At 39.2% G+C, this 62,520-nt stretch overlaps 13 protein-coding genes across 13 annotated transcripts in view; 5 read left to right on the top strand and 8 right to left on the bottom strand.

Annotated features, from left to right (window-relative positions):
* MELLADRAFT_112479 (uncharacterized protein) overlaps window positions 1-6,290 on the top strand; it is a gene marked incomplete at both ends in the record, with an annotated part of 7,461 nt that extends 1,171 nt beyond the window's left edge. Inside the window, 5 exons of the mRNA XM_007416971.1 lie at window positions 4-237; window positions 769-1,303; window positions 1,490-1,614; window positions 1,699-1,773; window positions 6,276-6,290. Of these exons, the coding sequence (XP_007417033.1) occupies window positions 4-237; window positions 769-1,303; window positions 1,490-1,614; window positions 1,699-1,773; window positions 6,276-6,290 (984 nt within the window). The remainder of the gene's footprint in view (window positions 1-3; window positions 238-768; window positions 1,304-1,489; window positions 1,615-1,698; window positions 1,774-6,275) is intronic.
* Window positions 6,291-24,845: 18,555 nt separating this feature from the next.
* Window positions 24,846-25,165, bottom strand: MELLADRAFT_94138 (uncharacterized protein; the record flags this gene model as incomplete). The annotated part of the gene is made up of 2 exons (XM_007416944.1): window positions 24,846-25,043; window positions 25,163-25,165. 2 exons carry the CDS (start codon window positions 25,163-25,165, stop codon window positions 24,846-24,848), a joined length of 201 nt encoding a protein of 66 aa, XP_007417006.1.
* Window positions 25,166-26,663: 1,498 nt separating this feature from the next.
* On the bottom strand, window positions 26,664-26,888 carry MELLADRAFT_31970 (uncharacterized protein; the record flags this gene model as incomplete). Its single annotated transcript, XM_007416902.1, has 1 exon — window positions 26,664-26,888. A coding segment is annotated over one exon (225 nt), but the record flags the coding sequence as incomplete, so codon positions are not given.
* Window positions 26,889-27,769: 881 nt separating this feature from the next.
* On the bottom strand, window positions 27,770-28,490 carry MELLADRAFT_73332 (uncharacterized protein; the record flags this gene model as incomplete). The annotated part of the gene is made up of 1 exon (XM_007416930.1): window positions 27,770-28,490. One exon carries the CDS (start codon window positions 28,453-28,455, stop codon window positions 28,090-28,092), a length of 366 nt encoding a protein of 121 aa, XP_007416992.1.
* Window positions 28,491-30,553: 2,063 nt separating this feature from the next.
* On the bottom strand, window positions 30,554-32,760 carry MELLADRAFT_73331 (uncharacterized protein; the record flags this gene model as incomplete). Its single annotated transcript, XM_007416929.1, has 5 exons — window positions 30,554-31,235; window positions 31,305-31,553; window positions 31,644-31,780; window positions 31,859-32,473; window positions 32,571-32,760. 5 exons carry the CDS (start codon window positions 32,676-32,678, stop codon window positions 30,806-30,808), a joined length of 1,539 nt encoding a protein of 512 aa, XP_007416991.1.
* A 782-nt stretch (window positions 32,761-33,542) lies between these two features.
* Window positions 33,543-36,100, bottom strand: MELLADRAFT_40106 (family 16 glycoside hydrolase; the record flags this gene model as incomplete). The annotated part of the gene is made up of 15 exons (XM_007416903.1): window positions 33,543-33,615; window positions 33,689-33,730; window positions 33,803-33,864; window positions 33,930-34,010; window positions 34,109-34,232; window positions 34,479-34,543; window positions 34,579-34,722; window positions 34,788-34,935; window positions 34,998-35,055; window positions 35,139-35,202; window positions 35,276-35,370; window positions 35,469-35,513; window positions 35,599-35,760; window positions 35,832-35,864; window positions 35,947-36,100. Coding segments are annotated over 15 exons (1,350 nt in total), but the record flags the coding sequence as incomplete, so codon positions are not given.
* Window positions 36,101-37,551: 1,451 nt separating this feature from the next.
* Window positions 37,552-40,018, top strand: MELLADRAFT_112475 (uncharacterized protein; the record flags this gene model as incomplete). Its single annotated transcript, XM_007416972.1, has 9 exons — window positions 37,552-37,600; window positions 37,654-37,794; window positions 37,861-37,928; window positions 38,528-38,680; window positions 39,150-39,364; window positions 39,453-39,510; window positions 39,585-39,643; window positions 39,710-39,782; window positions 39,866-40,018. 9 exons carry the CDS (start codon window positions 37,552-37,554, stop codon window positions 40,016-40,018), a joined length of 969 nt encoding a protein of 322 aa, XP_007417034.1.
* Window positions 40,019-40,774: 756 nt separating this feature from the next.
* On the bottom strand, window positions 40,775-41,918 carry MELLADRAFT_94133 (uncharacterized protein; the record flags this gene model as incomplete). The annotated part of the gene is made up of 9 exons (XM_007416943.1): window positions 40,775-40,788; window positions 40,842-40,873; window positions 40,942-41,010; window positions 41,083-41,198; window positions 41,240-41,389; window positions 41,469-41,490; window positions 41,580-41,658; window positions 41,736-41,796; window positions 41,877-41,918. The coding sequence occupies 9 exons, from the start codon at window positions 41,916-41,918 to the stop codon at window positions 40,775-40,777; spliced, it is 585 nt and encodes a 194-aa protein (XP_007417005.1).
* Window positions 41,919-42,443: 525 nt separating this feature from the next.
* On the bottom strand, window positions 42,444-45,505 carry MELLADRAFT_50613 (uncharacterized protein; the record flags this gene model as incomplete). The annotated part of the gene is made up of 10 exons (XM_007416907.1): window positions 42,444-43,175; window positions 43,272-43,386; window positions 43,472-43,812; window positions 43,922-43,990; window positions 44,131-44,561; window positions 44,649-44,751; window positions 44,834-44,949; window positions 45,044-45,118; window positions 45,208-45,277; window positions 45,374-45,505. The coding sequence occupies 10 exons, from the start codon at window positions 45,411-45,413 to the stop codon at window positions 42,640-42,642; spliced, it is 1,896 nt and encodes a 631-aa protein (XP_007416969.1).
* A 3,767-nt stretch (window positions 45,506-49,272) lies between these two features.
* Window positions 49,273-49,932, top strand: MELLADRAFT_68376 (uncharacterized protein; the record flags this gene model as incomplete). Its single annotated transcript, XM_007416923.1, has 1 exon — window positions 49,273-49,932. The coding sequence occupies one exon, from the start codon at window positions 49,273-49,275 to the stop codon at window positions 49,930-49,932; it is 660 nt and encodes a 219-aa protein (XP_007416985.1).
* A 2,072-nt stretch (window positions 49,933-52,004) lies between these two features.
* MELLADRAFT_75882 (uncharacterized protein) lies at window positions 52,005-53,608 on the bottom strand (the record flags this gene model as incomplete). Its single annotated transcript, XM_007416933.1, has 7 exons — window positions 52,005-52,273; window positions 52,343-52,454; window positions 52,547-52,691; window positions 52,777-52,919; window positions 53,017-53,119; window positions 53,227-53,308; window positions 53,387-53,608. The coding sequence occupies 7 exons, from the start codon at window positions 53,573-53,575 to the stop codon at window positions 52,139-52,141; spliced, it is 909 nt and encodes a 302-aa protein (XP_007416995.1).
* A 236-nt stretch (window positions 53,609-53,844) lies between these two features.
* On the top strand, window positions 53,845-54,980 carry MELLADRAFT_94130 (20S proteasome subunit; the record flags this gene model as incomplete). Its single annotated transcript, XM_007416942.1, has 6 exons — window positions 53,845-53,976; window positions 54,084-54,205; window positions 54,284-54,348; window positions 54,452-54,529; window positions 54,615-54,749; window positions 54,850-54,980. 6 exons carry the CDS (start codon window positions 53,845-53,847, stop codon window positions 54,978-54,980), a joined length of 663 nt encoding a protein of 220 aa, XP_007417004.1.
* A 4,319-nt stretch (window positions 54,981-59,299) lies between these two features.
* On the top strand, window positions 59,300-61,290 carry MELLADRAFT_73328 (uncharacterized protein; the record flags this gene model as incomplete). The annotated part of the gene is made up of 7 exons (XM_007416928.1): window positions 59,300-59,466; window positions 59,652-59,756; window positions 59,858-59,974; window positions 60,051-60,208; window positions 60,276-60,599; window positions 60,665-60,725; window positions 60,848-61,290. The coding sequence occupies 6 exons, from the start codon at window positions 59,661-59,663 to the stop codon at window positions 60,881-60,883; spliced, it is 792 nt and encodes a 263-aa protein (XP_007416990.1).
* Between the last annotated feature and the right edge of the window lie 1,230 nt (window positions 61,291-62,520).

The following is a 62,520-nucleotide window of genomic DNA, read 5'->3' as shown; positions in this document are numbered from 1 at the left end:
AAGGATGCTACTCCTAGAGCTATTAGCGTAACCCCAGCAACGATCACTCATGATCCACCTCCTCATATGAGAGAAACGAAGGAACACTCGATGCACGAACAGCACGAGAGAGAGCCCTCACCTAGAAGGGCAGACACCATGCTCCACCAAAGAACATCTGCAGATAATGAAGAAATATGGTCACCGCAAATAGAGACTCGCGGACAAGAGACGAAAGGAAAAGCTAGGGAAGTGACAGTTAAGTCGGAAGACAGACAAGACAATTCGATGGAAATGTTCAATCTGCTCAAAAAAGAGATCCCACAAGCAAAAGACTGGCCGAAGTTCAGTGGCTCAGGCGAATATGACCATGTAACCTTCATCGAATGGGTGGACAATATTAAGAAGACTATGCATGTCCCAGATCCGCTAATTACATCGAGACTAGGTTTAGCGTTCACAGGAATTGCAGAGCTCTGGTTCTTGCAGAAACGAAAAGAGAAAGACTTCACTTGGGATGAATGGAAAGTGCATATCTGCGAGCAATTCGGCACTAGGGAGTGGAGACGTCACATGCAGACTTCGTTTGACAATGACCGCTTTAACCCTAGGATAAATACTGATACTATGACATGGCTTGTCAAACAACGGCGTAGATTGCAAGCAGCACAACCTACAGCCACAGAGGAACAGGTCATAGACAAAATGTTAGATCAATGCTCGGGAAACCTGGATCACGCTGTTCGCAGCAGGTTAGGTTCCAATATTGATTTTGTTTACTTCTCTAAGGTTTTCGGAGAAGTAGTTAGGAGAACTACAATTGGTAGAGAAAAACTTATGAATAAGCCTAACCAAGAATGGAAAACGCAGGCGACCAGTGGAAGTAACACGGCAACCAAACCAACAGCCGTGAAAGCGACAGTGACACGTGTACCGGGCAAGTGCGATACTTGCGGGAGCACTGAAGGAGGACATGATTTCCGTGCTTGCAGAAGGAAGAGCAAAGGGATCAATATGCTCGAGGAAGAAGTAGATCCAGACCCATGTTCCCCTACAGAGGAAGAGCTAGAGCTCATATTCCATGATGACAATGATTCATTGTGCGATAACGGCGATTATAGAGCCGTGCAAGAAGAATCATCTTACACAGCGGACATCTCAAATCTTGAGGAAACATTCCAGGTTTTAGACATCTCTTGTTTGGAGGAAACTACGATAAACCGACCAGTTTTCATTGACAGACGAAACGTAGTAAAGAAACTGGGGAGCCCATTTCTCATTACTATGTGTAATAGTTGGAAGCTGAACATGCTTATTGATACAGGTGCGTGCAATTCTTTGGTGACGCCGAGAATTTTAGATAAAATCTGGCCTTACTGGAAGAAAGATATGCAACTACCGAATTATAATAGGAAATATTTCAGTGCCTCAGGAAAAATGAGAGCGCTGGGAGAGATAACTCTACCTATACATTTCCTACATGAGACGAATCCATGTATACTTATGATAGATTTCGTCGTGATATTGGATGCCAATCATGTTGAAGTCATACTAGGAGCCAATATGATGCACCTATACGGCATGAGCATCGCGTATAATGATAATATTGAATTAAGGATCCATGGAACGGATTCAGTTTTCATACCTATACACGAGACAAACGTGACAGGGAGAGCTATTGATGAGATAAAAGTACGGGCAATTGAATCCTGCCACGAGGATTTAGACATAGCGCACCTACAAGCATTAGCAGAAATTCCACAACACTGGCACAATGGATTGAAAGGAACACAGGTCAGCGACGCCAGGCAGATGAAGACCAGACCCGCCACAGGGAAGGCTCATCTGACAGGACAGCATAGCATGACAACGGTGATAGTCAACAACCGAGAGTTCAGGTGCCTCCTGGATAGTGGAGCATCGTGCTCGGCAGTAGGGGAGAGATTCCTCGACCGTATATTGCCATCATGGAGGCATGACATGTTGCCTAAAAGTAACACCACATTTCGAGGATGCGGAGAAACACTGGAATCGATAGGGGTCCTAGAAGTCCCTATGATATTCCCACACACCGAGGGATCAGTGCGCATTAGACCAGAATTTGTTGTTATGAGGAACGCTACCCCAGAATACTTCATTTTGGGAGACGATTTCCTATCGTTATACGGCATCGATATTATGCATACTCGTGAGAAGTATTTCACAATAGGTAACGAGAATAAAAAGAAAAAATTCGCGCTTTTGAACCACAAACGAGTTTTATCCATTTTAGCAGAGACATGTCCTACGAATGCTCAACTGCCAGACGACACATTGAGACGAATCTGCACCGGCCCCAACCTAGATAAGAAACAAACAGACGAAATCCATACATTGGTACAAGTATATCAAGATGGTTTTGGCTTGGGAAAGACAAAAATTGGGAAAATCAATAAGTATGAAGTTGAAATACAACTTACAGTAGATAAACCCTATCCGCCCATTCTCAGGAAGGCGGCCTATCCAGCTAGTCCAAGGAATCGTGCTGAACTAGAGATTCACATCGCAGAGTTACTTCGGTTGGGAATTTTAAGAAAAGTTCAACAAAACGAGGATGTAGAGATAACCACACCTTGCGTGGTCTCCTGGCACGGTGGGAAGTCACGGGTGTGTGGGGACTTCCGTGCCCTCAATGCTTACACAGTGCCAGATTGGTATCCAATGCCCAGAATAGAGCAAGTTATAACGAATCTGGGGAAATCACTCTACATCACTACTATGGACATGATGAAGGGGTTTCACCAGAACATTGTAGCTTTAGAAAGTAGGAAGTTCCTACGAATTATTTGCCACTTGGGAATATTCGAATATCAAAGAATGCCTTTTGGCATTAAAAACGCACCGGCTTTCTTCCAAAAAATGATGGACACTGAGTTTTACAAAGAATTACGAGGCGGACACGTCATAGTATATATTGACAATATCATCGTCTTCCATGAGTCATGGGAAGAGCATCTAGCCACATTACATTCCCTGTTAAAGAAACTCACAGTATTAGGCGCAACAGTGTCTTTAGATAAATGCAAGTTTGGATTCCATGAAGTTAAAGCACTCGGTCATATAGTATCAGGCCTTACTTTAGCAATAGACCAAAACAAGGTTGCAGCGGTCATTCACCGACCACTACCAAAAACAGTGAAGGAAATACAAAGCTTCCTCGGGTTTTCTAGCTATTATAGAATGTATCTCGAAAATTACGCTAAAGTTACATTTCCATTATACTACTTACTGAAGAAAGGAGTAGAATTTCAGATCACTACGGAACGGGCCACAGCATGGAATAAAGTCAAAACACTGCTGACAACGGCACCATGCCTGCTACAACCTGATTTTAGTAAGCCATTCATATTGTATGTAGATGCTAGCTTCTTGGGGCTTGGTGCCGCATTACATCAGAAACAAGTAATAAACAACAAACTAGTAAATGGACCAGTATGTTTCATTTCCCGTCAGCTTGAAGAAAGCGAGAAAAAGTATGGCGCACCTCAGTTAGAGTGCTTAGCACTAGTGTGGGCCTTGAATAAGTTACATTATTACTTAGACGGCATATATTTCGAGGTGATTACGGACTGCCAAGCTATCAAATCGTTACTAAATACCAAGACACCGACTAGGCACATGCTCCAATGGCAGATGGCCATACAAGAGTACAAATCGTACATGACGATAACTCACATGCCGGGAGTGCTTCACAGCAACGCTGACGCACTAAGTCGGATGGCAATGCCAAATAATAGCAATAACCCAGCCTGGGAAGCTGAAGACGAAGAACGCGACATGCCGATCATGGGCATCAGTCTATGCGAATTATCAGAAGAGTTCTTCGCCATTATCGAAGAAAGCTACTCTTGAAATTCTAACACAATGACCCTAATTAAAATTTTAGGATCGGAACAGAAAGATGCCGCGCTAGTAAGCATACTAGAGAAAGAATGGAAAGAACCATTCCAGGAGGGTAAGTTCTCTCTGATTTTGGGTTTACTATACCACAAAGAGAAGCATACGAATGTCCTAGTAGTATGCGATAAACTTGACATCGAGAAAATCCTTGCCGTCTGCCATGACGATTTTATGTCGGGGCATTTGAGCGAGGATAGAGTGTTGGAACGACTCAGTACAACGGCATGGTGGCCAGGATGGCAACAAGATGCCCAACAGTATGTTGCGTCTTGCGAGAGATGTCAAAAGGCAAATAAACAAACTGGGAAACGGTTTGGTCTACTACAACGAATAGAAGAACCGAAATTTCCCTGGGAAGTCATCAATATGGACTTCGTGACTGGCTTGCCACCAGCTGGAGATGACAGCGTTAACAGCGTCCTAGTGGTAGTGGACCGATTTTCCAGACGAACTAGATTCATTCCATGTCACAAAGAGATAGACGCCATGGGAACAGCACTTCTGTTTTGGCAATATATTATCACCGATGGTGGATTGCCGAGAGTTATTATCAGTGACCGCGACCCGAAATTCACATCAGAGTTTTGGAAAGGACTGACAAGACTGATGGGTACCACACTTGCGATGTCGACCGCATACCATCCACAAACGGACGGGTTAGCAGAACGAATGATACAAACATTCAAGGACATGCTCAGGCGATATTGCGCCTTTGGGCTATCTTTTAAAGATAAGGAAGGGTTTGCACACGATTGGAAAACCCTCCTGCCAGCCCTAGAACTAGCGTATAATACTAGTTTGCATAGCGTCACGGGAAAGACTCCGTTCGAATTAGAAAGGGGATATAACCCGCGGACCCCAAAAGATATGATTAAGGACAAAACAATCCATATCCATCCAACTTCTTTAAATTTCCACGACATGTTGACCAAAGCGAGAACGTTTGCCAAGAACTGCATTGAAGAAGCAACTAAGTATAACAAGGAACAATGGGACAAATCGCACAAAGAGCCAGAATTTGTTGTAGGAGACAAAGTACTAGTGTCTACAGTAAATTTCAATAGCATACAAGGACCTAGGAAATTAAAAGACTCGTTTGTAGGACCATTCACAGTCGTGAAACTCCATGGCCCCAATGCAGTAGAAGTATTACTAACAGGAGACTTTGCAAGGAAACATCCCACGTTTCCAGTCTCGTTATTAAAACATTTTAAAGAAGCTGAAAAAGATAAATTCCCTAATAGGAAATCAGCAGAAGAAGCTGTCCCCTTCGATGACAACGCTCCAAAAATAGTTCATAAAGTGCTTGAACAGAAGAGAGTTAAAATATTGGGAAAAGAAATCAGGCTATACCTAGTAAGGTACAAAGATAAAACTTCCGATCTAGACGAATGGCTGCCAGAAAATAAAATAACAAACGCAGCACAAGTACTACGCAGGTTTAGAATAGAAAAGAAAACCTCTTAGAAAGACCTTTTCTTTTTTTCCGACCCCGGAGAGTGTCAACCGCGAGAGGTTCTGCAGAGCAGAACCTCCATGGTAGAGACAACAGAACAACCCCATAGCTCACTTTTGCAAATACAATCAGTACTTACAAACATAAAACCATAAAAGACACATACTAAAACCCACACCTCTATCACTCGAGTTTCAAGAGTGTATTACTTAACAAGTTAATTTCAAAATATAAAATAAGTATTAAGAAACCAACTACGGTTCCTTAATAAAAATGATACAACAACTAACATGTCGTCCCTGACCAAACTAGGGTCTAAGAATACAATCCAGGCTAGGCCAGTTGAAACTCAAGATGAGACCCGGACCCGGGTTCTGGCCGGATATCCGTCGGATGCTCCGGCGGATCCGGATGCCGGAAAGGCCTTCAAGATTGTCCGGTGGCCGGGTAATCCGGCCGGTTCGGTATTCGGAATGAGGGGAGGGAAAAATAACGCCGGATATACACCGGATACTCCGGCTATCCGGCGGAAATCCGGCGTATCCGGTGTATCGGCTCGAGTGTCGGACGAGGGGTTTTTAGAAAAAAAACCGATTGGATTTTATCCGATCGGTGCGGATAAAACAAAATATCCGTCGGTTCGGTCGTCGGAATGGCCTGAAGCCGCCGGATACCCGCCGGAGCACATCTTGAGTTGAAAGCACGATAACAGGAAACCAGCCAACCAAGAAACTACCTGGACCCTTAATGAAAGAAGAAAAGAGAGTAACTAAGTACGAATGATTCCAAAGGAATTTTCCGTTAAATATCAACCACTCTCTCCAACAAGGAACAAACGACATCTTTTATCCATAACACCACACAAATCTTTTAAACACAAAACTTTATTTCTTTACGAAAGCTTCTACTTTCCTAGAATAAAACCAATTCCACCTTTCTCCCTTTTTTCTTATTCACTCTTAGATCAGTTAGCTAAACAGTTAGATACTCCTTCTTTAAAGAGGAAGGACCTTTTTATCTTTTAACTTCTCATCGACCGAATAAGATCTATATTTCTCCTCTTTTCACTTTATCGTTAAGGTTGCTAGAAAACGTTACAGATCATTTAGGTAGTTCTAATTGACTGACGTGTACTTCCAACCTACACTTCGTTTTTGATAAACTATTATCAAACCACCGCTGAAGCAAGCCTGTTACATAACCACGAATCCCGTGTTCATTTCAGAAGATTTATATAGTGAGTGCACTATATATCTAAACTGGCAGCGGTATCCAAATTCTGTACCTTAGACAAGTTATAGCTAACGACTATACTTTACTTTTTCAACTTTGCTCACCAAGAATCTAAAGCCTTTATTATTTGAATTTGTTAGTCTGAACTACCAAATTTCTTAGAGTAAATACTTTTGTGAGTAATCATATCAACCTTATTCTCCCACGTAACAACTATTGGAAGACTCAGGCTGACATTTGTTGTAAAATTAGGTGTCTAGACTCCTGAATTAAAGATATGTTGGTTTTACACAGATTTTTTTTACAAAAAACTTAGGGCCCATTTGGCTGGAAACCAAATACGGTTTTTGGCCAAATACTCCACCAAAGCCAGAAACCGTATTTGGCCAAGTACGGTTTTTGGTTTTTGACAAAAAGACCAGCATTTGGCAACAGTCTTTGATCAAAATCAAATACGGTTTTTGATCAAAAAATCTTCAATTTTGAAAAACAGCCCTGAGGCTGTTTTTGAGACCAAAAAGAGTTTTTGGCCTCATTTGCCCCTCCATTTTGATCTTTTGTTGACCTACTTGGTCAACTGTTTGGTAACCAAAAAACCCAAATTTCATGTTTTACAATCCGCCCCTTGAAAAAGGGGCAGATTGAAAAATCGTTTTTGTGTAACGATTTTTTTGAAATCCAGCTGAACGGGCCCTTAATGTTACAAAAATATGCAAACAACAAAAAAGCTTGAAATGGCCTATTGGACAACTTGTTGGACTGCAAGATACTGTAAAAGTTTTGACTTGAAACCCCCTAATGGTGGAGGCAGGTGAGCTTGATAGTGGATTCAAGGAAAACCTTGTATCCTCTTACCAGTACTATCCACTTGCTCTCGAAGCTTCTTCTGGGAGGAAGAAAAGGGAAGCCAGTGAATTGGGCGTGTCCAATTCACTGGACGTGTTTTACACTCAGGTGTAAAACATCTCTCCATCACACTAGGATGGTAGTGCCTTCGCAAGACTTGCCTCAAAGGTATCCTTTGAGGTGAGGCTTGCTGGCTGCGGGTGAAAACCCTAGCGCCTTCAGCAACCTCCACAGGTGAACTTTTTTGCTTTGATCACATCAAACGCAACATGTGTTCCCTGGTAGGAAGGAGGAAGCTCAGTCAGACGTCTGACTGTAAGAGGCGGGACAGAGAGAGGGGAGAGAGCTCATCAGACCCATGGGTGGGTGGGAGAGCTATCAGCGACAAGCAGGGTCTGAAAAAGCTAACGGAGCGCTGAGAGAGAAGAGAAGAGGCGAGAAAGCAAAGATTGAGAATCTTCACTAGAAGGGACAAGAGGCGCTTACGGTTCTCTTTCCAGGATGGGAAGAGAAACGGAAGACGAGAGATCTTACCTAGATATCTCTTCCGGACGCGTAGTCTCTAGTGAGATTACCTCATCTTAGGTGGTGCCTGGAATGACGTCAGTGCCTGAAGCGAGTCTTTGTAGGTCAGAGCACAGGAAGTCATCTCATGGCTGTTTGTCATCAGGGCTGCTAGAGACTCTTCTAAACCTAGCTAGGTTTTCTCTCTCAAGCTCCTGGCTCGTGGACGGATGTTATTCCTCGTTCCTCCTCAAAACAGAACATCACCATACCATCATAGAACTTAAATCTGGACTACAATAGGTGCCAATGCTCTTGGTCTTTGGTTGGATTCTTTTATTACCTCATGATAAAGAAGGGTAGTGAGAGACTTCCACATATTTGGCAAACTAGCAATTATGTGGGCATGCCTGCAACAGGTAAAATCTCCTGCAACCTACCTACTTGAACCGATATTTTATACACAGTCATTTAAGAAAAGCTTGCAACAAATTTCCTGTCAATTTGCTTGAGTTCCACAGGCAGAATTAAGCAAGCTTTTGTCAATTGAGTGTATAAACAGTCTCAATGTTTCACTCTATCAAACCCTTTGGTGGTGTAAATCTGCATTTGATACGCAGGTTGTCTTTGCCCTTGACTTCAGACATCTATCAACATGCAAGGACAGTACAGTCAACTCTTGATATAAGCAAGCCCCATGTATGCATATCGCGATGTAAGCAAGGGTTGCCGCGCAATTTTTTTTGGTATACGTGAGTGCTCCGCCAAAATCAAATTGCTTGATGCATAATGATTAAAGCATAAGATTGGCAAAAATATGCTCTTATCGCGAGTTTTTCTCTGTGTATACAAGCATAAATCTCACAGGAGAGGAAAAATATGCTTTTATGGTGATTATTTGTGTGGTAAGTCCGACTGCTGGGCAGTACCATATTGACTCGGCGGGGCCGGGCTGGCTCCGCCCCGCTCAAAGCGGGGCTTATATTTGCGTGCCGGGGGCCCATTCTCACCATAAACGCATAATTCAAGCCAAAAAAGGGCAAAACTTGAATTATGCTTACTTTGTGATTATGCATCGCTCGATGTAAGCACAGCAAATCTGTTGACGGTCGATATGCTTACATCAAGAGTTGACTGTACCGGGCAACAACACGGAATATCTGTATGCTTTTTTCCAAATTTCAATCACCTTTCCAGGCAATTTACACACAATATATTACAACAGTTGACTTAACGTAAAGCAGATAGACTGAAGCATCTGGACAGAACACAAACCCAATAATCAGAGAACTGCTCCAGATTCTTCATATTCCATTTCATTGAAGACTCAGCACTTCAAACATTGGGTCAAGTGTGATTCCCTGGATGCCCAATCTACAAGAGCAACAAAACTTTCAAACCCCCTTACTGTGAGGGTTGGGTATTCAAAAGAGTACTCAATGCTCACTAAAGATGGCTAGGTGGGTTTATAATTTTTAAATAATCATATATATATTTCAAATATAATGCAATTACAATATAATTACAAAGAAGGAAAAGATAGAGGAAAAGAGGACTGGTATGCTTGGATAAATCTGGACAGGCTACAGTTAAATGACTCCTAAAAAGGAGATTATAATTATGAAAGCTGGATTTAAGAATCTCCTTCAATCTTCAAATTAACTGATTGAAGAGTGATGTGGAGGTCACTAATCTGGTTGTTATGAAGTCACCAACTTGTAGTTGTTCAAGAGGTCACTAACCTGGAGATGATGTAGTTCACTAACCTGTAGTTGTTCTGAAGGTGACTAACCTGAAAATAGTTCTACTTAGGGCAAGCAGAGGATCCAAGGGATGAAGAATGAAATTACTTGATTTTTTAGTCAGGAATCTACTTTAAAGACATGAGGTTAATCACTAGTCTCAGCCCTGAGTACATATATATGTACCCAAAACTAACTTGTAATATAAAAGGCCATTGCGATTTGCAGCCCGCAAGAAAACCACGTACGCGCTGCCCAAACAGCGCCTACATGGGTTTTTCCCACAAAAAAGCGCCTGCATTTATGATTTAGGCACTCAAAACCATCCAAAATGACATGTACATGTTAAAAAACCCATGTAGGCGTCATTTGGTTACACCTAAATTCAAAATTTCAGAATGTAGGTGTAATTTTTGAGCGCCTCCATGGGACATCCAATGTAGGCGCTGCAAAATGAGTGCCTACATTCAATTTCCAGCCCAAATAAGCGCCTACATGCAGTCTTGCATATGTAGGCGCTACAAATCCAGCACCTACAACTCCAGACTGGTCTGACAGGTAATGGAGAACAATTTTTGAGCACCTCAAAATCAGAGTATTGGAAGACAGAAATAGTAGTTTAGAGTTGAAATGAGTGTATCGGTGTGGTGATCTATTTATGGGATCAATCAAAAAAATTAATCATTATCAGTTTACCAAGTTATTAGAAAACTTCAGTGCAGCAGGAAATACAAAATGGGGGTTTTCAGATCAATTGAAGCTCTTTTAGGCTTATTTGTGGTTATTGGGTCAAGTTTATGTCATCACGTTTCAAATATATTCTTAATCTCCTTATAGTTTACTGACAAAGTTATCACAAAAAGACAGAAAAGAAAAAGATAAGAAAAATGCAAAAATATAGGTATATAGGTTGGAAATGGTTTTTAGGGTAGTAATATTAGGTTTATGGGTTTTATGAGGTTATAATATGAAAAAAGACATTATATTATACTGTAACAATTTTAATCATGAAAGTTGATAAGGAGAAACAGAAGTTATTAGGAGGAAGGTACTTTTTCAAGGATGGTAAACAAGGGTTAGACGTGTAAATTACATATGTAAAGCAACACGCAAACGCGCCGTCGCGGCCCGCAGCACCTGCCTGACTGCGACGACGCTGTGATTTACCGCAGCGTCGTCTTGACGCCATCGCAGCGCAGTCGCAGCCACCCAAAATCTTGCTGAGAAAGCAATGTGCAAAAAAAAATCGCAGCACATCGCAGGCCGCCGCGTTGTGAAAAAAATCGCAGCGCACCGCAGGCCACTGTGTGCAGCGCTGAAATGCCGTGTAAGGCGAGAGAAATCATATCTTGAGAAAACAAAAGAAGTATGATACGCATTGCATCAAAGAAAGTATAACTAAAACATAAAATATAACTATAGAAAATTCGAGTGGTGAACTATACTATTACTAGAGAGAAAAACTACACAATTGTGATTTTTTTTTGTTTCTTTACTTCATTTTCCTCATACCATTTAAGATAAACCACTGCTTCCCCAAATTCACCTTCAGGCTGTACCTCGTCCTTCAGCCACTCGCGAGAACAAACAAGTCGTGATATCGTTGGTGGAAGCAGGCCACCTCGATCAGTTGTGGCAACATCAGCTGCAGAAGAGAAAACGCGCTCAGCACAACAGGTGCTGCCTGTGACAGCAAGATAATCCCTTGAAAACGAGGCAAGTACTGGAAAGAGTACCTGGTTTGCCTATTGGGAGAAACCAGCAAGCCATTAAGATCAATTACGACGATATTGATATAAGAAAACTTAATATAGCTTATGACTTACTTGCCACAAGTCTAGCGGACTCTTACTTTTATCGAATTCGCGCTGGCCCATCAAGTAAGCTTTGAGTTTGGCTTCTTGCGCTTTCACACTGTCCTTCTGATTAGCGCCACTGGTAAAATCATCAAATCCATCATCATCGTCTGCCACTCCAGTTTGTTGGTCGACTTGTGGTAACAAGACTTCTTCAGGCGATTCCTTCAACTTTCGCGCAAAAGCATCTGTAATCAAAGAATTGGCACAATCTTTGTGCTCCGGATATATTTTATTAAAAAAAGCCAAACGATATCGAGGGTGCAAGATTGTTGCAAGTATCAACGCATCACACTCTAAAGATTCTTCAAGGTAAGTCTCAAGTTGGTCTTGCATGACAATGATCATATCTTTGAGGGGATGGTAAGGTGTTTTGGATCGAGCTTCGGCAAGTGACTTCTTGATGTGATTATACTCAACAAGCACGAGGGCACCAGAGGAAAAGTCTCCCTCCATACGTTTCGTCCCCACTACGAAGATCTGTCAAAATCACCAAAGAAATGTTAATAAACTTACTCAATAGATAAGTAGAAAGCGGAGACCAATACCATACCTCTAGTATGTGATTGAGTGCCTCAATCGCTTCCCATTCGTCAGCGTGAATAAGGGTTCCTTTAAAAAATTGGCCTCCCTTGCGATCAGTTGTCAACATCTTGTTAACAATCTGATTGAAAGACACACAGATCAATCAATCTTACAAATGATAGACGATGAAGACAAAAGTATCACTCACCTCTTGTGCCGCGCACATTCGGGTGCGTGAATCGTAGATAACATTCCACCGGATACCATAGCCGGCAATAGGTGTTCGATAATCCATTCCAGCCTCCTTCACAAGCCCTTTGAATTCGAGGCGACGTGAGTGTGATCCTGCAATTTTTTTGCTTACATAATCAACCTGAAACAAGACATTAGGTGATCAATTTTTCTGAAGATGAATGATTGAATGAAAAGATTGTACATACTTTGGAAATTGCTGAAGCAAATACATTACCTTGATGCTTTTCAGCGGTGGATTTTACACCTGAGCAAAACTCAGGCTCAAGATCTCTCAAGCCTTCATCAGTCTCGTCTAGAGGATCGTCTACATCACAATCGTCTGAATCGATGTCAACCTGATCAGCTCTGTTGTTGAGCTGGATTGTTGGAATTGGGAATGGATTTATTGATTTGGTGGTTGGTTTGGAGTGTCCGGATTCAATTGATAGTGCTTTAAGTCCTGCCTTCACCACAAGGGCCAGTTTATGGCAGTAGCAGCGAGCATGGAATTTGCTGCTATCCCATTTGACGGGGGATTCTGCACCCGCAAACAGTGTCTCCATCTCGGAAGCCATGGTGAGATTATTCGATCCAGAGTCAGTAGTCTGGCCAAGAACGTAAGTATCAGAATTTTATCAGCTTTTTATCAATGTTTTTTCATTTAAAAGAAGGGAAACTTATTTTTGTATGCAGATTGTGACGAATCAAATACCTCGCAATAGGGCGTGCTAAAAGCGCGCCATAATGGTTCCAAGATACCATCTTGAGAGTCAAGAGAACTCGTTGAAAGCGAAAATTTTCATCGACATAGCAGGCAATTAACGCGATGAAAGCGTGGCGGTTACCTTTGGTAGTCCACACGTCATGGACAAGCCATATGCGGCTTGTGTTAGTCTAGAAGGTTGAAGATTTGATGAGTTTGGATTTAATCTTTATTTTAAGAATGTTTTGTAACTTACTGATACCTTATGTAATACCACCGAATGCATTGATTTGTAGAGTTTTTTTGCTGTTTGAGCAGCCCAGGTAGGAGATTGCATATCGGCTCCTGGGTTAGACAGTTTGGAAGCGGCTCGTAGGGTTAAGTCCGAAAAACGACGCCATGCAATGGCGTGTCAAACAATCCATATGACCAGGAGGACGTTGAGTATTTCAACCGAGAATGAAGTCCTCTTCATGAACGCATCCATCATTTGACCTCCGGCAGTTTCGGCGATTGAAGCTTTCTGGAGTTCTTGATAGGTAGGTGGAAGCTTCATACCTGACTTTATTGCCCTCTTACGACCTTCACAAGGAGTGCGACCCGGCTCTCCATCTCGGTGACCGTATAGATTTGAATTAGTCCTGACACCCCGAGTGAACCATTCACTACACCAGAGACAAGGGTACAGTCGCTTGAATGTACCAGTCTGTGGAACAGTAGAATCAGTTTGTTGTAGAACATCAGTCAGTAGGGTAAAAATGGAAGGAACTTACCTCGCCTGGCTTATGCTTTGGTGCTCCAAAATAAGAAAGGAGAAACTTGACATCCCCTTTGTTGCCCGTTTTATTGTGCGTATTAGTTTTGTTGTTATCCGAAGACGAATCCTGGTCTACATTGACCACAGTAGGGACCTGATATAATTGCCAAAGTAGTTAATCAGCTATTGGATGTAAGTTGTAATGCATAAATAAATCGAACATTGGAATTTGTTCCCTTAGGCTTGGTTTTCTTTGATACCTTTTTGATGGAAAAATCAAGTAAGTAAAGTCAGTTACACTGATGCGGGTGGATAAAGTATGTCGTTTGAAAAAATCTGACCTGTGAGGTTGTCAACTTGGTCTTCTTGGATGCCTTTTTCGTGGGAGTCAGACGTACTGACTTTCGTTTCTTATTGATGGGAGATGTCTTTGATGCATTTGGCGATACTAAGTTGCTAGAAGGTGTAGCAGTACGATTCACTGAAGTTGAACTGACTTCGTCCCGCGTAGCTGAACGCCAAGAATCAGGTGAGGTGCGCACGAACCCAGGTGACGGTTGAGAGACGGAACGCTGTCGTAATGAGCAAGACAAAGTCGGTGATAACAAACCAAGATTTGAAGTTGAACTGGATGAAGTTGAGGCGTACATGACAGAATTATTAATGAATATCGAAATAATGAATATCAGTCAGATGGATGAAAATTAGATAGATGAAGCGAGAAAATAAAAACACGGAAGACTTAAAAAGTGAAACTTACATTATAAACCAATACATGGTGAGTCGGCAATCAACGTAAATGGACGCAGGAGCTGAGAATGATTGACCCAATTGGTACCAATTTGGTCCAATTCGTCAGTGATTTGAGACTTCGAACAGATGTGAGATAGGTGAACAGGGGTATCCCTGCGTTGCAGGGTACCCCCTGCGGTGCTTTCACTGCAACAGCGGCCCGGTAAAACCACAGGCAAACCCGCACGGCGGCCCGGTCGCACCTCAGGGTCTGTCCGGCTCACTGCGACAGCGGCTCGACCGCCGCGCAGTCGCAGCGCAGTCGCAGTCCCCGGCGGGAGGGTTTGCGTGTTGTGTAAAGGTGGTAGTAGCAGTATTTAAGGTTGCCAAGAGGATTTTCTGGGATTTTCAAGGTTATAGAAGATGATGTCATATTACACGAGTAAGAAAAAAAGGAGTAGCAGCTGTGAAAAGTAGTAAAAATGGGTGAATTTTGTTGAAAATGAAGGTTTTTAGCTAATTACATATGTTAAATGACGTCAGATTGTGATGGTAGATAGCTCATTCAACGCGTACGAGTAGATTACATAAGTTACAAACTTTAAATCACTAGTAGCGGAGGTGCATGAACAAAGTTACAAGGGAAATAAGAAATTGGTGTGAACTTGGAATTTACAATCACAAGTACACATCTAACACCAAAAACCTTAACTTCACAACTCAATAGCTCATTCATCACCCATCAGAAATACTTGACATGGCACCATTCATTGATCAGTATCACAAGTTCTACAAGATGCACTTTAGTAATCCAAAATTGGACCCCATCTGAAAAAGTTTGTAATCTCAAAAATTGGTTTGCAGCTAGTTTACAAGGAAAAAATCACCTGTATTCATCATAAGAAGTGCTGTACATTAAATCATTGCATCATTGATCACTTTTGGCTGTGTAAATTACATGATACATTAGTAACATGATCATTTCATTGTGTCATCATATAGTTTTTAGGGTTCTTTTTTGAGGCTGTTGACTGTTGTAGTGGTTGTTACATGTGGATATAAGTACTCATGGACGGTTTTGGGATAGTTGTTCCCTTTTATGCATCTTATACCTTTGTTGTAGTGTTATAAATCATCATTTATTTACTACATTCGTACCAAGATCACTTAAATCCGCCCCTTCAAAGCAAGGAGAAATTTATTTACGTGTGTTAAAGACTATAAGTATTTTTGGGAATAACACTTACAACAGTATTGCTAGTAATAAACATTGTTTGTGGACTTTTTTGCGCTTACAATCTGGAATAATACTTACAACAGTATTGAGAACATTTCTCTGTTCTCGCAAAGTGGTCAGCAAGTGCCCTTGGGCTGGTTTCTTTGAAGAAGGCAGTCTATAGGCAACTTCTACTATATTACATGTAGTAGATCATCCCTCCTTAGGTGTTTTAAAGCTCTTGTTGAGCTTTAAATACTACATCGGAAGACAGAAAAAGCATCTCAGAGTCAAAATGAGGGTATCAGAAGACGGAAAAGGCACTTCGGAGTTGGAATGAGTGTATTGGAAGATGTAAAAGGCAGTTCAGAGTCAAAATGAGTGCATTGGAAAACAAAAATGATAGTTTGGAGTTGAAATGAGTGTTTTGGAAGACAGAAAAAGCAGTTGAGCATATTGGAAGATGAATACACTCTTTTCAACTCCAAAGTGAGTGTATCAGAAGATGTAAATAGCAGTTTGGAGTTGAAATAATTTACTGCTCTTTCCATCTTCCAATACTCTCATTTTGACTTAAAAATTGTTCTTCATTACCCGTAAGACCAGTCCGGAGTTGTGGGTGCTGGATTTGTAGTGCCTACATATGCAAGACTGCATGTAGGCAATCATTTGAGCTGAAAATTGAATCTAGGCACTCATTTTTGAAATGTAGGCGTAATGTTGAAATGTGCAATCAACTGAAGGAGAAATGTGGAATTGAAAATGATAGAGGACATGTGAAAAGTGCAGGCGACTTAATTGAGATAAACCATTGAAGAATAGTTTACAACATATTTACCCCAATCAACTCAAAAGACACTCTATACTAATAGCTCTGTTAATCACAAAATTGTACTTCTCTTTCCTCATCTTTGGAAAGAGAAGTACTTACATTTCAATTTCTTATTCTTGAATTAATCATATTAATGTTTCTTTTCATGTTTGTTATGTTTCATTCACTATAGATTCTTGTCTCTTTTACCCCCCAGAGATCAGTTATCAAATTAAAGATAACTTATACTAATCAATATCTGGGTACATCTAATAGTTTCTTTCTATCATCTTTTATCTTTCTAATTAAATTGTGGCTTGTTTTAGGTCAGAACCTTTCTTATTAGATATTGTGTAGGACTTGTTTCTCAACGTGCTATTGTGTATGCTCTTAGACCTCAAACTCACAGTTATCAGGCTTGATTCCAAGACACTCAGACATTCATGTGGTAGCAAGAGACATATCTAGATTGATTAAATCAAACAGCTGAATGAGTTCAAATCAAGATAATTTTTTTGCACAATCTACACCATCAAATCCAGAAAGCAATTCATCTTCTAGAGACTGAGACAAAACAGCAAAAGACATTCCATCATCACTTATACCACCATCTATTGAGAATTCAGAGTTAATTAATCCTTCTATGTCCAAATCGGAATCTAATCCTAACACACTCAATTCTAATCCTGAATCATCCAATCCAACTATATCATCTAAGAAATCATCATCAACTATGACAGCACCAAATAATCAAATGAGTAATAGGCAACAAGCTATAAATTAAAGTCAAGCACTAAACAAACTATCAAGAAAACTCTTAACAGAAGAAAGCTTTACCGTATGGTCATCATACATACATAGTGAATTGAACTCTTCATTTTTAGCTGATTATCTCAAAGCGGATGAATTAAAAATTAATGATGCTCAACTAAGCAATGAGGTATGCCGAGCTTGCATTACATCATGGATGTTGGGATCTATGGATGATGTAAACGGATTGAGATTTGAACCTAAGATTACAAATATACTGATGACAGACCTGAAACTCAAAACTTACCTGTGAAATTATGGAATGTGGTGAACTTACATCATCCAGATAGATCAGAAGAACTCAGATTACTCCTTGAATGATTGATAAATTTATTGATTCAACCAGCAAACTCACCATTATTAAATCACATTGATAACTTTCAAATTGCGGTTACCAAATATAAAAATGTGGGAGGAAAGATGTCCAAGGAGGATCTTGGTAGAAAACTTCTGATGTCTTTGAATAACAATTATTTTCAAGATGCAAAAGACATAGCAATCAAATGTATCAGTATTTAAATATGATGAGGTGGTGACTGAATTGGAGAGTAGACTTCATGCTGTAGCAATGATAACTAGGACTCCTCAAATTCCACATCAGTCTAATGTAGTCCATCAATCTCCCAAAGTTAGTGCAGTATCAAAATCAACTTATCAAAACAAGTTTCAAAATAAATGCACGAAGAATTGTGGTGTCAGTACCAACCATAATGCAAAGCAGTGTTTTAAGAGACCTGGAAACAAGCACAAATGGATTGAACAGCGAGTCAAGATGGGTCAATGGTCTGATGAACCTCCTAAGGATTTAAAAGTTACATTGGCTTCAGCAACTGTCCTCAATGACAAACCTTCTATTGAGCAACTTGAAGAAGCATTTCACGGTTTGAATCCATCGGCTAGTCATGCATCAATTGAATTTCCCATGCAGGCGCTATTTTTGAGCGCCTACATTTCAGTTTTTGAATGTAGGTGTAACCAAATGACACCTACATGGGTTTTTTAAAATGTAGGCGTCATTGTTGATGGTTTCCAGTGCCTAAATCAAAAATGTAGGCGCTTTTTTGTGGGAAACACCCATGTAGGCGTAATCTGCCCAGCATCTACATGGTTTTCTTGTGGACTGCAAATAGATAAGTTGTTGACTTTAAGAACAACCCCAGGCTAGTGACCTTAGGGAGAACACAGGTTTGTGACTGTAGAACAACCCCAAGTCGGTGACTTTAAGAACAACCAGTCTAGTGATCTTTACCTCACTCTTAAATCTGTCAATTAGAAGATTGAAGGGAAGCCTTGGATCCAGCTTCCGTTTATTATAATACTTATATTATAATTGAAATCTCCTTTTGTGGAGTCAACTAACTGTAGTCTGTCTGGATTTGTCCAAACAGACTGACATTGGTTCCTTTTAAATTTTATTCTTTTCAAATTGTAATTACTACATATTTGAAATAAAGACCTGAATTATATTACTCCATTACCTATTTACCATCTTTAGTGAGCCTAGAGTACTCCCGAAGAGTCCCCTACCCTCACAACTAGTCTCATAATTATAAGACTTTTGATTATGTACTTCAAATGAACTTTGAAGAAAATGCTTGGGGGAAATCTCTGAAGGCTAAGAGAGGAGGGGTTTATATACTCTCCTCTCTAAACCTAACTGTAGTGATATTTGTCTCTATTGCTACATTGGTTCAGGGTCAATCATCACTAGATGTTATGATCATCACTAGTGATACTTAATTACATATACATGTGATGTGTAATATGTAATATAAGCATTTTAACTTTTGACACTGAGTTATGACACCGGGGGAATTAATAAGTTCAAGACCTGATTGAGCGAAATTGCGGTGTCCGAGTCCGCAATTCCACTCAATCGTGGATCTAGTTCACAACTCGTTTGCATTACGTTCACAAGCTTTCCTCGAGTTCCCCAGCTAAGCCTATGTAAACATATACACACGGCCTACATGTACAAAGGCCCCTTTCAGAGCAAGGACATAGCCTCAATTTACTTTGCCAAATCCAGATTTGATGACTGAGGAATCTGTAAACATAGTAGACTCAGGTTTGAGAACTTAGAAGGTTGAAGGGTGACCAGTTGACCCAAGCCATTTACAGCTGAAGGGAAACTTGTGAACATAATGTGAACAAGTTGTGAACTAGATCCGCAATTGAGCAGAATTGCGGACTCGGACACCGCAATTTTGCTCAATGGGGTTTTGAACTTATTGATTCCCGCGGTGTGAGGTGTGAATGATGTTTTATTACATATTACATGTTGTTTTAAGTGTACATGTATATGTAACAAGTGTTTTGGTATATTTTATTACATGTTACATACTGTTACTACACTGTATTCATAGGCAATAAACTATATATAATGTTTTTAATGTTACAACTTAATTTTGGGTACAGTTGAACCAGGCTAGTCTCAACCCCAGGCCTGCCCCAAGACCCAAATTTTGGTGCCTCCAGAATACCTTGGAGGCCCTCCACAATATCAGACTTGAGCACTTAAGTATTTAAATTATGTACTTAAGTACTTAGGTTGAGTACTTAAGTACTTAAGTTAAGTCCCTACGTACTTAATATTAGGCCCCTTAAGGTACCTAGACCCAAATACTGAGGTTTTGGAAAAAAAGTTTTTTTAAAAAAGAATTGGCCCATCAGATCAACTTTTCAAGTCATTCCTGACAATAACACAGTGTAATAAGCCCAAAAATGATGTATTGCATGATGTTTATCAGTATGAGTCATGTGTATAAATTTCTGTAACATTTGTTTTTGCCAAGCGGTTGTGGTTGACACTAGACTGGTTCAACTGTACATGTATGATAATATGTACTCAGGGCTGACACTTACAGTAAGCCTACCCAACACAAGAGCAGTCAGTATTGAAATGTATTGTCCTTTTCTTGATAGATCTCTACTCAATTACAATCCATGTTTCTTTCAGAGTCCAATGGAATGCAACTGAAAGTGATACCACTTTTGGTAATACCTAGAACATATTTTACTAAAGTTCAATATGTTGGTGGAATGCTTCCTCTTGGATCTGTAGGAGGTACTCAATCCACAAATCAAAGCTTTCTCAAACTTATGGTTTGAAATGAAAAGGAGTAAGGAAGACTCTTTGGACTCCTTTTTCAACAATAGTAAATCACAGTATCTCACAGGATGGTAAGGTAGCCATTCTCACCGTCACAGCTATCCCAAAAATTCCCTCAAACGAGGATCCAAGACAAAAATTGCTCAAAGAACCACAAGTCAATGTAACTACCAGCCCTGTCATCTGCTATTCTCTAGTGACTTGAATATATCATGTTGCAAGATTTTGCATTTGCATTATTGTTTTTAAAACTTTTTGTACCTACAGACAAGTGATGATCTTTAGAACAAACATGTGTCTGATCTTATGCAACTTGAACCCGCCACTACTCAATTCAACCTAGATAGGCTTGCCCAATTTTGCCTGGAAAACTTGAGAGAGATTGGCAAGGAATCTCTGACAAGGGTTTGTCAATTGACTGCAAATGAACCATGTGATGTTAGTCTTATTCATGAGTCCAAGTTCACAACATTGGTATCACATGCGCTACTGGCCCCATGAATGACAATCTTGTGTAGTTGGAATATCTTTGAAAGCAAAGATGGCAAGTGGATCAACCAGATAGGCAGCACAATCAAGTACAGCAGCTTTTGTAAAGCTTCTTCCATGTTGCCTGCCAACTTGCTCTGGTTTGGGGATCAAAACTGAACCAATTTTTTGCAATTGACCATGGCTGTTCTCACCAAAAGGGTTTGTTGCAAGGAAGGGACCCAGATGGAAGTCACTGGAAGAATATTGAGACCAATTTTATTCTCAAGGCCAGGTAAAACTTCAATCTAGGGAACATAACTTGTTATACAAATATGTTTGCAACATATAGGGAAGTCCTTAGTATCAACACTGAGACAGCAGCGCAACATGTAGCTTCTGCGTAGAAATACCGTAGCTTTATCTGTTAAGCTTTTGGATAGCTTAACGGGCCTTCAGTAAGCTACGCTCACAGATACTTGTAAAGGATATTTTTCAGACAAGTTATGTTAGCATCCCAGTGTAACTGGTATTTTTTTAAGTTGTGCATCATCCACGCAACCTGTTACCGTAGCTTTGTTGCGCACAACCTGGATCCAGCAAAAGGGGGGGCTATGTATGACACCTCTAGACCAAAAATCCCACCAAATTAACCCAATCAAGATTGAACATATCCACAGGACAACACAAGGGGACAAATACAATGCACAACCAGCCCAAGATGGACCTAATTACCTTGAAGGTGAGTGTGATGCTGAGTTTTTCCACTGTTTTGCACTCTTCCCAAAACAATTGTTCAAACTTTCTCATACAAATCTTTCATTCCTATCTATCATCAACCTTCATACTTATTTATTTTGATCTGAATATTACATTGCTCACCTTTTTCCATTTATCACTCTTTTTCTCTAGCTGTTATTTTCTCATTGTTATCAATCTGTCATGATCAACCCAAATCAACACCACTTTGTGGGCATCTTTATACAGTTGTTCACCTACATGTACTTTCAGTTATCAGTTGTCCTGAGCTCAAGTCAACAATCCAGCTCAGCAAACCCAAACCCACCTGTCCAAGCCACTCCTACTCTACCTCAAATATTGCAAAACCCGGTTTTGAACCCCGGAATGGTTACCACTAACCCTGATAGTTGTCGAGGACTCTCAATAAACTTATCTGCACCTGCTCTTAAGAAAAACAAGTGTACCTTCATTGAATCGGCCTCTTCATCACCTGAAGTTGTGAAACCACCACCTAAAAAGAAACAAAGAAAGGCCACCACCACCACTGAATAACAAGTAAAATATTTTTCAACTTTGATGGTTCAACTTTTACTGATTTAGTCATCCCACCTTTGAAAATTTCTTGTTCAATCCAGGTCACAAAGGAAATCCTCCAAGCCAATTCTGACAACAAGAACAGTCAAGTTTGCCAACAAAAGCATGTTGATATTGATGAGGAAATGAAACTAATTTACTACTAGCGTACTTTGGAAACCATTTCACAGCAATAACAAAGATGTATGTATTGTTCATCATTAACCTTTAACACTGATTTATTACCCTGATGACTGATACCTTCTGTTATGTGTAATGCGGACCAAACAAAAAGACCATTGGGATACCTGTGTCTATGGTGCAGCCATGAAAAGACTAACCCCGTGAGAGTCAGTGACACTAACCCCACAGGGAGCCTCGAAGCACATTGAGACGGCTGAAATCAGACCGGTTGATTGTCCACAGGCTGCCCTGGGCAACGGCAAGCTTGTGAGGCAGGACACACTGTTCCTCTGTCTGTGGCTGCAGTTTGAGCTCCAGACAAAGAAGCTGAACAAAAGAAGACCAGTGGCCCTATTGACGTTTTTGTGACAACAACCAAGGCTTTGAAATTTGACAATCTCACATTCAACCAAGGGATGTGTACTTGGCTACTCCAGAAATTGTTGCCTTGGTTAGGGCTTGCGGATCCATGGCTTTGAGCATGTGTTCAATATTTGAGACCTGAAGCCAAACTTTATGGTAGGCATTGGGCCGCACAAGAGGCTAATCATTAGTGCAATAGTCAGCTATATCAATCTTACTTGGAAGTACGTCTCCTGTCACCTAACTCTCAAAGTTGTAGCTTGGGAGAACCAAGTTGTATGGTTGGCCAAACCTCTGGCCAACATGTTAATCAAGAATGGCCTTGTAGAAAAGATAAGCCTTTCTATAATAATTATAATATCATAAATTGTGCTAATACATTGTTAATCCGTCCTCACTTTCCTAGTCAGACCACGGACTCATGTTCAAATAACAAGACAATGGCCCATGAAATGCACCGGCAGTTCATAGAGCATTGTGGCATTGAATCTGACTACCAATGGAACCCCAATACTAAGCACACTTTCTGCTTCTGCCACAAGCTTGCACATATTTTAGGTATTGCTCATAAGCCTTAATTTATAACCCAGGTTTTAAAGCTCACAAGTAGCTCTAGACCCACTTACAGGCTCTAAAATTATAGGTTGATGCCTATGATTTTAAGAAGCTTGAACTTTTTTGGATCAAGACAAAAAACCTGTCTTTTTTTGTCTCAAGAAAAGGTGTATAAGTTGTTTTTTTGTTCCCTAACGGTTGTTTTTTTCTTACTTCTCTCTTGGTTAGTCCATGACAGCAGATAAAATGTACTTTTTTCTACCATATGTACCTTTGTTTCAAAGCTTGTTCTTTTTGTTATAAGACATAGTGGCCTATTATCAAAATTTTTTTACAACATTCAAGTAAGTTTTAGGTAAAATCCATCCTAAGAAAATCACTTGGATCTTTTAAGATTCCTGCTTTATTTTCACATCATCTACTGCATAAACTACATTAGTAATCTAGTTGCCAGCTCTTGGCCTTATGAGTTTCTTTTGTTGGTCAACGCACCAAGTAGCGTTAACATAACTGGAATAGCTAAGCTATCAATTTGAGATAGCTTTGAAATTACAGTGTAGTACTTATAACCCAACAAGGGTTATACAGAGCTGGAAGGGGATAATCTACCAATAACAGACTAGTAGAAGATGTCTAAAGACTGCCCTCCTAAAACAAGTCAATCAGAAAGGGGAACTCTGTTGAACTGGGTACTGATAAGGCACCAGAGAAATATAACTGATTTGGTAAAAGAAAAGGACCTGATATAGTTTAATCTCAACACAATTTTAGTTTTATTCCAGTCGAGTCAAAATGTAGAAAAATAATCTCAATATTGTTTTGATATTATTCCAGAATGACTGTGTCATATAAAGCACATAAAACAAATTTCTCCTCTGATGAAGGGCTGGTTTGAGTGACCTAGTACTGCTACAATAAATTTATAATGATAAATAAAATTGAAGCTCTGTAAGAGAAGAAGAAGAAGAAAGGAAACATAATTTTGCACAAAGCACACAAGTTTATATAAAGATCAATGAGTGGTCAACAGCTCTTGAAAATCCTCTTTACCATCTAAAAAACCAAAAGATGACTAAAATGTTGGTAAACAGCTATGATCTAATGATTCAACCCCTCTCTACACTCCTAATTTTCGCCATCAGTAGCTCATTAACCCATTATGATCATTACTATGATGTAATGTGTCTTCTATTCATCATCTGATAAGATTTATTACTAATTTGACCAGTAAAACATGACAAATCCCTATTCTTATGATCAAATGCTGTGTATATGCTGTGTACTAGCAGTTTAGAGGTGGGCACCGCTGTTGTCAAACCAAACTTGGCATAATAAGATTTGCTCAATAATTATAGTATGCATTGAAGAACAAATCATAGATAGGTCTAGAATTCCCGTTTCACTCATCCAATGTGTGGTGCCACGTGGTGGTGATTAAATTGGGACCTTGATTGGCATCAGCTGCTTTATGAGCTTTGCTTTGCTTCCAAGATTTTGTCACTTTGGTTTATGTGGGGTTTTTTTTGACATCAATCCATGTTGCAGTGGCATTGAGCCAAAAGCCTCCGACTGTGGATCCAGATCGGTGAGCCTTCATGAAAGGTATCACATAATGAGGATCATTGGTTGGATTTCTTTTGAAGTTCTTCTTGAAGTTGAACCAGTTAGAAAAGGTATTGTTGAGATTTGACTTGGTCTTCTTATCCTTTTGGTGATCAATTCTCCAGAGTTATCAAAGTAATTACAAACTGTATGTGCATGATCATTTGTCAGTGAGTTGAATTATCTGTTCCTAGTTCTGAGGGAAACCTGACTATTACTCACCATATGAAGGTGGTCAAGGATGACTTTGTTGGTCTCCATCATTGTGATCGAAATCTGAATCAGCTGTTCATAATGAAATCAAAAGATAAGACAATTTCGATTTCAATTCTTAAGGTTTTGGTATGTTCTTTGGAGATATAACTCACAAAAGGGTGTGGAAGGTTGACTGATTGATATTGTGCTTTCTTTTGGCTTGTTTTTTTGAGAGAGATCATTGCAACTTCCTAGAGAATCAAGTTTACCTAATAAGAGACTCCTTGTGACTTGTGATCATTTCATTCATGCCATAGGAACAAGTTTAAAACAGATAGATGAATCATCAATTTCTCATGACAAATGGTTAAAAGATTCAAATATGGTACCTTTAAACAAAGAACTCATCATGATCATTTGGATAAACACTGTCTTTGATCCCCTCATCTTTCAAGAGTATCAATAGACAAAACCGTAACACAGGATGATATAGTTACTTCAGCTGTTTATGTTGGAACATTTGAAGTCCAACTTACAGAGCATCGTGAAAGAGAGCAGTTATATCAGGATCATTCTTTTTTCCTTGTCAGTGTGAGGGGGGCTAGGCAAAACAAAACAATATGGGTTGTTGATCAAAGAGATAGAGACTAATGATTCACTTCAACCACAACTTTCTCAAAAATCAATCTTCTTCTTCCACCACTCAACAAAAACACTACTTATGAGAGAGAGGGACAAAAGAAAGTTCAATGCAAAGAAAAATAAAAAGTAGGAAAACCCTAGACATTGAACTTTTCAAACTGTAATAAAAAAAATTCAACTTTTTTACAGTTCATCATGCTCAGCATCTTTGTCTTCAGCTTCTTCACTTGATTCATCATCAAGTACAACTTGCTCAGCTGTTTCAGCTTCATCATCAGAGGCAATTTCAACCTTCACAGCCTTGTGTTCAGTGTGCTGCTCAACAAATCCAATCAATCCATCAAGGGTTTGTTCACCTCCAAAATTGATGTAATCCTTCAATCCGGCCTTCTTGAACATCAAAGGTGGGAAACCTTCAATCTTGATACAGGTGGAAGGTGGTACAACATTTTCTGTAGCATCCATCCTAAAATCATCTTGAGCTAGATCATGAAAGACAGTCATATACATGGATGATATTTGACCTACTTGGTGATCAATAGATTTGTGGAGTCTTTGAAACTGTGAGCGAGGTTGTGCCAAACAGTCTTCAATTTCTTGCAGTGTCCACACCAACGAGCATCTATAGGAAGAAAGACAAAAAGTCAAAAGGTGCCACAAAGGAAAATCAGAATGAAACAAAAAAATGCTTACAAAATTCAACAAAAAGATCCCTCTTGTTATCATTAGAGTGAACAACTTGTTCATACTCATTGGTGACCAAGACGCAAGATCCAGGACCTTTCTTCTTGGGGGAAGGAGCACTCTTGAGACTTGTCAAAAGTTTACCAGCCACAAAGTCCTTAGTGAACTGAGAAATGGTGGCAAGATCAACAGTGTTGTTCTGGTCAAGAGGGAACTTGTTTCGAGCACCAATGTTCTGGATAGCAAATGCTAGCCAATTAATGTCTTGTAAGTTGAGAGATTTGGCATGATCAGCGCATTTGGTGGCATTGATCCAGACAAAGTTGATCTTGCCCTTGTGTTCACAAGCAACTGGTTCAAGAGATTTGACAAGTGACTCTTGGTGTGGGTTGTTGGATTCAATAAAGAAATAAGCAAGTGGGATACCAGCTTCAGTGTATGTTTCCATGAAACTCTGTATGATGAGCTGTGATCTAAAAAGAAATTAAAAGAAAAAAGAATCAGTTTTGAGATTTCGAGATTATAGAGAGAAATAGAGTAGAGTGTGATTAAATGTAAAAGTGAAAAAAGTTGACTTATGAAAATTTCAATAGTTCTTCTGATCAATTCATCTAAACCCATTGTTCTCAAAGGTTTCAAACTATTCACTAATCCATCAAATTTGTTTACTATTGATCCTGATTGGTTACAATCTTAAGATTTCATTCCTTTTGGTTGTTCTAAATTATGAGTTTTATGATTTGATTTAAATGAATCTTAATCAGTTGATTGTGCTTCTAATCTTTTCTTTCCATCTTACTAATGTTAATATATTACAAGGACAAACACGACTAGCTAAGACTGGAGGAGTAGGATTAGGTACTTTGAGGGCTTTGCTAGTAGGAGAAGATTATGGAGCAGGTGTTGATTGTTATTTTGCTACCGCAGCTTGCTGTGATTGTCGTTCTTGAGTTTTCTTGTATGCTCTTTGTAGAGCTGGTTCTGGGAATTCCGCAGGTGCATCTCTGATCAAATCTGCAAACTTTTGCTGTTTGTTTGATCAGCTTCAAAGATCTGTCAGTATTGTGAAGAGGCATAGGATGATTGGATTGTGTCTGTGATCACTAACTTCTTCTAAGATTTTGGAGTCCTGCCATACTATCAACCCATCTTCATTGAAATGTGGAGCATTATCATGTAAGAGGTTGAGCAAAAGTGGAGGAAAGCTTGGGAAGCTCAAGATAATGAGATTTCACCTTGTAAGCTGATGCTGAACTGAAAACCAATTGATTATTTGAATTTCTTAATTCACTAGATCATCGTACAGTTGTAGCACCTGCCAAATCTTCTATTCCTCCTGATCTGTGATGTGTTGTTCACACAGCCAAATGTTATCTTGTCTTTGGGTTGAGAGCACACATTGTCCCAAAAGCTGATGATTCTGCACTGCATTTACCTCTGCATAGTACAGGTAAACAACGTCTTGTAGCACGGGCCAAGAATGTTTGCAAAATGGTTGACTCGGGTCACAAGAGGCTTTTGAGCAATTTTCAATTTGTACAAGACTAAGTTTCTTCATTACAATTGTTTCTACCTTCTGAGCCGAATCAATACCTAATCCCAAGTTGAGATCATTCCAAGGCATTGTCTTAGGAAAGAAAGCACAATGAATCATCTAGAAACCTTGCAAGTCCATCGTCTGAAAAAACCTTCAATTCGATTCCTTGAGACTTGCAAAACGTTTTTAATGAAGAAATCATAGACTGTATTCTTGGGGTGAGTGGAAAGAAGCGACGATAAATAGGAATATCTATGATTTTGAGGTGAGGGAATTGAGTAGAGGTGATAAAGTCTAAAAAGTCTGATAGTTGACCTGATACATCTACTCCATAGCACGTTTGGTAAAATGTAAGATGACGCAATTTTTTACAACCCGCAAAAGAACGAACCCAGTTACATTCGCTATGAGGCCATATGGTTAAATGTGTTAATTCTGGTAGTTTAGCTGCATACATTTCTGGGTCGTATTCTGGATAGTAATCGGCTGGTAAGACCCGAAGACCTTCATCAAATCTGAGTTCTAGATGTGTCAGTTGAGGTGCCCAATCCGACAAGAACAAAGGTACTTCTGATAATGAAAATCCGTTGCACTCGAAGAGACTAAGTTTCACCAATGAAGGTGGAGATTTGAGACAACACCAAGAGCCGTCTATGGCATAAACTTCCTTGAGCACGAGTTGTTTGAGGTTTTTCAGATTAGAAAGACAAGTAGCGAGGCTGTGATACGGTTCCCAGTCATCATGTTCTACATACGAGACCTCAAGTGTTTCGAGAAGTGGGAGTTGTTGATAAATGGGTTCGGTGAAAGAATCTCCAAATATTGAGTACTGGCCAGTTCCTTGGATTCGTAGATGTCGCAGATGCTTGAGACCAGAAAACAATGATGTCAAGTGCCCACGCATGTTGCACAATTGTTCGGCTTGAAGAGCTCTGGGTCCTTTCTTTGGAAAAGTGAGTTTGAGAGTGGTAAGATTTTCACAATGAGAAAGAACCTTGAAGCAGTTCTCAAGACCAAGACCGTATAAGTTGCGTGACTCAAATTTACGAAAGAGATTCTCGTCTTGATAAGTGTGGATCGCTAGATTGTCAGAGTAGATCTTATCGACTTCGCAAAACTCTTTATTCTCCTCGATGAACTTGATTTTATTGACATCAGATGACCGCAGCGAGTAGCGCCTGGTTTTGCCTTTGGCGGCTAGTTTGATAGACGGTGGGCCTTCGGATATTTGAAACCATTCCGATCTTAAACCCAGATCGAGTATCTCAACATAGCACCCGTTTCGTGGTAAGATTTCCTGGTTCCAGAAGGGCATTGGAGTGGATATTTCAGAAGGAAATTTGAGAGACTACAGCACCGCAGTACAGAAAAGCAGTAGTTAGCAAGGTCAGATGGTACGATCAACATTAGATCATAGTGATCTGTCCCAGTGACTTCATTAAGCCAAAGCTAACTCACCTTCCATATGATAGGTCGACAGATAGAATATATCCTGCGATTGACGACGGACATCGATTGGAAGCTGGTCATGATTGGAGCTTCAGGATTATGTTGATATACCCATAGCTTCGTCTTCCGCCCTGATACGAGATTATCACCTTGATTGATCTTCTTGATATGATTCTCTGCCGGCGTTTTGAGGTCATCGAGTAGATATTCTGCGATCTTGAGAACGAGTTCGTCTGGTAAGCGATCGAATAGATCGTCCTGAGTTTTAGGTACCGATTTGGTCTGAGTAAGTTTATTTTTCTGCTTATTTTTCTGTTTATTTTTCTGCTTGTTCTGTTTCTTCATCTTGATCGATGGTTATGAATCAGGTTCAGCTTAATGATTCAAGTCGATACTGACTTTGAGTAGGTAAGAGCATCCACAGTGGCGACCCCCAAATCGGGGCTATCGCCAAATATAGCAATAGGGCCCCGGATTTTTGCTGCAGTGGCGGGCCCTATTGCTAAATATTTTTGGGGCCGACTCCAAATTTCGACCCTTGGTTGTCAAATTTGACAACGATAGCAGCGAGCCCCAAATTGCCGCACTCGCCAAACCCCATACTTCACATGTGTAGACACGCCCATACTACGCCTCAGAGTAGGTGTAACGGTGTGTAACCCATACTCTGTACCGATTTGGAGCCCACACCACTGCATCCCGAGTGGTTTAGGGCCCCACTAAAATTGGGTTTGGTCAATTTGGGGCCTCGATTTGGGGCCTGACCACTGTGGATGCTCTAAGGAGGAGAGACAATGAAAGTTTTGAATGGGAGCATTTTAGTACATACAAGTTGTACATATAGTGACAGCCTTGCTTTCACTCTTAAGTCACAAGTCTCTTCCTTCCTTTTCTTCTCTCATCAAACTATCCATCATCTCTTCAATTTCCACAAAACACAATAAAAACCAAAAAACAATTCTCAACCTTTTTCATTATATTCATCAAATCTTGACATTTGACATCTTAAGAAACTCAATTCAAAAACCAATTCACAAAAATGAAGAATCAATACAATCACATTCAAAAGTATATTATTAAAAAAGACAATCTTCAAGACTCATGTTAACACACTTATAGAATTTTATATCTTTGTTTTTATCTTATCTTATCATATCCATCATGTTATTTCCAAACAATCAAATTCAAAAGAAAAGAAAAAGAAAAAAAAACCAATACCAATTTTTGTTCTTTTTTTTCTTTTCACTTTACTTCAAATACCACTTATCAAAACAAAAGCCAAAAAAAAACTCATAACAAAAAAACAGATCACAAGGAAAGAAAAAAGAAATCATCATCAAGTATAAAATAAAACTAAATCAATTCTTTCCAATCCTAGCCAACAAAGAAGGTTTTCCATTCCCATTCCCACTATTTCCATTAGCACCTCTACTTTTCCCAGAATTCATTCCACCTCTTCCACCTCTTCCACCATGACCATGATGATGATGATTTGAAATCTTTAAATCAGGTTGATTAACTACTTGTAATCTTGACATTAATTTCATCGCATCTGGACTGATTCCAATCGAATTCATTAAATTATCCGTTGCTGTATTATGTGATGACTTTGTAGCTGGTTGTACTCGATCTGTAAGTAATGATCTTGAAGCTTGTGGCGGTGGTGGTTGTGCTTGAATTGGTATTGGTGCTCGTGCTGGGGGTGATTTGTACATTGGTGTGGTTTGGGGTTCTGATTGGAGTGATGCTCTTGGATCACAATAAACAAGGGCTTCGGATCGAAGTTTTCTGTAAACAGCAAAGATACGGTAAATGGTTTATAGAACTGAAGGATGTATATGAGAGAAATGTACGTACCCAGTGGCAGATTGTGAAGAAGCTGTCAAGGGTGCAGGGGTATCGATTTCCATTACGACATCTTCAGCAGCTGATGACATCTCGACATCCACTTTTGCCACCAGAGGTTGTACAACAGTGACCGGAACCACACTTGGAGTCGAAACCATATGTGAGGTAGATGGTGGTAGAAAGTCGGCACGGTCCGGTTTCTTGCCTGGTCTGCCAACAACTTTAACACTCAAGAGTAAACCGTCGGCCAAGACACCACTATGAAAGGTCAGGATTGAAATCAGTATCTGAAAGAAACATGCTAGTTGAAAGGGAAACGATATGATCAAGTGGAAAGGTTAAACTAACTTGAGTGCTTCAACAGCCTTGTCGGCATCCGCTCGATTGATAAAGATCATTCGAGCTTTCAAAGTAGGTTGAATACCCTGTTTAGGACCTTCTTCTGTTGAACATTCTTGAATTTCCCCAAAGTCGGCAAAAGCGGTCTAATGACAAGATGAATGGGGGCACAAAGGCATGAGGGTTAGATATTGGATGATAACGAATTGAGCATAGTAATTTACCTTGACATCTTCGGCACTTGTACCATCAGCTAAATTCGAAACTTCAAGAATCACCGGTCCATTCAAATACTTTTGTAATGCTATATCATATGATTTCTGTGCTCTAGCAGTACGAACTTTTTGTTCATGAGATTCTCTAGCTTTTCTAATCTCACTTGGAGTTGGAGTTGGTTCTGTTCGATTGATTCGATTTGTAAACGTTGAGGTGGTGATAGCATTAGGAATCAGTTCTAGAGGTTGATGTACAACAGGTGGTCTTGCGGCTGTTTGAATTCGACTGAGAAGGGATAATGGAGCACGAGTAGTTTGGACTGGTTCAATGAGAGGTGGGACGGTACATTGAACAGGTTCACGTTGAACTTGAGAGACTACTGTAGGTTGATCGAGTAGCCCAGTGCTTGCAAAGAGACGGGTATTGGTTGATGGAACGATGATAGAGGTCACGTTATGTGACTTTCCAAATGGTCTGAGTGATGGAGATGGGACAGGTTCTGAAGAAGTTGGTAGATCGACTTTAAAACGGATTTTAGGTGCATAGACGTCAGAGTCTGACTCGAAAAGATCGTGAGACCATTGTTCGTCAGAGTTTCCAGCAGGAGTTTGAAGATGATGAGGCTTGAAGGAAGTTAAGATAAAGGAAGATTGAGTAAGTGTTTGATTTTAACCAAAAGGGTGATAAGGATGGACGATAAGTTCGTCAAGAAGAACCAACCAGACTATAGGGTCTTGACCTGAATGAAGAAGATGGTCTATGATCCGAACCAACTCTACCAGATCGATGAAAAGAATCGTGACGATGAGGAAGTCGATCGACAAGCATGATAGTTAATTGATAATGAGACTTGAGTATAGCGTTAATGGTGAGTTGAAGTAGCGTAGTAGAGTCAGTCAAGAGTGTATTTAGTCAAGTGAGTCTTGAAGGTTCAAATTCAAAAACATATCAACTGGTTTTAAACTCAACTGTCACATACAATACATCTTACCAAACTAGTCTCACACTCGATAAAACACTTTCACTAACCAATACAAACATAAGCTAACTGTCACAGACAACAGACAACTGTCACACTGACACCAACCTTATTATTTATTGTTTATCAACTTGAAATCTCCTACATATCACTCTGAAAAAAGTAGGACGATAAATAATGGCATTTTGTAGATAGTGAGGGGATAAGAGATAAAATTAAATTCATTGTGATCAGAAACAAGTTCCAGATAAGGGGTTTATGTTACATCCACAACTCATAAAAGCCATGAAACTGATTTAAAATGTTTTGGAACACTGTTCAAGCTTAATCTAAGATTTATGCTTTGAAGAACAGAACTCCGGGCAAAAAAACCAGCCCCTTGAAACATCTTGCGGTCTTTTCAAAAGTTACGCTTCTCATCAGGAAAAAAGGAGATGGATTTAATTTTCAGCAAATGTCTTGAAATAATTGAAAATCAATTATGATTTTAAGAAACTATTGATAAGAATAAATAATGAAATATAGAATTGGAACTGATGTGTGAACAAAATGACATGATAAAAAAAAATTAAAACTTTTGTAACAGAAGGTACACTACATCTTAGAGGAAAAGACTATCATTAAGTGGATTTTTGATTACATTTTTCACACTTGTTCAATCTTACCGTATGAAGATTGGTTTAAAAGATGACAAAGGTCTGGTTTACAAACAACTATGAAGTAGGTTGAGAACATCCGTCCATCATGGAGTTCTTGGGGAAAGTTTGATTAGCCTGTGCCCATGTACTGAAGAATAGATATTTTGGAGAAGATGATGTCAGTGTATGAAAGGAATGTAATTGTGAAGTGAATGACCAACGTTATGTTTACGTTCAAGTAGGCATTAAGATGTCTATTGATACTGTAAATTGAGAAGTCAAACAAATTTTAATTCTTGTGGTTTGTGTTTTGTTATAATGAGATGACGACTCACTAATCCTCTGTAGGATAATCCTTGGGACTGCATCCTACATTCTTTCTACCTTTGGGTTGATACTAAGGTAGCAACAACAAGTTTAGTTACAACCTAGGATGAAAGGAGAGAAAATAGGAACACGTACCACTCGAACGTAATCTATCAACATTTTTGCCGGAAAATTTAAACGAGCTTTGTTGACCGGAACAAATGTATCACTGATCCCCTGTCATAAGAAACGCGCAGTCAGAAATTTCATAAATATTTGAGAGTCGCGATAGAGACATAGATTTCCCGAGATTGAAAAAGGTATTCATGGCTTACTAGATTGAGGATCATATACATTGGCTCGTTGGAAACAAGCCGTTCACCAATCATACTGGCAGAATTAGCTCCGATGCCGGTATTGTTCAAAGTCCAAGTTGGCTTGTCTCCTATGGACCAAGTTCTAATCGGATGGAGTAGATTGATGGGAAGAGGTTTGCAAATATCAGACAATGATCATATCCGAGGGGGTGGGAGAATACTAACATGTGTGAATTTTTCTCATCCTTTTTTGTTTGCATGCAGATTAGTCTCAATTTGATCGTCTAAACACTATAGTCTTCAAAGAGGATTATTGAGACTTACAGACTGAAAAGGGAGAAAATTAGCCATGAATGAAAGTGGATTTTAAAATAAGACAAAGACTTACTGGTACCCATTCACTCCCGTATTGCAAAGTTTTATTTCCCTGTAGTTCATCTGTGACCCCCAATACTCATCAGTTTTAGATAAAAAAATTGACTTCTCACATTTCGAAACTTACAATTGGAGGTAGGAATCGTTGATAAGAAAGACGCAGTTTGTTGTCGATTACCACCATGATAAGAATTCATAGTAGTCTTAATACCAGGATTGGTGTAACTTTGATATGTTTCTCCTTGTTTAGTAGTCCACTAGAAAATGGAAAAATTGACAGTGGTCAATAAAAGAAATAGATAGAGATACATTTAAAGCGTACTTGTCGATTTGCGTCATAAGGTGCAACTTGTAGTGATTGGGAGGCGAATCCAGTAGCTGATTTTTCGTACGAGTAAGCTTCCAGAATATCGATCTCAGGTGAAGCGCGTCCTTTATATGTTCCATCTGAATTTTTGTCCCCAGGGTGACTGTTTGAGATGACCAAGAAATGATCAGTAGTTGGTATCGCGTTATTAGATTTTGAACTCACTCTTCGCCCTTGCAAGTACATCGTGAGAGTCTTTGCCCTGGTTGCCAAGATAAGTCACCTCGCTGTGAAAAGCGGAAAAAAAATTGTGTGGTCAGTCTAGGGAATTGAGTTAAAGATTGTTCTTCATCAAAAGGTTTGCACTTACCGACGTGAGAATTGAGGGCCCAGGTGCACCTGTGTTGGGATCAGTTTGATTTGGCATTGCCTAAGATCGTTATGAGGCGACGATCAGCATTGGAATAATTCACAGTTTCGTTTGAAGGAACATTTCTACTTACGCCAACATCACATGAATTGTAACTGTAAGGCCAAAGACCCTCTGTAGTACCACCGTAACCTGCTCGAGCGAGGTTTCCCATAGTCCAAACAGCCGCTATAGATTGTCAATGTTCGTAAGCTTTCAGCCTGTCATTATCTTAGGGTATTGGTCCCTTGGGGTTTTGCAAAACCTAGAATTTATTTTTCACTCACGCCAAAATCCTCCGACTTCATTTGAGCCGGGGAGTATGAGAGAGACTAAATAAATTCCGTATCTTGATCAGATGGGTCCTGGATAGGTTTTGTATCATATCTCCGAAAGAAAGGATGATATAATTCTGACCTTCAAAGTATCCACCGGTAAAGCACATTTTGTTCCAACTGGTAAGCATCCCACTTCGATAATTCAAATTATGATTGATATCGGGATCCATTTCTGATAGAGTGATGACGAGAAACCCGTCCTTGGTGACGGCTCCATCTGGATCATACCATTCCTGATCACCTGAAAAATGTCGCATCGTAGGATTATTTTGATAACTCATAGTTCAAGATAATTGGGTTTGAATGGTATACCTGTAGGCCAATAATGAATGTCTGCAGCTTCCCCTAGATAAGTGAAAAGATAAATCATGATGAGTTTTCAAAGCTTGATACTTTTATGTATGTGGAAAGCACCAGAATTGCATACAATACGGATCATCCCCAGGCCAGAATGTACGACCGTTTTGATTAAATTCATCACTGAAGACCAACTCGTACTCATCCCCATCGAACCCACGTCGAGTTTTGGCATTTTTCGGTGTATCAGGGTCGATCAAGCCTCTGTAACCCGGAATGTGGGGCTAGCGAGAAAAGATGAATTTATGGAAGGAATTCAATGATTAAAATTATGATCAAAGTATAATTGTGGCCTTGAATTCTTGCTGAGCCACCAAGAGATTTAACAAAAGAAAAAGTTCGTCCCATCACTTACTGCATTCCTAGAATTCGGATCTTCGTTCATCAAACGATTTGTGAGGTCTCTCCAACTATGCTTCCTGAAGTATGATAATATTGGATATCCTGAAGATAGAATTATTTTAGAGAGAAAGTTTAAAAACCGATGAGTGATTATGCTCTTGTGCTAACCTGCAAACAACATGACTAGGCCTCCAGTAAGAATAAACATTGAACCTATATAATAGATATTCCCCCACGTCAGTTTCTAGAGTAGTTTGCATGAGCCAATCCGTGAGATTCAAATTGATTCTCACATAAGTTGAGCCATCCTCGTTTGGTGTTAATTGTACAACTTCTATCGGGATCAGAAATATAACGACTTCTTCCTATCCTAGGTTGAAGCTTTTCCATTGAATGCATTGAATCAGGCGGTCCAGGAGACAAGAGACCATCGGCAAAGAATCCAATATCTCCTGGATATATGGTTTGATGAGAACTATCAGATGTTCCAGAACGTGAGCTAGTCACAGGTGATGGACCACGTTTTGGATATTGAGCAGTTTGATATCGATCTGAGGATGAATTTGAAGCAAAGGTTGATTGTGTTGCACTTCTATTGTTCATGAAGTACGGTGAATATGACTCGCTACGGGATGTTGAAGGACCACTGTCGTATCGACCATATCCTGGTGAGGCTGAGGTAGATGGCATTGGATTTCTGTTCATTGCTGGACGAGTCCTATGCACTCCTCTGGTATACCCACGCTGTGCAGACCGGGGAGGAACCTCATAATAATCATCGCGGGATCGAAGTGGTCTCATAGTGCCGGATTATGATTGTGGTATAAAAAGTTGGGAAGGATCAAGAATTCGGAACCTTCGCTACTTGAAGATTGCGATGAACCAATGTGCGGTACTTTTCCTAGTAAAAGGGTTCGAATGTCAATAACTTTGAACAAATCTAAGGGTCACCGTTGCATTGGTCGATTCCAGGGTGTTTTTTCTGGGTCCTATCTGTAGTAGTTCTCTGAGCAAAACCAGAGTGTTCGAATGTTGTAGCCAAGGATTGTGGGATTTTTAGTTCTGGTCGATGCTGAGGTCGAAGCTATTGTGATGTTGCAATTCTAATTGAGTGATTGCCTTCTTACAAATTGTGAATACCCTATGAGACAAATATTTTTCCTGCGCCTTACTGAAGTTTTGAGTGTTATGTGGCAAATTTACAAATTGAAAAATGTTTGGAAAGGTGAGACAGCCCAAACTTGTTGGGATTGAGGGAAATAGTTGTTTTGCGTGAACTTGACAACGAGCAGCTTAGATATGACTGGTATGGTGAACCGAGACCTCAAAAGCTATGAATAGCTGGTTAATCGTCATTCCTCCGCTTTTGACCCTTCGACTTGGTCAGTAACCGTCTCATACTTCGGTCGATCTGCTGCAATGTGCTTTGACTCAGCGACGTCGATAGAAGGCAAGTCAAAAGGTCGGTTTCTTGCAATCTTACAGCGTTTGATCAAGGCCTCTGAGCTGGAGTTGGAATCCATAACAAGTCTTAGTCAAGGAATCGCCCGAGGAAGTGCTAGAGATGGCGATTCCCGTGCGTTTGGAGAATGGCCCAGACGCTGACTCAGAACGAAGAGTCATAGACATTGCATAACTTTAGAGGAATTTGTGCACAAGGCATTGCTCTATGGAGTTCTTTCGATCCGTAAAAACTCAGCATCAAGCGCGGTGAGTAGCTCACTTTGAAGACATTCAAGATGTGATACCAAAAGAGCGTCGACCTCCATCAATATGTATCATCTCATCCTGATCACACAACAGTGCTTTTATGGCAAGTCGCTCTACATGATCGACAACCTTCGAATAATGATCTTGGTCTCCAGCTTACATACAACACCACAATAATTATATACGTGGGAGCACAAAGTGCTATGTATCGCGTGCTCCTGCAGAGAAGTAATCAAAGGAGGACAAGAAATTCGAAGAGACAGAACAAAACAAATCTCAATATACTCCTTAGCTTGTATCATAATGAATTTGGCGTAGAAAACGAGATGCTTCTCGATCTCGCTTCTTTTTGTTCTGTGCTTCGCTGATTTTATTTCTGTTTTGTATAATCCCACAAAAAAACTTTCTTCTAACACAGTCTGATGCAACTAGAGTTATCAGCTACCGCGTGCGGGGGGCTGTTCAGAGTTCTATTTGTGAGTTTTCAAAGCGTCAAGTACGATGTTAGAGAACTTACCCATTCACATCCCCAGCTCCACAACTGCTTGAAGTTGGGGGGCAAAGGCTAACCAGAAAACAATATTTTGTTTGTTTCGCAGATTGCGGCTAAATGGTATGAGGCCATAGCAATTGCCAATGAATCTTCTCTGGATTCTGAAATTTGTTCCCCTACAAAACAATATGTCGCAAGTCATGCTGCATTGCTCTCTGAGTTTGCCAAGTCCTGCCCTGGTGCTTGGCGGACTTGGCTTGTGTGTGTGGCTCATGAAGCTATCAGCGATTGATAGAGCCACCACCATACTCACTTAACAAAGTACCCCGATGTCTCGACGCTATCATTCAACGAGTTTCATGATACCACTGAGTGAAATCCAACTCAAACTTAACAAGTCCCTGCTGGCGTCCAAAGGAATAGTTAAGTTTGTCGGCGACTGGCCTTCGCTTGGCACGCGTTTCACGCTCAAAAGTTGCTTCGTGGTGTAGTGGGTGATCTTACAAATTTGTTACAGCACTATTTTAGAAAGTTTCCTAAGCTACGTTTAAAAACCTTTGGTGAGGATCGTTCCTATAAGTTCCGCGGATGGGACCATGCCCTCTGCACCCATATACGAGAACTTTGGTGGGCAGCCAAAGATCGTTCCCTGATTGTGTTCCTAAAAATCAAGACTTTCTCAATCAACTTTTCTGAGCACACTCATTCAGTCTTTTTCCAACATGAAGCTAATCATCTTAGTCTTATTAACAATCTTCGTGCAAGTCTCCTTGGGTCGTAGATATAGCATATCAATCAACCGCCTTGTCACGCGCGACACATTGTCAGGCCAGAATCAAGACAAACCTCAGACTTGCAAAATCCCTCATGATAATGACCCTCAGACCAATTGGTACACCTGCTTGAACGAAAAAAGACCAGTCAATCTGAATGACTGTCATGTGTAAGTGATTCATATTTTAAGGGAATTCTCACACGATCTCGTCCATTTTCTTTTACTAATTTGTGCATCAATTGCTGATTCCCTGTAGGGCTGCTGAGGCATTGATGCTGAATAAATGGACTGACGCAGGATATGGCACCTGTGGTGTAAGTGACGAAATCATTGACCAGACATTTGTCAACTTTGATCTCATTGCTATTTTTTTGATCAATGCACCCAGGTGTTTTTCTGTAAACCAAACAAGGATGGTTCTATGGAACGGACTCATCCAGACAGTTGGTAAGTCTTCATGTGGTATCATGAAATTCATGTAACTGATCAGCCTGCTTAATCCCCTCTTCCCAGCGTGACCCTGACACATATACATAACTCGCTCAATACATTGCCCGAGACTTGTTGCCCTGAGACGAGACCCCAGGTAGCCCATTGCCTTGTAATCATTTCTTGGTCACATGTGATGTCTAACGTTCAGCTTTCCACAATATTTATCTTCATTTGTAGCCTGGTACACCAACCTTAGCTGACTTGGGTCCAAGTCCCCAAGGCCTTTACTTCTTCGCCACGGGATCACTTCTCCGGAACTATTCCAAAGCGACGAGGCTCGACGAAGCCGACTTCCAGGCCCTGGTCAGAGAGAATTCACACTCTCAGTGACTATCAATTAGTAAATACTAGTTTTAGTTAGCTTTGCGTTCAATTTACTCAATGTAACCTCTTCTAATTTCAAGGAAGTTTTTATGCTCTCAGTTATTTATTTCCGTGCAAGATTGAGATTTATGACAAGCGTGAACCCAATTTTAACATTCTTAAATCAGACTTGTGTCACCCTTTTTGTATCATTGCACTTGAATTGAGCGAACATCAATATTGAATCTTGTTATAGGATTGTTAGGATCTTCCTCTACGTGGTCGTCATCTTTCGAGAGAATAGATTCAGATTCAATCTTGGTTATTACAACTCTATAACCCTGGAATTGGGGTCCAGTCTAGAGACCCGTGTCAGCCCAATTGCGACTTGGGGCGGAATTTTATTACTGCACACCTGATGAACTTGAGGCACGACCACGTCATGGTGGTGGTACACAACGGCTATCTGTATCATTTTTGCCGAGTCTCCTCTTAAGATGTTCTCTCAATCTACAAAGCAGAACCAAAGACCTGATGCCCTTTGAACACTTTGACCTCTGAATCATCACAAACCTGATGTCTTGATACATATGAACTTACTTTGAGGAAAAATCTTCAATCGGTTCATAGCCTTTGTGATCAATCTTTCAATAATTTTATTTGTGAAGAAAGAAATTAGATTTGTAATACTGGAGTTCTATAATTCTCAACCATACCGTTGAGTTTTTTGGCAAAAAATATCAAGTCACATCAGGATAAGAAAGTTCAGTCAGTAAGAATTTTTCAAATAGAGATAACTGTCATATAGGTTTAACACTCAAATTGTGGTCGTAAAAAGCAAGTGACTTACCTTTTATAGAATCACGTATATCGTCAAGTGCACTGTACAAAACAACCGAGTCAGTTTTATGATGAAAACGTGTAGGAATAGATAATATAAATTGATTTACCGATGAGCTGAAGGTGTAGAAGTATCTTTTGATTTTAAAAACACATCATGATTCCATCTTCTAGCCAACCTAAACAAAAACCAATCCATCAGAAAAAAGAACTTTGACATATAAAAAAACTGAAGAAATTGAATAATTTACTCTTTAATCGAACTAACATCTACAATTCGATAATGTAAATATTCTGCTGTAATTGGCATATCTTTCTCCTGTTTGACATTCCAAATCATAATAAAAAAATTCGAAATTTTCTTCAACTATATTTTCAAAAAATCAAAAATTAGATTTGATAACTTACCAGAAAAGCTTTATCTGCATAAACCGAGTTTCCAGCTATAACAGCTTGACCTCGAGAATTAGGTATATGTCGTTCAATATAATCTCGAACAAGTTGATCAACTTGTTTTAAACTAAATTTAGATTTTAAGCATTCTTCAGTAAGTCCAGACTATCAAGAAGAATGTCTGGAATTCTATCAGTTCTTCAGTTAAAATCTCTCAAACTTTCAAACGCGTTATGTAATTGACCTTGCCATGCTGCACTGTACACCTAAAAGAAAGGAAACCAAAAACACCAAAGATATATAAACTGGCAATCATAATTCAAGAAGGAAACCGAATCAAGAATTTTGTACTAACCATTCACCCATTTGATCCAAAATGTTTTTCTCAACTCCAATTACATAACTAATTCCTTCATCAAGAGGTTCAAGATTTTCTAATGATTTCAGACTGATCAATTATCAGTCACATATCTTTCAAGAGTTTGAAATCGGAAAATATAAAGTAACTGACTATCGGTAATAATACAAGCAATCTCAATGATTTGCTCTTTAGAAAGGTCTAAGCCGGTCATCTACATAACAAACAAAACAATGAAATCAGCAATTCGACGCAAGTAATCGATACACATGCGCGAATAGAAAAAATCCTAACCTCACAATCGATCCATACCAACCGATCCTGTGCCTTGGGCATATTGAGTGATGATAATTTTTGAGATATTTCTGTTGGGTTTGGTAAACTGAGGAAAGGCGAAATGAGAGAGGTAATCGACCCGAAAGGTAATCTGGGTCGGATCAACCCGACACCGGATCTTAAGATCGAGTATGATAGCCAATTGGTGGTTCTTTGAATACGAAAGAAAGCATTCAGATTTCTTGATATCATCATTTTCTAGACTTTTGGTAATTGAAAACTTGGATGCACAAGCGAGGGCTTTAAATATGTAGTTGAAGTCGGCAAAAAAATTCAGAAGCACATTGGTATTCTCGCAAAGTGATACAGGGATACTTATGAAAAGTTGCACATTGGGTTATGTATACAGTTATACACTCCAACAGTCTATCAATGGTGGAAGGGACAGAGCAATGGCTCACTCCACAATCCATTATTTCTCTTCCTCTCTCCGCCCTCATCTCATCCTCTATGTCTTTCGCTCTCTATTTTAAGGGAAACCACCAATGAAAGACACAAATAGCAATTTAATTGGATTTACTTTTTGCTTCTTTAAACAACTGGGATAGTTTCATTTCTCTTCAATACAAACAATTTTTAAAAGAAAATGAAAACAGAGAAACAAAAACCAATTGATATTCAAAAAAACACTCCATCCCAACATTCCAACACTCATTCCTACTTTTTTTTCGTTCAAAAGAAACCTCTCCCTCTCCTTCTCATCCAATTTGCTTTATTCTTCTTATCCAAGTGATTTTAATGCGTCTCTAATCTCTTGTTCATTATCAATCTTCTTTAATTGAGTTAGTTCTAATTTCTCTCCTTTCTTTTTCCTTTCTTTTAATTGTTCAATGGCCGTTAATTTCTTCATTAAAGATCTTTTCTTTTTTTCTTCTACACTCATCTCATTATTCATCATCATATTCGTCTCTTCTACAACTTCTACTTTGTTCTGTTGTTGATGATGGTTGTTAGTAGTCTGGTGATTCGTTGTTTCGGTTCTCTTTTGGTTTTGATTCGATTTTGATTGCGATTCTGGTAAAACGATTATACCTGATCCTGGTATACCATTCTTTCGATTAGGTTTTCCATTATTGTTCATCGAATTGTTAGGTGGTGCCGCTCCTGGTGGTAATCCTCTTGGCTTGCTTCCATGATGATGTCCATTAGAGTTCGTATTGGCTACATATGGTGCTCCTCCTTCATCTTCTCTTTTAAAATGACTTGGTGTAGTTGTTCCACGTGCATGTGGTGGTCGATAAGCTCCAGCTGGTTTGGCTGTTTTTTGTGGTAAACAAAGTCAGTACAAATTACTTTACATTCATTTCTTATTTATTTGCACCGATTGAGTCTTCATTCGAGTGGATAACGTACCAGGAGTTGCAGCCGCAGCAGTCGGACCTACTCCATTGGGCTTGATAGATGGAGGTGCTGGTGATAAATTCTGACGAAACGGGAACAGCTCCGCAGATGCGGGTCTCCAAGAAGCCTACCAAAAATAAAAAGATTATTCAATGAATTCAATTCATTCCTAGAAAGGAGTAATGTAAAAAAGGAAGACTAAAAAAACCTACTGCATAGAGATTGTCAATGGATTCAAGATGAACCAAAGAACCAGTATAATGAAAGATTCTAATCCCATTATCAACTCTCAATCTAGGCGAAAGCGTAGCACATAAAATAAATCTTCCATCTGGACTCCATTCACAATGTGATGTATTAGATCCTTCGATCGTTGACACTTTTTTCAATGTCCTTCGATCCCAAATATCAATTGTACCAGCTAAATTTCCAAATCCAGCGGTCAAGAGTAATCTACCCTGTGGATTGTATGCAATAAAGTTTCTTGGTGCTGTACCAAAGTCGTGGATTAAGTTTGATCTATGATCAAAGATTGTTGTCTTGGCTGGCATATCTGTGGGACAAATTCATTCAGAAGGTTTGAAAAGAAAAGTGTCAGATTGAGTGATAAAAGAGTTCGAAAGAATCTGATTGAGATTTCGGTAAGATGAAGGCAATCTTACATCCATAGCTGACAGTGAATTCCTTATCGTTAGGTGACCAAACAAAGTCGTGAATTCCACCCTCACGATCTAGCGAAGTGAAAGAGAAACCAAAAGTCAGATTCAAAAATTTCCTCTGATGGATATTGAAATTTTCCGACGTTGATCTTTAGAGGAGACCTATACCAGATTTAAAAGTTTCAAATCACTTCTTCGAAGAAAAAACTTACCCAACGTGACCCGACAATCAAATGTACCATTAGCGGATAACATGTATAAATTGGTTTCGCCGTAGTAAGATTTACCAGTCTTATCTACATCAGTATGAGTTAAAAAAAGTAAACTAGTGCCCGATCGATTCCATTTAAATTGAACTTTATCAGCTTTAAAAAACGTTTTAGATGAAATCGGTAATGAATTTGATGTTAATCCGATTAATCCAAATATCTTCACACATGCTGGTGATCCATTCTTCTCGGGTATAAAAATTGATATTGATGGATTTCTTCCGGGTGATAATTTGTAACTTGTTAATCCTTCTAATTTGAATTTGGTTATCATTGATGAACCACTTTGGAATCCTTTTGATGGATCATATACTTGGATCTCATTGGAAATCAACCTTAGTGCATGAGATTCGTTATCGGTGAATTGTAATGACCTATCCAAAGAAACAAAAAGTACAAGATAAGCTGAATATGCCACAAATTGAAAATTGGTGATCAAATTTTTGAATAAGAAATCGTACCAAGCTTCAATAGATTTCTGTGAAAAGCTGAGCACTTCTTGACCCGTACTAACATCCCAAACACGCATATTTTTATGTTGTGCACTTTCATCCGTAGGTTTGACTGTATGAAATGGAAAAAAATGATGAGGTGAGAATTTTGAAAGGCTTTATTGAGGAAGAAAGAAACGAAAAAAAACACTAACCATAACGTTCCCATGTACTAATCCAAGTACCTTTGGGAGAAAATGAAATTTCAATCACATTAGGTAAATCGATTTGAATTAAAAGTTGTCCATTTTGTGCATCATAAACTCGAACGCTACAAAACACAAAGGCAAAGGTTTGATTTAGCTTCAAAAAAGTGGAATGTCGATTTGATATCTGATTGTGAAAAGTTGTGAATTGATTCGTACTCATTCGCTGCTGCTACTGCATATCGACTTCCGTCTGGACTATACTTGAATGCTCGAACGTTTTCAACATTAGGTCTGAAGATACCAAAAAAGAACAAACAATTTGTGTTGAGGTCAATAAAACATTCGATATATGAATATCCATCGAAAAAGTCAAACTGAACTGTTGAAAGCTTTGAAGAGGTCTAAAGTGAGGATGAGATTCAGTGATTCCGATCGATTTTAATGCTCGAACTAAAGTTTTTTCAATTCCAACCAACCAACAACAAAGAAGTTTTCATTAGTTTCAAGAAAAATGATGATAAGTAAAAAAAAGAAAGTATGACTTACAATTGTATTGATTGATTCTCTGTTCTTGGACTTCACTCATCTTTGTTTCGATACAATCAAGTTCGAGTTGATATTGCGTATACGGTATCTCTCAACTTTTTCCGGATGGAAGTAGTTTGGATGTGGTTTGAGACCCTGAATGCTCGGAATCCGGATATTTTATCGTCAATCTCAATCCAGATTCCATCCAGCATAGCCATCGGATCGGATCCTCTGACACGGTCCAGCTGATATGTATCGGATTTGCTGAGGCTGAGCTTTCTAGTTTGACTGTCTGCTTTTGTGCTCAACGATTATATTAGGACTGCTCAGACGCAAAGAATTTGTAGCTATAAACGAGATATACATACGATAACCCACGGAAGGTGCATGAACAACAAAGGAGCTTGAAATACCCCACTGAGGATGTGATTCAACAAACCAGATCGACGAGAAGTGGAACTTGCCATGGAATCTCATTTTCCTAGACCTTTCGGCAAGTGTTCAACTCGAACGTATCAAGATTGGCGGCGTATCACCTCAATCTCATGATGAGAGTGGGTATGACGAAAGATCGATTCGGTGGATGAACGGTCTAGGGTCTCATTCACCACTGCGAAATTGATTTGTGGCGATATGTGAACAATAGCATCATTGAATCCTTGTGTGAAAATCACGACCAGCGCATCGTTGACTTCGATTATCTCTGTGCTTTTCAGTGTCATGTATTTGGACAGCCGACTTTTTGCTGAAAAGAATTAGGATGATGTGTAAAGCATTATATTTCTCATTGCACATTGCTCATACATTTTGTACATGGGGATGAAATGATCGATATCGCATTTTTGAATTAGAAGCTACTCTTTGCCACGAAGCATAACACTCGTTATATCTCTACAACTCGAATGTGTGTGTTGGGTTAAGAAGACCTCACTATTCTTTTCTAGAATGAAAGATCAAAAATAAGATATTGAATTGAAAGGTCATACAAAGTGATGCTGAAGACTGATTCAATGCCCAATATCATGATGAGAACTATCACAGCTGCACATTGATCCTGATGAATATATTAACCGGTTTTGTCCGACTTAATCTTTGACATGAGTAGATTACCCTTAGTCATTCCTACCAATCAAAATTCAGACTGACACGAATTGAAGCAGGCTGTTCAATCGTATATATATGCACTGGTCTCAACTTCTCAACTTCTTCAATTCAATGTTGTACTAGCTTGGTTTTTGCGCAAAGGATAACTTATCTTGATGGTCAAGGACCTCATGTAGCAGCGATCAATTTATCACCTTGAAATTTGAAAATCATGAACTGCTAACCTGCGCACTCACTTGCCAACTCTTTCTGGGAATTCCTTCAAAAGACTGCTCGGGCAATTCACATTTGATGAGCCTCCTGAATCTCTTAGCCAATGTCTAGACGAACTATCCTTAGTGGAGGCATTGTAAAGTGAGAACTTAGACGTCGCTGCCACCTACATCAGCAGAGTAGAAACATGTCGCGACCGGTTTGATTTGGGTCAAAAGTGAAAATTCATTACCGCAGATCTTGTGCAAATGAAAACCAGCTAATAAGCCTCTATAAAGTATCTTCTCAGTTGAGATTTTGTATCATTTTTGAAAGGTTACAATATGATATCGATTCTGGGCTTGAGAGTCGATGCTTTTGATATTTTATCTCGAAACTTTGATGGGAATACTCCACCTTGTTCGGGCTTGCGCGCTCGATTTCTATCACTTCCTAATTTACCAACCAGACCTAAGTCTGACAAATACAGTCTGTCTGTGTGTGTGAAAACCTCCTCACCTCGCAAACCCTGCGCTCTTGACTTTGCCCGAGTGGGCTGGGTGGTATTTCAAAATGTGATGATGTTGAGCGGTGAGAGCCGAGTGGTCTTCAGATGCGTTCTGCTTGGGCGGGGGAGGTGAGGTCACGGTGGTAGTGGAAATCCGAAATTATTCCACGTCGCTACCACGAGCACTCACTGCTTGAGGTACCTTGCCTACAATCATGCAAGAACTTCTATATCTGGACCAAACTACTCAGTCTTAGACTTATACACCACGTTGTGACTTGGTTGATGATCACAATGAAATTGAAGTGACTATGTAGCGAACTCCTGAGATGAAGGGTCTTCAAGATATAGCCCTTCGAGCATCTTTAGATTGCACGATAGTTATCAAATACGCGTGTACCGCGATGGGAGGCTCACGCGAATTGCAGAAGCCTTCGCATGTTCACGAAAAGTTTGTAACTCGCATACAGTCTCGCAAAGCGTGTAACGCTCTGGAGACGGGAACTCAATCAAAGGTTCCAATAGATCCAAGATTATGAATGATGAGGATTTAGATTCTGATTGAATCAGGTGTAAATGAAAATAAACAAACAAGCCCACACGTACCATACTGATGAGAAAATTATCTAAAACACACATATTTCACGAACATAAACAAGAAAATACGTAAACTTTTGTTGATACGAGTTTATAACTAGATAGTCCTAGATTCTCGATTTGAAGGAGATTAAATAGCAATAAACGTGATGGAATGTATGAAAATTGTCAAAATAATTCGAATATTTACTTATTTTCTTGTTTTATGTTTGTGAGATATATGTCTTTTTGATGATCTTCTCATCGGTATGGTACTGGTGGGCTTGTTTATGTATCATAGAGCGCGGAAATTCTAAACAAAATGCTAATAAAGTATTGGTGATTGGCGCAAGCTGAGCAAATGACTTGAAAAACTGAAACAACGTGCTCGAGTACTGGGAAATATAGCTTGGCGTGTTTAGACTTTGTAGCTAAACAAAAGCGCGAAGCCGTCTGGAGGAAAAAAGACTCTCTATAGAATTCATCAGACTGATATCTGAAGTCGTGTTCCTACCTTTCAATGTTTGTACTGATCAGCTTATCAGACCAAATTGAAAAGTCCAATTCAACTAACTCCCAATACTGGAATGCCTTTGGTGTCCAGCTCAAATACTCATGGGTATCTTTCGCCAATCACTGAAATTATATGGTAACCTTTCCGCATCTGGATCAACCTCATGAACCAATCGCAGAATAAGAAGTTGCGGGCTAAGGCTGAATGAAAAAGTTTACAAAGGACTCGTAAATGCTTGCCGGTCCCAAACAAGAATAATTTTGAAGGAGATTCATCACTGATTGCTTCGGATCAATCTAACCAACAGGATCTTCACAAGGAACTCGGAGCCATCAAGAAACTTGCTGGGATCTTCGAGATGATACTCTGCGTAGGTCGCGCAGATATGTTTTATATGATTCTCATTACATCCAACATTAGCTGCGAAAAGCAAACCGACAGCGCTTTTCTATAACCAAGAGCTGCAGAGATCCGTAAGTTTGTTCTGGTGGCAACAAAGAATCCGTATATCATAGAACTAACTCTTCATTACCTCAATCCCCATTCAATAATCCCAAAGATCCAAGACTTCAATTTCTTCCACGCGTAACGCGTATCACCAGCCGGAAAACTCTGCGCCCCACTCGCGATCATAGCCAGCTCAGTCGGCAAAATAAGGTTTTGAAATAAATATAGTAAACAAACAAACAAACATGAAACGATTGGAATGCTCCGTTCAGCAAGTCTCGTGATCACGAATATGGAAGTGGCCGCGGCAAGTATTCCCCCAATACAAGCCTTTTAGCTGATCAGCACTCAAAAGCTGATCTCCGGATCACAAAATTCGTCAACTTCAGTTCTTCAGATACAGAACCAACCATTCTCACTACCATCACTTCCAAATCGACTTCCTCTTACAACCTCACTACCTTCAACCAAGCGATCACCTCCTAGTTTTCACCTCGACCGAGCCATCCTAGTACTTTTCATTCCCTCCTCTCGGTTTTCGCTTCTCTCAGTCCTTTCACTAGTTCCTTGTATAAGATGGTGTATATCTCGTCTCTGCTTTCGGATGAAGCATTCGATCCTCGTTATCATAAGACCTTCAAGACGACCTCCATTCCCGAGCATATCAAGCAAAGGATCCGTCGCCGCTGCGTCATCCGTCCGTCTGTCAGGTTGCCCCGAGACTCAGAGTATGTCTTATCTTTCTTTGATCTTGATCTAATTCATTCACAGCTGACTTCCAATTTTATTGACATCTCATTATCTAGTTCCGAGGATCCACCCCCTCCCTTGGCCGAAATCCTTTTCGCGAGACATCCTTATCTAAGCGACGTACTCGTGGAACATGGGAAATGCGCCGGTCTTGGGCCTTCCTCCGTTACCGAAATCCTCGAACCAATAGCAGAAGGACCCATTCCTTCTCATGACCGACTGGCACTTGAACGATTGGCATTTGTTGCATACGGTCTAATGTATGAATTGAGAAAGCCCAAAGGTCTCTCACCAAGCAGAAGACGTGAACTACAAGGACAAAGAGTTACCGATTCTATTGCAAGTCGAATGGAAGAAGACTTTGCCAGAGGTCTTGGTATTGCAACTCCGATCGAACCATTTACAAAGGAAGAATTGTTTCAATACTTGATTGAATCCTTGTGGATTTGGGTGCAAGATGATCGCTGCAAGATTGAATTACTGTGAGTATTAAATTTTCATTGATGTTGTTTTTCTTTAAATAGGTTCTGATTCTTTTGCTTTTTGATTTTTCGACGTTTCAGGGACTTCATCCGATAGTTTCTGCAATCTCGAGGTGTTATTTTCTTCATGCTTCAACTCGCTTTGCCGGTTCACTCGATTCAATCTTAACTGGACCCTCGCATCGACCACTTGATTATCACCTTTCCTCTTATGTATAGTTTGATCTTAACTATTTCATATTCTTTCATTTTCTCTATTCCTCCATGTCTCCGATCTTGGAACATGTGAATTTGCGGATCCTTCCATCTTTGCTCGTTCATTGGAAGAGCAAGATGACTACGCCGTATGTCCTGGTGGTGAAGGAATGCACCAGGGTAATAAAATTGTAATCAATCTCTCTCTAGATGCATATCGTGTACAAACTGCATTATCAACTTTTTCACGTACACTCCTTTTATGTATTCTTTTATGTAAAACAGTTTTTATCTTCTCTAAATTGTCAATCGTTTCCCGAAAAAATTATACATGTATTGGTTTGTTTGTTATTCATTTTGGGTTTACTTGATAACTCGTTATTGTTTGTTACGGATATAATTTATGATTGCGTTTGCTTGGTAATTCAAAGAGCTATATGTCATCGGAGACTACATAAGTACTTGTGAGAACAGTTTGAGGATAGTATGGTAAGTATTCTCAACAGCTGAATTTGGATAGTTGGCTGGCCAAATGGCTGCAGCTCCTCCCACTCTTGGAGTCGACTTCATTGATTTTTTGAAAGCCTCACAAAAAAGCAAGCCCAGAGTCAGTGCGGTCCACAAGCCTATTTAGGATTCTAAGACACTCAACTTATTGTATCTATAGCAGAGTTCACCTCGATATACAATATTCCAACTGATAAAAACATCTATTTGACACCTATCTTCGTTTAACTTTTTGCCCCTGGTCCAATCATTTACATCAGACCTGTGATAAAGAAATGTGTTGATTTAGGGGACAACCGCAGCTAAGTCTTGACGGAATAATGTGTTCAACTTTTGAATCTTACCAAGATCTCTCTCTCTCGATATTTCAAATCACCAAGCTGATTGACCCGGCCGTGATAAAAAAATTCACTAGAAAGAGATACAAAGCGAGCGAGAAGGTAATAATATGGAAAGTTGTTGCATGTTTTCATTCACACTCACTTCAGGGTTCCTTTGCAAAAAAACAGTAGCTAGTACCACCAGAAAAAGTAAACTAGGAGCTTCGTTATACGATTAGACATACTCCAAAGATGGATGAAGTTTTAATATAGAATTCATCAAAACAAATCCAAGCAGCTCAATCAATCCCACTTTCAGTTTCTATCTAGCTCCATCTCCTCAAAACTAATAAATTCTTCTTGGTTGGGTGGAAATGCATTTAGTTCGAGCATTGAGTTTGATTGCAATCACTGAATCACAACGTCTTTTTAAACCTCTTTAACGGTTCTAACAGTTCAGTTTCTCATTCGCTTGTATCTTTTACTGACTTCAAAAAGAATGTTTTACTTTATCACATCAAAACTTAATGTTCAAAATGTTTGAGCATTGAAATGTATAGTTCCCAGATGGAAGTCGAGACGCTGAAGTAGCTACAGATGAGTCCAAATAGGAATGAATTTATACAATTTTGTAAAACAAATTCAATCAATCAACACATTATCAAAAACTCGACCAGAGATAGGTTCAAGGAAGGTGTCAAATTCAAGGAAGGTAACAGGGAAAGAACTCACCAAGATTAATGAGACCTAACTAGTAAATTGAAATGATGTTGATTCTCTCAATCTTTCTTTTTCGGATCTTTGTCATGCCGAGGGGTAGTAACTCAAGAATGATTTCAAAGCAAACCTTCACTTCTTAAATTCTCGTGAGGCAAAAGATTATAGGTTCTCAAAATCCTTCAAAACTTCAAATTTCTATTCTTAAGACAATTTTCATCAGAAGGCGTTGGCAGGAATTTGGAATCTCTACTTCAATGGGAATCGGAATAATCATGAACTGTCATTCAAAAGAATTCAAACCCCAATTCTTACAAATCGTTTCTAATTAAATTTTATGATTCAAAAATTTCATCATCATACATTCCTCTCCTCCTACTTCCAACTAAACCAAATCCCAACACGAAACAAAACCTTGACCAAAAAAAACGTAATTCAAACCCAACAGAACAACACACACACAGATGATTTCTAAACAATCGTTTCTAATTCTTTTGCATAACCTAAAGTAGCTTCAATAACTTTTTCTTTAGCTAATTCATGTCGAATCCCACTAAGTTCAGGAAAAATGATACTTTTTGAAATCGGATCGATTTGCCAATTACGCTAATCAACCCAATCCGAACATCAGTGATCAAGAAGGTTTCAAACTGATTCTTGAATATATAGACTCACTTTTTGAGCAAATTCAATCACTTCTCCAACTGTTTTGAAAAACAAAAGTGTACCTGCATCACTTAATGGTAAAGAAGCATAAGCTTTTTCTTCACATGATGCGATTTCATTCCTATCATTGGCCCCCCAAAAGAAAAGAAAAAAATCAATTTTCAAACTTATTCAAATCTTAATCCATTTGTTGATTTGGTGAAACAAACAAACCTGATAGTATCTACTAATAAATCTACAAAATATTTGTATTCTTCCATAGGAATTTTAGATCTAGCAGACCAAACTTTAGAATAAGAACCTTCCATTAACCATCTTTCTAAATTGACGGGATGTGAAATATAAGGATTAGTATGAACTACCAAACCCCCCCAAAAAGAAAAATCAGTTTCAAGTTGAATGAGATGTACCAAAAGTAGAAGAGCTTAGGAAATCTCACTAACGAATATCAATATTCTTTTGTCCATGTTCTTTAACTAAACCTTCTAAGACTGTATGAAAATGTGCAATTTTGTTTTGAGAAAGTAATCTTAATAAATCTAATCCAATAATCGGATATCTACGTTCAGAAATAGGTAAAATTGAACTTCAAAACAAACCGTACCCCAACCCCAAAGGAGTAGAAAAAAAAGTGTCAGTTTTTCTTTTGAGTTTCGTACTTGTTTTTTCGGATAGGATCTTACTTATAATCATTATAATACGGTCCAAGTTGTGCAATATATCTTTCAAAGGCTGGAATATCTTGACTTCTAACAGAATAAAATGCACCGAATTCTAAAATATCACCTGAATGATTTAGTATTTCCCCCCCCCGCCCGGTGCGATTTAATGGATCATCAGTTCGATTGTTCATAAAAACACTCCATATGTTTGGTTGATTTTGATAAACTTACGAGCTTTTGTTAACGAATCTGGATCAATTAAAGTATTATCATTTATTGTAGGCATGAGTAAAGAAGATTGAGCCAAAGCAATCTAAAAAAACCATCATCACCAAAAAAAAATCAGTGATTTGATTTTTTGGGGTTTTTTGAGACATAGAGAGAGATTGACTTTGAGTTTGGTTAAGAGTTGATGGATTTGATTTGATTTAGATTGATTTGATGATTGGAATGCCAGTTTGAGTTGTTGGTAAAGTTCTTCTGATTCTTTGGTTAGTTTTAGTTTTGGTGGTGTTTGTGGTTGTGCTTGATTGATTTGATTGTTCATTAGTTTTGAAGCTGTTCTTGTTGTTGGTGACATGATGGATGGATTGGATTGGAAGTGGTTAAGTTGATAATCAGTTGATAGTAAATAGTTTCTGGTTGTTGCTCTGGTTGTTGATGATGTGATTTCTGGATGACGCGGTTGGATTGGATTTCTGTATTAGGATATGCAAACTAAATATGCTTATAACCAACTCAACTTGTATAACGTCATGGACCAATCCCACTGTTTCCCTCTATCTGTTTTCCATCTTCACTCAGAACAACCTTCAAACATTCAATTTGATCAATCTAACCAAACCAAAAATGGAATCCGATATGAACATCAATCGATTAAAAGCAGGAGAATTAAACTTAGGTACTTCTATCATGGCAGTAGCTTTCAATGGTGGTGTAGTGATCGGTGCTGATTCTAGAACAACAAGTGGTTCTTACATTGTAAGGGTTTTTTCCCATCAAGATCTTTCATTTATGATTGGAAGATAAGAAGTTGATTGATAAAATTCACTTTGTTCGAAAATCGCGTTCGGGGTTTCTTTCTCTAGGCTAATCGAGTCACTGATAAACTCACTCATATTCATGATCGAGTTTATTGTTGTCGATCTGGTTCGGCTGCTGATACTCAAGCTGTAGCTGATTATGTTCATTTATATTGTCAAATGTATACGTAAGTGAACTTTTTCGAGGATTTTAAACCCATTCATTTCTTTGACTTATTTCTTTGCGGGTGGGGGGTTTTCTGTAGCATGGAACACGGTCATGCTCCTTCTGTTCATACAGTCGGAACTCTTTTTCAACAAATCTGTTATTGTATGTTGATTGATTTTTGGAATTGAATTCTGAACCTAAAGATTGATGTTTCCTTTTGACTTCTTTTGAACTTAAACCGAATCAACTTTAAAATCCAAAAAAGCCAACAAAGATAATCTTTCTGCTGGAATCATTGTTGCAGGATGGGATTCACAATTAAAGAATGGTTCGGTTTACAATAGTAAGTTTGTCTGAAATGGGTTCCAAGATTGAATTTGGGATCCTAAAGTGTAAATGTTTTTTGTTCGATGATTTGTTTAAAAAAGTTCCATTGGGAGGTGGAATTTTTCAACAACCTTGGGCTATTGGTGGAAGTGGATCGACTTATATTTATGGTTATTGTGATTCGAATTATCGTGAAGGTTGGAGTAAAGAAGAAACGGTTGAATTTGTTAGAAATGGTACGTGTTCTTTTTCTTTTGGATTCCAATCAAATGAGGTTCTTTATATATCAAATCAACTAACGTATTATTTTTTGGGATGATTTAAAAAACCAAATAGCTTTGGCATTAGCTATGTCTAGAGATGGAAGTTCTGGAGGTACGATTAGGATGGCTATCATTACAGAAGATAATGTAGAAAGGATGTTTGTACCTGGAGATAAATTACCTACGTTTTGGGAAAAATCATGAAAAAGCAAAATACAAGGAAGAAAAAAGACCGGTTTTGAATGTTTTGTTTGTTTTGAAATTTGATTGTGATTGTGATTGTGTTTTTGATTTGATTTTGATTTTGATTTGTTTTGAGATGAAGAGACATTTTGAATTAAGTGAAAGAGTTTGGAAATTAAGTGAATAGAGAAGATAAAATGATGGATGGGTTTTAAAAAGTGGGTTTTGTGGATTATGATGAAAATTGAATTGATTGAATTGTAAAGCTTTGAGAAAATAGAAATGATTGAAAAATACTGAATTCTCAGTGTATCATGCGCGTTTATAAAGAACTTGCGGCCAAAGTCAGTTCAAAATCCATAGCCTTTTTGGAAAATCAAAACAACACACTTTAGTACGCTAAACTTGCAAGGAAGACGGCCAGTTCACAAGAGAAGAATATGGACGTTTTGATACTTATATAACAAACCAGTCATTGATTTTGGATACAGTAAATTATATAAAGGGCATTTAGTATTATATAATCAACCTGAAAAGTTTTATTTTCAAAGCCTTTATCATGTTTCATTTTAGATCTCTTCATTCATTAAGATTTCCACAAAAGAAAGAAATTCTTGATTTATAAATTATCCTTGAGATGAGGAAAATCAGAGTTTGTTAAGCTTTTGGATAGAATCGTGAAAGAAACTTGATCAAAAACCTTTCAATATCTAGACACACATAGGAAGTACTAGAAGTCATTCTCAAGTTTGTTTTCGTATCAATGATGCTAGTTTCTGATTCAATGGATAACTTATTCGGCTGTATGAAATGAATTTATCTTATTTTATGTGAACAAGTTGATCTTATATGGCTCAGACTCAGTCATGGCAGAAATGGATCATAGGTGGTGTTTGAGAAAAGATTCACATGATGGACTTCGTTTTAATGGAACTTATAACCTTTTGACTTGGTACTTATGTGACACGGATCTCTATACATAAAAGAGTTCAAGCTGGAAAGATGCTCAAAATTCTGTACATCAAGATGTTGGTTAAAAAAATTAAATTTGGAAAATGGTATTGGCAAGCTCCTTCTGAGAAGCCAATTCCTAGCCATTTGATTTTTCAAAAAAAGACTATCATTGAAGATCTGGTAGTTTAAAGTGTCAAGTTAAACCCCGCTGAATAAAGAATTATTTTGAAAAGTAGTTACAATCTTTAGAATGTATGATTATTTTTTGTATTGAATTTTTTTTGTGATGGCTCATGAAAAACTTGTAAGAATTAAATGAAAGAATAACTCATAGAAATGAAAACAAAGATTAAAAAGTCACCAGGACCCAAAAGAAAAAGTAATTATTGATTAAGAAAATTATTAGTTTAGGAAATATTAGTAACAAAACACAGTTGATGATTTTAAATTGGAATATAAATATTTTTAGGTATAGATCTAACTTTACGATTTCGATTAATTTCTAATGTTGATGTAGGTTTAAGATTCAAGTTTGGATCAGATTCGATTGAAACAATAGTTTGATCATTCAAAAGTTTATTAGAATTAGTTAAATGATTTGGAATTCGATGATGACGACGATGATGATGATGATGATGAGTTGCAACAGGTGAAGGAATTGAAATCGAAACAGTTGGTGTAGAATGAGTATGAAAATTAGTTAATGGACAAACCGAAAGATTTGAAGTATGATTCTTATTTTGATGTTTTTTGAAAAATTTGAATGGTGATGAGAGATATGAAATCAATTGTCGGTTTTTCTTTCCAATACATTTATAAAGTTGATAACCGATTAATAAGATTAATGATGAGATCACTAGAAATAAGATAAGTGCAATGGTTTTGTATGGGTTTTGATTTGAGTTTTTTGAATTACATTTGGTATGATGAGAATGTAAAGTTTTGTTAGAAGTGTTGTTGATTAAATCGGAGTTGATAGTTGTTTCGGATGAAGTCATCTTATCTATGATGAGATAAAGATCATTTTCTTCTAAGAGTTTTATTCTCTTTATAGTGTCTCTTTGAGAAGCGGTTTGAAACAATTGTTCAGTGTACTCTTTTTCAGTTGTTCAGCCTCAGGGAAGAAGTCAACGAGTTGAGGAAAAAAATGGTAAGCTAATACTCAGTCTTGTATATACTCCTCAACCCTCACTTCCTGACGGTTGAAGCGCTATTGTTCAAACATCCTGCTCATGCCATATAGGATAAGTATGATCTCAGTAAGCCTGAGTAGAAAAAGGTAAGCAAAAGTTCACGATGAATTTCTTGATCAATACTCTAGTAATAAATAGTATGCGATTCTTCTGATCATGAACGTAAGGTGATAATAATCCGGGAAAAAGTACAAAGAGTATGGATTGCGTATTTGTGAGTATTTTGGGTATTATCGTTTTGACACAATCACTCATTTGAAACGGTTTGAATATTACGCCATTTCTTGTTCACTGAGGTCGTATTCATAGTTCTCTTGGAGTAAAACAAGAAGTCATTTGCAAAACGGTTTTGTTTGGTGGTGAAATGTCATATTTTACAAAGGAGTGGATGTAAAGTGATCAAACTTTTACATTCTGGAACAACTTACAGCATTGATCACGCCTTAAGGCGACAGAATGACCACATGGAAAGCTGTTAGGCTGAGTACCTGGCTTGCTATGGGCTTTGATCTGATCAGCTCCAGTTCTTTTAGGATGCGAAAGGTTTTTAGCTTTCCAGTTTCCATGGATTTTTTTTACTGAATTTGTTTAATAGATTTCGCTACGACTTCTTTGGAATCTGATCACCTTGCGTCATGCATACAAGGAAATATCAAGGCGGCTTTTATGAAAACATAGTTTGAGAAAGGAAAAAGTAAAGATAATTTCAAATAAGAGAGGCCAGAAAGGTGATAGGCGGGCTATCTGGTCACTGTCACATTTCTATCACGCTGATCATCATCCGAGCCTTCTTCCATCCAGCAATACTCTTGACGCCATTTGGTTCTCAATGTGATCAATAATTTATGCACAAAGTTGGGTAGTCGTTATAAACATGCTTTATGATGTTTTTTAACACAAGATTCACGAAACGAACCTCCAAATCTGAGCTGCTCCTTTAGACATTCAAGTACCACATTCCTCTATTTGTTTGTGACAACAGTAATTCCAAGGTGATCATGGTTGTAGAGAGACTAGGAGGGATTAAAGTAGTAGGTTCCCCTCAAAGTGTTCTTGAAGAACATTGGTGAAATCTTACATCTTCATTGGGGATTCTTTTCGAATTTCTACCTTAGATTATTCTTTGTATGAGAAATATTTATACTCAAAGGATTGCATTTATGGTTCTCAAACCTGTGCAAGAAATGTGCAAGACCGACGTGCAAGATCCGTGCAAGATTTCTTGCACCAATCTTGCGCATTAAATTTTTTGACGACCCCAGCTATTTTGTTCCAACTGGTACGAAAACCGTGCGAGACCGACGTGCAAGTTCCGTGCAAGTTCCGTGCAAGTTCTATTCATGTCTTGCACAGAAGTTGCTCGAAACTTGCACAAATTTTTGCATAGGTTTGAGAACCATAATTATATCATATCTGAAGTATCTGCCTTCGAACATATCTTCCTGGCGTGGCCAATACGTTTGATAGTAGACTAATAGTAACAAAGACAATGCATCAGAATGAGCATATTCAAGGGATGATAGACTCAAGATCATGCCCATCAACAGCACTTCGCCGCTTATATTCCAATCTCCATTACATCAAGCGATATATCTTTCAAACCTGAAGATGGTTTCTCATAATACGTCAGGAAAGTATCAGGCGCAAGCTGGTTCTCACAAAACCATCAGAACTATATATCAGAGGTTTATTCGTGGCTGTGTGGTGTCCTGATAGAGTTCATGATTGGATTCAAGATCATCATCCTTTCAAAGTGTTTGAAAATCAGGTTGATATCATTCCCTTGTTCTCAGGACTGGTATGGAAACAAGCCAAGCCAAGGCATCCCGATGAATCAGATCCGAAGCCTTTCCTTTTTTTGCTGCGTTTTCACCTAGCCAACCGACACAGGTCAGGTGGGTGTGTTTGAGCATGAGTTATGTATAGGGTTGCTTAGGTACCCTAGTTAGGTGAGCATGGTCCGTGCGCTCCTCAACTTTCTCAGACTTATTTTTCTTATGATGCCTCGAAGATAGTTTTAGTCAAAATAAACTGAGTTTTGAACTAAGCAACACCTTTCTGGGTGGTGTTAAGTGATATTGATGACTAAATTTAATAGTCAGAAACCCTTTCTGCCATCGTTCTCCTGGTTTCCCTGTGTGAAAGTGGGATTGAAAGACCAGAGACAGTTGAGTCACTCACCCGGTTCAGACTCTCAATCTCCGTCCTTCCACCTTTTCCCAGTTTTCAGCTCTTTACCACTTCAACAAGGTTTCCTTATCATCTTCTTCACAAAACACTTTCTCATCAACCCTTCCAACACTTAAAAAACCCCTTTTACCTTACCACGTTTTGAATTCACAACCTTTCCAATCTCACAGGTCGGCTTCTGTTTCTGTTCTGATCGCTTTCCTTGATCTCCTTATCTTGCCCTTTTCCCCAACCTCTCGTCATCGTCATCATCTTCACCATCTCTCGACTCTCTACGACTTACCTTTTAAATCTTTTTTCTTTAATCTTTCTCCTGCACTTGTTAATTCAAACTCCTTTTCTTCCATTTCTCTAGACTACTCAAATGGCTTCTCGCGAAGACTCTGTTTACATGGCCAAGCTCGCTGAGCAAGCCGAGCGATATGATGAGATGGTAACCTACATGAAAGATGTGGCCAAAGTCAGTCTACTTCTCTCTCTCTCTGTGATCGATCGGTATCCGTTGGAACTTACCTCTCCCTCTTCTTATCTTTTGATTCGATACGCGTTCATGATCCATAGCTCGATCAAGAACTTACCATTGAAGAACGTAATCTTCTTTCAGTCGCTTACAAGAACGTCATTGGTGCTCGACGTGCCAGCTGGCGGATTGTGAGCTCGATCGAGCAGAAAGAAGAGGTTGGTCTTCCTTTCTTTGCATCGTTTCATCTCGTGTGTGAGCTAGGGATGTGCTGGCGCTGAGTTGTAGTCGCAGGCAAAGGGCAACGAGTCACAACTCGGTCAAATCAAGGCTTACCGTGACAAGATCGAGGCTGAGTTGGCCAAGATCTGTGAAGACATTCTCGAAGTTCTCGATGGTCACCTCATCAAATCGGCTGAATCCGGTGAAAGTAAAGTATTTTACCACAAGATGTCAGTTCGACCTGCTACTTCCTCCATTTCTTGTTCTAATCCAAACCGATCACTTTTTCGTTCATAGGAAGGGAGACTACCACCGTTACCTTGCTGAATTCGCAACAGGTGATAAGCGTGCAGTCTCTTCTGATGCCTCGCTTGAAGCCTACAAAGCCGCCTCATCAATTGCCACCGTCGAACTCCCACCAACTCACCCCATCCGTCTCGGTCTTGCGCTCAACTTCAGCGTATTCTACTATGAGATTCTGAATGCCCCTGACAAAGCTTGCCAGCTTGCCAAGCAAGCATTTGATGATGCTATTGCCGAATTGGACACTCTCAGCGAGGAGAGCTACAAAGACTCTACCCTCATCATGCAATTGTTGAGAGACAACCTCACCCTCTGGACGTAAGTCATCACCGTCTCAACTTCATACTCTACCCTTCTTTCTGATCGGAGGACTTCATCTGCAGTTCTGACTTGAATGACAGTGTGCCGGAAGACAAGGAAGATAAGCCTGCCGAACCCGCTGCCGTACGTATCGACCGGTTCGAAATATGCGACCCTACTATCGTAGTGACTAACTGTATCTCTTTCACCTCACCTTCAATCCCGGTGTTCCTTTTGGTGTTATCTTTGTTCCTTGGTCTTTGTAGGCTCCCGAGGCCGCCGAAGCTGCCCCTGAAGCGTAATCGATCCCATTTTGCTGTGAATAAAAAGCAAAGCATCCTGCGCGAAATTACTCTTTGATTTTCTGTGTGGCCCTCGGGTCACATTGGAATACTAGAAGCCTCGTCTGCCAATTGTGCTTTCCTCCTAGCCCTCTACTCTTTACTCGTCTCGACTTTTTTTTCACATACATTTATTTGCGTACTTTCAGTCTTAAAGCTTGTTGAGCAACCGTCTTTTGTCTCATAGTGCCCTTATTTCGAGCTCACTTTCAGCCTTGCTCCGTTGCCCCCCGTTTTCATTTTTTTGCACTTAAATGCTTTTGTCCAAACGTCTTCCAATGGTTATCCTTAGTCCTTGAGTCTGGAGAGTCCATTGGCAAGTGTGAGGGAGCCTCGATGGTCTAGATAACTACGTCTTACTAGGTTGCAGATTGCTTTGGTCATGGAGCTGAACAACCTTGAATTTCATGCGAGGGCTGCTCAACACGAAGTCATTATGGCCATATTTGCTGTGGATTTAATGATTATACACTCTTTCAATAAACGGCTTTGTATTGGAACACCAGTAAGCCATCGAGTATGTTCAATTTAAACCTAAACCCCGTTGCCTATGGGTCATGAGGTACTCGGTGGCTGTGATCACAGCTGCCAAAACTTGCAATAAACCTGACAATCACATTTGAAGCACCGCTATTGCACTTACTTGGACAGGACTTTGTACTGAGACTTTCGATGAGTCCACTGAGTCAAAGGTAGGGTTTTGCAAACTTAACAGAGTGCCTTGCCAAAGGCTTGAGCAAGGGTTTTGGAGAGAAAGATTGAATATGTACATGACCAAAAGGGGGATTTTGGGCCAGTGTATGCCTAAGTGTACAGTCAGTGACAAAAAGTCTTCATACCAAGCTGAGATTTCTGGCACTCAAATTGCTCATCAAACTTGGCTATCCTCTATTGTCTACACAGTAATTTACAATGACCACAGAAGAAACAAATCAACAATCTCAAAAAAAATTGCAAATCCAACATACCATGTCAGCTGCCTGGATTACTAGCAAGTTACCCATCAAAGCCAGTGTTTCAACAGTTCAATCAGAAATTCACTGACTTGGCTTTCACTCTTGAGTTAGAGTATTCAAGCCTTATCACAGAAGCCAACACTTTCTCAAGCATCTTGAGTTTTCTACAAAACACAAAGATTGGACTTACAAAGATTGAAAAGAAGGTCATTTGGAGCAATAAATTTTTCATTTGAAATAGGAAAGCCTACAAAGAAGGTTTGGGTGTGCTGGAAAGTCAGTGAGAAATACAACAAAGACTGTTTGGCCCCAAGTTTGAAGAGTAGAAGGGATTCAGTAATGATCTGTGGCAGTGTTTATAGTGGAAATGTGCTTACTAATGATTGTGATGCCCTCAGCACATTGAACTGGAGTCAATTTTGTTGATTTTGTCTATTATCAGATTATTGTACAATTTATTACCTCACCTGACTGTCCAGAAAGTCTCATCTTGATGAAGGATGTTGCCCTGGTACACAAAAGTAAACTGGCGAAAGAATGTAGGGATCAACATTTGGTTAGATTGACCTGCCAACAGTCCAGACCTCAACCTAATTGAGAAGATTTGAAACATTGAAAAAGCAAATGTCTCTGAAAAACACC

This window comes from Melampsora larici-populina (genome assembly GCF_000204055.1).
Source record: "Melampsora larici-populina 98AG31 unplaced genomic scaffold MELLAscaffold_66, whole genome shotgun sequence".
Taxonomy (NCBI): domain Eukaryota; kingdom Fungi; phylum Basidiomycota; class Pucciniomycetes; order Pucciniales; family Melampsoraceae; genus Melampsora; species Melampsora laricis-populina.
This window is presented reverse-complemented; position numbering and strand designations above follow the sequence as displayed.